General features: G+C 37.7%; 2 protein-coding genes across 3 annotated transcripts in view; both read right to left on the bottom strand.

Moving 5' to 3' along the window:
• Positions 1-18610: 18610 nt before the first annotated feature.
• On the bottom strand, positions 18611-47936 carry LOC142340025 (prolyl 4-hydroxylase subunit alpha-1-like). Of its 2 annotated transcripts, none has more exons than XM_075390423.1 (4): positions 47784-47936; positions 37742-38249; positions 20025-20615; positions 18611-19265 (listed from the first exon to the last, which is right to left on the bottom strand). In XM_075390423.1, exons 1-4 carry the CDS (start codon positions 47811-47813, stop codon positions 18748-18750), a joined length of 1647 nt encoding a protein of 548 aa, XP_075246538.1. In that variant the 5' UTR covers positions 47814-47936; the 3' UTR covers positions 18611-18747. The 2 variants fall into 2 exon arrangements, with proteins under 2 accessions (XP_075246538.1, XP_075246539.1); XM_075390424.1 differs by lacking the exon at positions 47784-47936 and adding an exon at positions 47245-47265.
• A 21359-nt stretch (positions 47937-69295) lies between these two features.
• LOC142340024 (uncharacterized) overlaps positions 69296-72089 on the bottom strand; it is a 63375-nt gene continuing 60581 nt past the window's right edge. Inside the window, exon 2 of the mRNA XM_075390422.1 lies at positions 69296-69827. Within this exon, the coding sequence (XP_075246537.1) occupies positions 69454-69827 (374 nt within the window). The 3' untranslated portion in view covers positions 69296-69453. The remainder of the gene's footprint in view (positions 69828-72089) is intronic.

Raw genomic sequence — 72089 nt, 5'->3', positions numbered from 1 at the left:
TGCTTCCTATGGAGAGATAAACCAACATTTTTGTGATTTTAGTTATTATTTGATGATATTAATCAATTTGATATTGATTGTTTTCAAAAAATAGGAACGTATTTTTGAACTTCGCACTTTTTTGCTCTTTTTATCGACCTGTTACCCAATCGGATTAGGATCAGGTCCCAGACCCTTTTGATGAAGTATAGGTAATTTTTTTTGGTTTTATCCGATGCAAATTTGATTTTGTTGCGGTTTATTTTAATACAGACATCAAGTATTGGTCGTAGTTAATGTTTGTTATTTTATTTTTATTATTTTCTGTTCTATTAGTCCTATTTCAACCAGTTTAATCGGCCCTCTAGCGTGGTATTATTGTATTCGCGAGATATATTGACACAAATCAAAATCTATATACGTAAAAATGTCCTTCAGGCGCATTATTGCTGAGCATTTATGATGTATATGTATTTATTTTAAGCAGCGGCCCAGAACTTGACTGTTTCTGTCCCGTAGGCTTCGACAGGCTTTTAGATTAAAATTTTCAGTACTTAAACCTTTGCCAGTTTTGTTAGTGTAAAAGTTCTTCTCTTATGTTTGATGATATGAATAACAAAATTCCGCAGTTTTATGTATATATTGAGCCTGATACTGTTTGCACATTTTATTGTTATATTTTTAATTTTTTAGAATTATCATATCAAGAACCGTACTCAAGATTTCTCCGCACATTATGGAATTATAACAATAATGGTATGTCTCATTTGCTTTGATATACAGCGTAAATGAACATTTTTAGCGCTCTTGGTGACAAGTTCACGTTTTTAACGGTTCTCTGCCATTTTCGCGCAAAGTTTGATGGAACTCTATTTAATTTGCCGGTATTTGTCTTTATTGTTGTTGTCGTAAGACGCAGCCTGGGTAATGACGGGTCTGAATTGCTTCCTATGGAGATTTAATTGAACCTTTTAGTGGTTTCAGTTATTATTTGAAATTAATTGTTTTGAAAAAAAAAGAATTTCTTTTTTGAAAGTCACAGCTGTTTGCTCTTTTTTGTCGGTTTGTTACCCAACGGCATTAAGATCAGGTCTTATATCTTTTCTAATGAAGTATAGGCTCATATGTTTTGTTTTAAATTTATGTTATGCAAGTTTGATTTCTTTGTGATTTATTTAAAGCAGACATCAAATTTTGGTCGAAGATAATGTCGGCCCTCCAGCGTGGCGTTAATGTATTTCATTGGTGTTCTATTGGACAATATCTATGTTTTCGAAAGTTTCCTAACACTTCATCGTTTGGTAGCGAACTAAGTCAAGAATGAGGATGGACGCGGTCGGAAATTCTGTGCGTATGCTCATTAGTGGGCCTCCTTGTTAGCTCAATTAACAATTTAGATACATGAAATGCAAAGCAATCATACAATGAAAAGTTTTCTCCTTGACCGCCATATTTACTGACTACTTTTCATTCGATAGAGAGTTATATAGATGAAAATCAAAACTGTTAATTTCTAAAAAAATAAATCAGGCGCTTTACTTTTCACTACTTATCTTGTTTCCCCAATTTGCTTGAAGCAGTGGCTCAGCACCTGGCTATTTTTACCTTCTAAGCTCTGATTGGCTTTTAGTAAAAAATTTTCAGTACGAAAAACTTAGCTAATTTTGTTAGCGTAAAAATTCTTTTATGTTTGTTGGTAAGAATAACTGAATTCTAATTTTTGAGCTTGAGTTCGTTTGCACATATTAATAAACTCCGAAACAATTTATTGTTTTCATATATTCTATTATCAGAATTATCAAATCCAGAACCATAGTCAGGATTTCTTATACCTTACGGAATTATAACACTAATGGTAGGTCCCATTAGCTTCGATATAGAGAGTAATTGTACATTTTGAAAGCTCTTGGTGAGAAGTTTACGTTTTTAACGGCTTCAATGCCATTTTTGCGCAAACTTTGATAGGCTTTTTATCTATTTTGCCGTTGTTTGTCTTTCTTGTTGTAGCCGTAAGCCGCCGACTGGATAATGACAGGTCTCAATTGCTTCCTATAGAGATATAAGAAAGCATTTTAGTGATTTCAGTTATTATTTGAAATTAATTGTTTTCAAAAACAGAAACGTATTCTTAAAATTCACGCCTTTTTGCTCTTTTTTATCGACTTGTTACCCAATCGCATTAATGTCAGGTCCCATATCTTTCCTACTGACGAATAGGTCAATTTGTTTTGTTTAGATTTTATCTGATGCGAGTTTGACTTTGATATGATTTTTTAAATAAAGACATCGATTTTTGGTCGTTGATAATGTCGGCCCTCTAGCGTGGCATTATTGAATTCCCATGGTAATTTATTAAACGATATTTATATTTCCGAAAGTTTTTCCCTAATTGCGTTGTTTGTGTGTCTAAAATTGCCTCAATTTTGCTAAAATTTGTTTAAAATTTTAATAATAGTGTTGTTGATTTTCCTTTTAAAGACAAAAAAATTGTTGACTATTTTTATTAAATCTTTTTTTCAAAAATTTTGGCTAAATGTTCAAACTCCAGCCTTATTCATCAAAAACAGTACGAAATAAGCTTCTGAGTCCACTTTGATTAAATTTGCCGGAAGTACACAACGAAACAACACTAACCCAATCTTTGTAGACACAAAAAAATGGGTATTCGTCCTTCAACTTCTGTTGAGAGTAATTTTGCCGTTTTTTGCTAAATTTACTCGTTAATTAACAAAAACGCAGCATTTATTTTTGATTTTTCAACTTAAAAATCATTTGTATTTTTAACACTTGAAAAGTGTTTGTATTGGACGAACAGCATTAGCAGGGCTAGTTTTGGACTAATCTTGGACTGTTTAATCAGTCGGTCGTTTATTTAAAAAAATCAATCTTTTACTTATTAATTAAAGAACAGAACAGTTCAAATTAAAGTTCAGTAGTGATAGGTCCAAATGGCCTCCTAAGCAGCTCCAAATCAGTGCATCTAGTTTTTTACTTAAAAGTTTATGGTCGTTTGACTTTTAAGATATTTCTTATGAAGAAATAATGGCTTAATAAACTTTGCCTCTGTTTTTTTGTTAAGTTGGTCTTTTTGTAGCTTAGTGTCAGCAAAGAAAGAATGCATTTTCTTTCTACTTAATTAAAGTTTAATCTCTATTGCGGTTTTACACCTTAAGTTGGGGTGTTCTGGCTTTGACCCTACTAGATTTCAGTTTTTTGGGCATTTAGGCATATCACATTATTGGCGTTCAAATAGGGCATAATTAATCGTATCAAAATCTCTCAAGATATAATTTATGGTTTAAAGGGCTTCGACACCACTTTCTCGACAAAATTAATCGAGTTTTTTTCATTTTGTTTTTAACTGTTGTTTTTACTCTGCCTCTTTAGTCGCACAAAATGTCTTGTATAATGCCAAATTTCATTGGCATTCAATTCTAGAGTAGGTAAGCCAATATTCTGATATTAGTACATAGCTGATGGCTTTCATGGCTTTGATAACAATTGTTTAAAAAAAATAATTTTTGGTTTTTTTTTCAAAATTGAGGTTCTTTTTGTAGACATTAGACATATTCTGGAAAATTACAGATCTCAAGGGCCTCTTCTTGACGAATAATCGAACTTATTTAATTATTTAAATTTGTAGCTAATGGCTTCCATGTCTTTGAAAATATTTTTTCTGCGGAAACTACAAAGTGTCTCTGAATTTTGCCTTTTTTTTCTCTTTTGTCTACTTGTTACCTAGTCTCATTAATGAGAGGCAAATACCACAATATCTGTTTTCAGGGAACGCGCAATCAAAGATATTTTGAGTGGCGATTTATGGTTACACCGCCTCGACAGCGTTTTCTCGCAAGTTTTAATGAAATTTGTTTGTCGTCTGTTCGTTGTTCTTTTTGTAACCGCATAAAAATTGAATAAGGACAGGTCTTAAAGCCTTTTTCATAGAAGCATAGGTAATCGTAAACCTATGGGATATTTTCAGTCGATTTCTACTGGTTTTCATTCCTTTTTAAATAATTGTTAAAAAAAAGCAATTTTTTAAAGTTTACTGTTTTTCTTGTTTTGTCTAACTGTTACCAAGCCTTATTATGGACTGATCCCATATCTTTTCTGGCGAAGTGCATTTTTTTCCTTATTTTCAGTTTTATCTGACGCTATTTTGACTTCGTCATTAAGTTTTTTTTAAAACCGACATAAAATTTTTGATGTAATTAATATCTGTTGTTGTTGTTTGATTTTGCTGTTCATCTTGACTTACTTTCTTAAAATTGGCATATCTCATCAATCTAATGCATCATTTTTTTTTGCTCCACTGAGTTATTTGCTATGGAGGATGTTTTTTTCTTCATACATTAATTTTTTTTGAAAAACACTTGATTTTTTGGAGTTTTCTATCTGTTCATCATTTGGTAGACATGACCTCCTTGTTTCCTCGCTCATTACCTCCTCCTTGTTGTCCTCTAAGCTCTGATAGGCTTTTAGTGAAAAAATTTTAGTACGAAAATTTAAGCTAAATTTTGTTATTGTATAAAATTTCTTCTTTTATGTTTGATGGTATGAATAACTAAATTCCGCTATTTTGTGTATATATTGAGCTTGAGTTCATTTGGACATGTTTTTAAACTTCGAAATAATTTACTGCTTTCATATATTTAATTTTTTAGACTTATCACACCAAGATCAATACTTGACACAACTGCGTATTAGGCAATAGTTTCTTTTGATTTTTTTTTTCGTTTAATTCATTGAGGTCTGTTCAAACACAGCTAGGTAACGTATATTCTTTTACTATTAAATCTGGTCTAGCAAACTTGTTGCAGAGGACATCCCAAGCGTAATAGCTTGTTCTTGTGCATAGCAAACACTTAACTTTCATCATGCACGCATTTTTTTTAAAGCCATGTGACACATACAAGAGATTGTTACACCTTACAAAGAAGGAGCCCAGAACTATTTTTTTCGCCTTTAGCTCCTAAAATGGGCTTTTAAAACTTTGCTTCCAGGTAAAAAAGGACAGCCCAGTGGTCACAAGGATAATAGTTTTCACAAATGGTGTTACAGCTTTAAAAATCTGTACGACAACTTAAAAAGTGATTCAACCATTTTCAGTTATTACATCCGGTTAATCCCAACTAAGCCAATTAATGCAAAAATACAAAAAATATTCCAACAGTCACATGAATCTATTCAAGACAGAACTTTCATTTCTTAAAAACAAATCATTGGTAAAAGTCCTGCACAATCAAAATGAAGTGTTTCAAACCACTCATTGGAAAAACTAGATTGGTAAGACCCTAAAAAATTCTTTATTATTGTTGCTTTTTTTCGGAAGCTAGTTTTTTAAGGTATGTAAGTGGATTAAGTATCTCCCTGTTAGAATCTACGTATAAATAACGGAGTGTCTGCACAAAGCTCAAATCAATGGTCTTGAGAGGATCAGTTTTCTTTACTGAACCAGAAACATACAATGAAAAAGACTGAGTGGTGAATTTGTCTCTCAACATCTTAATAGACAACTGCAGATCCTCGGCTAAAATTGTGGGTACGGTCATGACTACCAATTTAATTACTCCGTCAGGACTCACTTTTGGAAGCGCGTTAATAAATTTCGAGACAAGTGTGGATACGTTCTGACCATCATATTCTACAATTTGCAGACTCACTGTATCCAAAACAACATTTGGGTCAGTTGCCCAGAAGGTAATCGAGTCATAGGGAACTTTGTCTGATGTTGTAACATTAAAAACTGTTGAAGATTTTCCATCGGAGCTCTTTACTTGTTCCAAATTGCATTCCGCTGAGTCTTTTTGTCCTTTTAGATAATAACACTGGCAAAGTGTGCCATTTCCATTTGAATTGCTGGGACCGCAAAAACGTACACTTCGAAATGAAATCGCAGCAACAGATATAATGCCGGAATACCACATTTTGTCACCCAAAATCATCAGAAATATCACTGTTAGCTTAATCGCTACCTAGACAAGATTTTTCGCTCAATATGGTCTAGAAAGCTTCAAAATAACTCACATTTTGAAATCATAAATTGTTTTTGAAAACTATTTTCGGAAAAATTGGAAACGATTCTATCGAAAAAAATTATGCAGAAAAACTCTCATATCAAGCCCATCACAATCACGCAAATCTACACAATTGCTAAACTGATGATTTTATCATCAAATGATCTCATTAATTGCCGAGCATTAATAATTGTCCCAAACATCTATTTTATTAAAACAACACATTCAGAGAAACATGCAACGCAAATCTGAGTCGCTATATGTCTACATATTTCGGTTCTAAATATAATAACACGGAGTAAGCTTTATCTTAACTTAGATTATTACGTCAATGCTACCGAAATCCTGATGTGAATTTGGAATATTCCATGGATAATCTACATGGTTAACCACCAACCCTTAAGTCAGTTCTGCATGGAAAAAGTGAAGTTTTGGGGTTATGTCCACATAGTTGGTTTCACCCAATCAAGGGTTGAGAATTGCCATTTACAACCAAAATAGCAGGCTATAGATAGAAATGATACCACAACCACAGAGGAGCGGAAAACTTTAAAGTTTGAATGCTAAATTGATAAATCGCAATCTTACTTGAGCAGTAAAGTACTGTGTCTTGCTAACGTGAAACATCTAATTTATCTTACAATCGATTTGGCCTTGAAAAATTAACCTGGGCAAAAGGAAATGGAAGAACTTCCCCAAGCTGAACATTAGGGTGACGACAATTCCTTTTTTTGACCAAACGAAATGTTTATATTCAGTTCGTTGAAAGTAATAGGCGTGAAAGATAGATTTACAGTTCAAAGATTTGAAACAAAAAAACCTAGATGCTACGTCGTCTCTATGGGTTCGGCCCCAGTGGCTAACGAAGGACCTGTTTTGACCAATAATTCAAGTCCGCTTATGGCAAAAGACGGGTTCTCCTCTGTGAATTGTGTTCATTTCTGAAACCGAATGTACCCCTTAGATTCGATTAAAAGAATAAACAGTGAATAACCTATAGGGATAGAAAATTCCCGGTTCTGAATAGCTCCAACTTGAATTATAGAGTTATTAACCAAAACTCAGAAAAATTATTTCATTAGTCGATTGGAACTTACTAAGTAGTTCCAGCAATCGAATTTGTTACTCCGCAAAACTGAAAGATTGGATATTTGGACTAATAAAACAACGTTTAATGCGACGAAAGTTTACAGTGTAGCGGATATAAAGTTACGAACGCGAACAGCGCGGCAGTATCTCGACAGCTTGTAAACTGCTAATAGCGAACGCGGCGGAATAAAACTTTCCTTGTCATTGATAGTAAAGCAGCCGTTACACCTTCGGGGGAGCGGGGGTCTCCCGAGGGGGTTTATTTCCTAAATAGATCAATAATAGAACGGTCAGTTTTTCATTCTATGCCTATCGCCTAATTTGAATGCATTTTCTATGTATACTTTGAGTAGATTGGATCAAATTAACATCAACTCTTTTTACATTAAAAAGTTCCCAGAAGTACTGACAGAAAATTGCATAAAATGAAGACAAAAACAAGCGTGTCTAATCCACATGTATTATTATGAGGCCTAATGACGTGTTGGTACAGAAGTAGTTTGACTTCTGGTCATCGAATTTTTTGTTCGAAATAATTCACACTCCGACAAGTTTTTAAGGATGTTCTTGTCGCAACCTTTGTGATTTCATCAACAAAGTCCAAAATATGAATTAGAAATTTATATCTTTTTTAACCTGTTAAAATTCAACCTCTGGGGTTATAGAGTTAAATAAACATATTCAAAAATGGATCTTTTCCGTTTGTGCTCACTCCCCCTTCCCCACACAGCACGTGCTATGTTTTTGCATAAAGGTTCACTTTATAATGGCGCACGCTTTGTAATTGGGGGTGCGCAAAGTTTAGTGGTGGTGAGAGGGGGGGGGGGACAAACGTAAATTTTCTCAAAAAGTAATTAAGAATGGCAATGAATGATGCACTGCATTCACGTGAAACTGCCCTTGAGAACCACGTGAAGTAGATAACAGGGTTTGGATCAGTGATTTGCAATTACCTGAGCAATGATCTCTGAGTCGTAAAAGCCCAAAAGCAGATTCATCATTTCAAAATATAGAATTTCTCCAATTCTCCAAAAAAATGCGATGAAAAGTTAGCAATCCGAGATACAATAAACAGCTAATCCGACTCTCGGAAGACTTAATTAGGAGCAAAAGTTATTTTGACATTTAATTGAAGCAAAGAGTTATCTAGAGGGACTCTAATATGGTCAAGTTTGGCTGAATTTCTCCTTTGCCGCCATTTCATTAGCAGCTTCTGCGGTTAGAGATGATGAGGCCTGACAAATCAAAACTATAACTAAACCAATATACTATAAGAGATACCAAATTCACATGGTAAAAAAACTTTCTGAAAAGAAAAACAGCTCTTTTTTGTGTTCCCACAAAGATGTAGCCCTTCATCGTGGTATAATCACTCAGGTAGGGGTGTCAGTTCCTATCTTAAGAAATGCACTACATTCACACTGTTGAAATTCGCATAGAAAAATTTGTAACTTTCAAGCTGATTTTTACATATAACTCTTCCGTCTTCCACGCTGCTACCATTGCATACATTTTCCTCGAATATAATGTATCTGGTTTCCAGCCGGTCGAGGACATGCAGCACCCTATAGAAGGCGCAGAGAACAAGGTTTGAAACTAAAGAAAAGAACAACAGCCGTCAAGAGTGGCAAAAAGGATTGAAAGTTCATCCGTTTTTTGCACATCTTGTTGTTCTTTTTTTTAAACGTATTCAGCACACGGCAAGCTTACCAAATAGAGGCTAGAGCAAGTAAAATTTCAAAAGTTTCGAGAAAATTTCCCAACTTCGAAACTTTTTCTTCAAACTGGACAAGATTTATCGAACAGTTAGGGATGTAATAGAAGTAGTAGAACTTCTGGTTTTCTACATCTTCAGTACACAGGTGTTTCTTATTGTTTTCTGCTCTAACCGATCAAAAACAAGACAAATGGTTCTTGTCTCTAACGGTGACAAATAGTTCTTTTCTCAAATGGTTCTTCGCTTTAACCAGGGCTTAAAAGCACAATTTGATCTTGAAAATATAGATCACAAGTTTAAATACTAGCTCTCCATTACCTTTACCATAATTTTGTGTTGTCTGATAGCGTTTCGGAAATCGGACCCCATTTCTCTGAAAACAGTGCCATCTAAACTTAATCCATCAGGAAAAATATGACTGAATCCGAATTTCTTGTGTTCAGCGAATGACATCCTGTGCTCCCGTGTCACACCACGGTAACAGTCATGTTTTTTTGATAATTGATTTATCTCGCCATCTTAAGAGGGCCATGATGCTCACATTGATGTTGTCAAATTTCAACTTTCCATTGAAGAAACAAATTTTGTCAGATGTTTCTTTTTGTCCCATTAGAGGCAACACTTTTGGTCAGAGAAATTGTTAGTGCCGGTCATCACGATTAAATTTGTAACATTGTATAATTTTGAAATAACAAAAGTCTTATCACTGCATAGACTAGAGATAGATCTTCCTGGGCACAATGTGATCAACATATTTTCATCCTAAAATCTCTTGTTCTCTGGCAGAGCAATAAATTTTCTGTACCGTCCTTTTAGTTCAACAGGAGAGAATCATCTTTTGCAAAGATTTGTCTCAATGTAATTTATTCGACTGGACTTTTTCAGCATACGTTTCATTTTTCGTCTGAAAAGTAGTTTCCAGTGACAGATGGTATAAACGTTCTTAATCTCCTTACGAAAGATATTGTGTTCTGATGTATTGCGCAGTTGGGATAGAATTTTTCCCGACCGTTACCCGAAAAAGCTCTATTTTCATACGAGCTGTGGAAGCTCTGAACATTTAGATTCCACTTTTTTAATGGTCGCTTACTACTTTTTTTCTCTTGTACAATAAATAATTCTGAAATTTTTCTGTATATCAATACCATATACAATTTTATTGTCAATGGTTAATTTTTTGAAACCAATTTTTTGGGCAATAGGTAACCACCTCCATATTATATCTATAATATTTGCAAGATTCGATTTTCCATAGATTGAATTTGAAAGAAACTGCGTTTTCAACTCATTGCAGCGTTAAAATGCTTGATTTTTTTCTACACAGCAAAGATTTGCAGTAATCCAGCCCCGACAAAAGATTTTGCACTGCAATTTTTCGCAATTCAAGTAATGCTGTACAATTTTCTTACCTCGGTGTAACAAAAACTTATGATCTCTTTATTGATTTGCTTGAAAAAAATTAAACTCTGATCGTCTACTACTCCAAGAATTGCTTTTATTCAATTCCACTTCAATGCCATTGAACTCCAAACTCCTAATAGTTGATCGTTTTTTTTTCTTGTCAGATAGCAAAAGCAGTTCAGTATTATCACGATTTAGATTGAGTTTTAACGCGACGCAAGCTTCAGAGACTTTGTATACTTTTCATTTAAATCTTCAAATGCAGTTTCTTCTTAACTGTTTAGCATGTCTGCATACAAAACTGTGTCATCGGAATACATTTGATATTTGATATCACACCTATTTTCCTGAGGAGGTTGCCAATTGGTGTAAAGTACATTGAGAAAACTAGAGGGCCGCGAATCGAGCCTTGGGGAACTCCATACCGAAAATCTGAATCAGAAGACAAAAACCTTTTTAACTTGTGCATGCTTTTTCTGATTGGCAATATAGGACATAATCCACTCCTGACATGCTTCAGTTATAAAGAACCGCTTTTCAAAATCAAAAAGGTGTCAAAAGCAGCTTTTCGGTCTAAGGCTTTATCCAGAACTGAGTTTTCTTAATCAATTTCAATATAAAAATGGTGGACTGTTTTCAGAAGGCACCTTTCTGTTGATTGAAATGTTGTGTAAGCAAACTGCTAAGGGTCAAGTACTTTACTTTACAAAATAGTGTTTCAGTTGCTCCCACACAACTTTCTCTAACATTTTCGATAGGAAGGATGAGTTTGCTATGGGGCAATAGTATTTTGGGTTCTGAGGTGCAAAATTTTTTCTTTGGAATTTGGGCCTGATGATGCGTCTTTTGAAAAATTTTGGGACCAAACCTGGGACTCTTTTGTTTACGAGAGTTAGAAAGCAGTCCACGACTTATTAAATGCCTTGCAGAGTTCTGATAGTAGGTCTTAATAGCAGAAAGCATTAGACATCTCCCTAAGGATTTGATATAGAGAATTAACGTTAAAATATTAAAAGTAGTCCATCAATAAACGGTTGCTTAAGTTGAAGTCACCTGTTGACAATAGATTTACATACGTGATCATGTTTATGTTTTCTATGAAACTTGGAATCTTGTCTTGTGGTCAAAAAACAATCGGCTATTTTTTGTCTGAACCCCAGCGCGGTAGTAGCTTTTCCACAGATCTGATGATGAGTAGTTGACAAAGACAACTGAATTATTTTTTCAAATCAAGGTTTTATTAATGGTCTTTTCAAAAAAATGCTGTTTTCTTTTTATCAAAGACCGCTTTGCGTTTCTGAATTGACTCCAGTTAGTTTTCGCTTTGCATTCAGAATTGACTCTCAGTTGTTATATGTTTACAGTTTCCTGCAATTCCTTTCAATGTTACGATGGTTTCTTTTGCTTTCTTGTAACTCTTCGACGAGTAAAGGAAAAACTCTGGTTCTTTAATTTCCTACCTTTATTAGCATTTTTTTCTGGTTCATCTAGCAACAATACATGCTTCAGTAACAAGCAGCTTTCATCATTCCTATTCCATGATTATATAAACACATTTTTTGATGTCTAAACAATTCAATTCCACGTAAATAAAATTTCATTATTTTGTGATCACTGTATTAATCATATTTGATTTCCATTTTAGAAATCGCAGAGCGCTGATCAGTGTTCAAAATGTCGAGAATGTTACCTCCTTGGTGGAGCGATTCTTCGATAAGCTGACTCAGTACTGCTTCTTTAAAAAATATATTCAAGCGCAGAGCTTTGTGTGAGGTTGAAATCACCCAAGAGGATCGGATCGCTTTCCATTGATACAGGCAGGATACATACGTTTAAATAATATTCAACGAAAACTCCGAAACTACCTGAGGGCGGTCTATACAACACGCGAACTTTATGTCCTCCCACCTGCAAGCTGAAGAAAGAGGTTTCAAAGTCGATAGTACTACTCCACGATATAACGATTAAATTTAGCTCGCGTTTAAAAATGACTGCAAGCCTCACAACTTTGGCCCAATTCCGTGGATGAGTGTAGTGGTGAAAATATGAGGTTTTTGCACACTTGAATTACTATATGAATTTGATCAAATTCTGTAGACAACCATGACTCAGTTATGAAGATTAACCTAAATCGTTCAACAGAAATTCATCTCCAATTCTAGCAGTTTTACTTTATATTCATCTGATATTTAGAAGAGAATTTGTTGTTGATTTATTAAGTCACTGAAAAGGCTCTTCATCCTGTGGATGTGAGTTAAGCCAGTTACTGGCTTCTTCCTTAAGATAAAACCTACCACGTGTACATTTTGTAGCCAAAAATCACGTTTCTCAACAAAATCTGCTGCTGTCTCTGATAGGAGAAGGTGATAGCTTCTTAAGTTTTATGCTTCTTTGCTGACCTATCTTATGTGAAGTACCCAGCTCAATTTTTCCGGCGCCCAATTTTTAGATCCTCTGTGCAATTTTCCCTTGAACTCCTTGATTTGATCTCCTTGATTTGAATCTCCTTGATTTGATCGTTTTCGGCACGCTGAATTCCTTCATTTGATCGTTTTCGGCACGCTGAATTCACTTTCATTGCGGCCTTCCCCAACATTTGGTTTCGGTCTCTTTACGCTACTGTTGCTATCAGCTTTCCCTTTTCCGAAAAATTTTGCTGTACGAAGAAAGCCGGATGTTTCTGAGGTGATGGTAAAAGAAACGGTTGGTTTACCTGATAGTGAATTACGTCCATCATTTCTCCAACTTTCTGAAGTTTGGAACCTTCTACCTTTAATTCTGATAGTTCAAATGTAATATTTGCTACTAATGGAAGCCTACACTTATCACAAGACCACAAGATACTTCGCTGGGTTGCTTCTTTTGGGCCAACACGACTTGTGAGCTGGTTTTTTTGGCACAGGAGGCAGTTGAGAAGTTCAGTTTCTTGGGATGCTTCGCCACATAACACACAAGTACGATGGTAAACTTCTATGTCATTGTTCTGTCTGACTGGTTCATCGTTTTTTAATTGAAGTTCAACCCTAACCGGGTGTTTTAATATAGAGATAAATTTCTCCAAGCCTAGCCGGTTAATATGCGTTTTCTTTTTGTTTTATTCTCTGGGAATTGTCGGTTTTAAAAGACTTATTAAACAGCAGGAAAAACTATTTAATGAAATTATCGCATTTCGGCTGTAGGGCTCTGTACATTTTTTATAGTTACGTTACAAGTGTAGCGTTGCAGTTCTCAATTTTGTCTGCAGGTTTCAGAATTTATGTTGGTTGCAAATTTATTTTTTGTCTTATTTAAAGATCCAATAGAATCGAAAAAATCCTTAGACACAATTCAAAGAAATATGTGTTCTAATTTGTTGAACTTTGGCATCAAATGTCAACATTAAAAGAACACATTAAACATAAACTGACTAGAATCGGATGAACGCCTAGCCTGTGCGCAATTTAAATCATTCGTGTCTAGCGCTTTTTCCAGGCGACTACTGTTATCAGAAGGCAAATTTTAAGCTTCTAAGCACATTTTCAATGGTACGCAGTTAAGTCAACAATTTAAATGCTGAAAGAGAACAATTAAGGTCAAGCAAATCAAGAAGAAAATTTTTCTAGAGCAAAACACAAATTTTACCTTCCATTTGCTCTGAATCGTCAAATGCGATATTGACCGCAGTGGCTGTTCAAGTTTTTTTTAAACAATTATAGTCGATAGGTAGAAATAATTATTGGAAATTGGTTGAAGTGGTTCAGAAGACTACATGATCTGTATTTTTTTTAGTTATGAGCAACCATTAGCACATTCTTTTGTTCAACAGTTCATACGAATGACAAGAACCTGCTATAATTCTGATCGATACATTTTATCTGCTAAAACTTTTTGATGATCAAAACTTTCGGAAAGTTAATTTTTTCAGAATTTACAGTTTTAAATTCAATATTACTGTTTACTGTGAGTTAGTGTATCACGAAGTTCCAGCATAGATCCGTAAGACTCAAAAAATGAGATTTATGAGAGTATCGTGTGACAGAAAAAACGAGAAAAAATTTTGTACTCACTATCAAAAACTAAACTATCTGTATCATATATCTATCTAATCGCGCCTTTTCAAGCTCTTTATTGGAAAGAAAAACTGTTAAACCTTGAAAAATCCCAGCATAAACAAATGATGTACCTTAACATTTATCATTTACGTTTCCGATAGCCAACCCTCAAAATAAGAGCAAAACAAGAGCAACACTTTAAGCATCGCTCAAATTCTTAAACTAAAATCCTGACAGCCAAATTTGATCATTTTTAAAATACCCATTAACTCCCACAAAATCTTTAAAAATGATTTATTGGCCACTAAAGATTTAAAAACTCGAAAAATGACAATCTTTTGCACATTTAAAATCGGCAATTTTTACATAAAGTTGCTATAACTTGAATTATTTATCTTAAAAACTACTTTATTATCTCTAGAACCAGTCAAGTAACTCATTTTCATACCCTAAAAAGCGAAACTCGCCATTAGAGATGCAAAAAGCTGCAATCGAAAAGATGCTGGAAAAATTACAAGCTTTTTTGAGAAGTCGCTAAAATTTCTGTTATATTTTTCAAGACCATTTTTCGTCTCCACCAATCTTCACGCCCTAGAAAAGTTCCATTGACCCCCAAAGATCGAAAAACCGAAAAAACAAACATTTTCAAAAAACGTGAAAGAAATTGCAAAAATAATTACCATTTTGGTTGCTGAATATTCCATTACCAAAACATATAGCACAAGAAGCACAGATATGAAAGAAAATTATGGGGCTTGTAAGAGCGCTCTATGAACATTGCAAAATAACAAAAAAATAAACATTTTGTTCTCAAGAATGACATTTCCACCTCGAATTTAGGCCTTCAACACCAGTTTTAGCACTCCGAGAGAATACTAAAGCAAATGAGAGACTACTAAAGCCAGGTTATGATCTCTATTAATACTTATTGCTCACTGGGCGTTACCTGATTGTCGTTGAAAGCTCAAAATCTTGGGGAAAAATGTGAAAACATCTTACAAAGAAAGCATAGCAGGCAAGGACTTGAAACACAATCTAAAGAATTGAATTAACTTATGACCCGAAAAGTAACAATTTTTCAGCAACTTCAAATTTTGACAGTAAACGACGCAAACGACCCTGAATGCGCACAAATAAAATTTTTTATTTAGTTTTGCAAAAATCAACTGAGACTGATTATATCAATTGATACAGCTATCCCCGCCTCGCATCCTTATATTGCGTACACCATATTACAAACTTGCCGAAATAAATAATAGATAGAGAAAGGGGAAACGACTGACTAAATTGGCAAAAATCAATCTGTTCGAAACAATGGCAAGAAAAGTCACAAACCAAATTTTATTACTTCCATTAGAAAGAAAAAGAGCCAAGGTCACCGAAAACACAAAAATCTTTGAGAAACGAAGGGCTTCAAAGTAGCATATTAGCTAAAACCTGAAACCTATAAATTAACAAACATTACTCCCCACTTGAGGTCAAACAAAAATTATTATTGAGATCAAGGATAAGACCAAGCACACGAATAACAAAAACAGGCAAAGCTTAAAAATGCATCCGGTAATATCATTCGGAAAAGGATAGTCACAAAAACATGAAAACCACTAGTTTTAAAACTTGAACTATTTATTAGATTAAATGTTGCCTCATTAGCAACCAAAAAACCCACTCTTAAACATAGCCGACAACTTGCCAAAAACTAGCCCTCGTTGTATCGCTTGATGCAATTGCGATGGAAACAAAAGTGGCAAAAAATTGACAGCCTTTATTTCTAAGTGTCAAAAGTTCTAATAGTTTCATTCCGTTTCTACTGATTTTGATCTTTTGACACTGACCACATTCCATACTTTACTTTCAATGAGGGAAAGAATTTGAAACGCATTTAGTTTAAACACTGAAAGCGGTAAACCAGGAGTCAAACGTGAAAGTCCTGACTTCTGTAAAACAAAAGAAAACGAGAACGAATGGTGCAGCGAATCAAAAAACATAGCGGGGCTAGTCCTGAATTACAATTCCAAGAATTGATTGAAAAACCAAAAATTACGATACCTGAACGCCAGACCAAATGAAAAATGCCAGCAAAATAATCACAAATTTTCTGCTAAAACAATAATTATTGACAATAGAAAATTTCCTAAAGCTTAACTCTGAAAACCAAACTTTATTTAAATTCAGATTGAAATATATAAAGTGACCCGAGCGCACAATATGAGAAAGCTTCTTGATCTCAAAACCGTTCAGTATTATGGTTTCTTTATTTCCTTTAAAAATTATTAAGCTACAATTTATTACCTCAAATCGATATAAATGTCTAACGAGTCTCTACAGTAGCCCATCTTCAAGCCAAAAAAATGAACATAATTTTGAAAACTGGCTGACTTGTCAAACTAAAATCTGCAAAACCAAATAGTTGTCTCTGTAAACTACCAAAGTACCCATTTCCAAGCCCGAAGTTTTCATTTTTCCTTAAAGACGAAACGCAAAAATTGACAAAGATTTCAAAAAGTTTTGTAAATTTTAAAAGTTTCTAAAAATTGTAATACTATCTTCAAGTTTCTAAATTGTAATATTATCTTCAAAACCAATTAGTTGTTTCTACAAAACTATCCAGTTACTCAATTTATTGACCTAAAAGAGTTTTATTTGCCAAATAGAAAAACATTAAAAAAGGAGAATTATTTTTAAATGGAAAAACAGCAAATTTTATTAAAAGTTGCTAAAATTCGAAAAATCGAAAAACAAAAATTAAAACAATTTTACAAAAATTGGCATGTTATGAAACTTTGAGCCCTAAAGATAGAAATTAAACTGACAAATTTCAAAAACTTGGAAAAATCACTATCATTTTTGGTGTTTAAGTTTGTGTTAACAAAACATATAGCACAAAAATGAGACATCAAAAAATCTTACGGCTTGTAAAAAACTTTAAGAACTTTGAAAAGCGTTAATTCTATACCCTGCTAACAGAAAACACAAAAAATGACAAAAAAGCGAAAAATTGAACCATTTCAGGCACAAAAACAAAAAAACCTTTTCACCTTGAAATTAGGCCCGATTTAACGCTCTAAACCTACTGAAGCCATCTAACGAAACCTAATGCACACTGAGCGTTACCTGTTAATCCCGTTTTGAAAGCACAAAAAACATAGAAAAAACGTGCAAACATATCTTACAAAAAAGACAGAGCACCAACATTCTTGAATTGTTAAAAGGAGAGAGGCCGTAGAGAGGCTGACTTGGGTTGCAAATCAAACTACCTAATAAGACAACAAAAAGAAAATGATCACAGGTAAACCTCAAAACTGGCTAGTATTTTATGAAAACAATCATTGCCGAGTCATAAAACCATTAGCTATGAAATGATGTAATTTATTTGACTCCCTGAAGCCTCATTAGCAGCCTATGCGATCTATCGTTAATGAGACTAAGCAAGACGATAGAATTAATATAAAAGTCAAAAATTGAAATTCGCCAATATGCCAACGAAGTGTCGAAGTCATAAAAAGCCTCAGCTGATCATTGAGGGATTAGACACTTCCTAATAGATTTAATGAGGACATAACCCACCAATGTCAAGAGAATACACCTCGAACAACTAGTGGGAGCTTGAATCTATTGTACATGCTTCAGTCGCGGGAAGAAACTAAATTAAAAAAGAAGGACTTCAAATCACACCATGAGATGTTATTATATACCACTAAAACCAGTAATCAAATTTAAAGTGAAAAAATCACACCAATTTGGCGCAGTTTAGTAAACTGCCGTTACGTGAGTTAAGCTACTGAAATTGGTGACTGCGAGAACTTTAGATCAAGCGAAAGGAAAAAGTCAAGGGCGTAAAAGTCAAAACGGCAAAGCCAAATTTTGCATAAGACCAACAGGTTTACAATGAATGCTTAACTTCTCTCGAGATCAATTAAACACATGTATTATACTTTAATGGCACTCCAGAGAAATACAGACACTGAAAACGGAAGTCAAATTCATGCATGTAAAAAATTCCATACCAAAAACAGACAATTTGTTCGAACACCAATTTCATACTCTACTTTTAAGGTAGTTTGGTAATTTTCGCTCCCATTACTAGTCCATTGTTACTTAAATAGCCACTTTAATTTGACTTCTCGTTGACTCCTCAAAAATTGAAGTTAAGATCATAAAAAAGAAAGCGCACCAATACAATCCAGGTTTTTGGATTTTAAAAAGAGCACCAATACAATGACTTCCTGGAGAGCACCAAAAGAATAGCAGTTGAGAGGCTGACGGCGGCTAATAAAAAGACCACGATGAGCCAAATAATAGCCTCACTATCGTTTCGCGGCTACCAAAAACAAAGTAGCAAAACCTATATCACCTTATTCGTATATTTCACTAAATACAGTTTAAGAATAGTTAAATTATTATGCTATCACCATAAGCTAGAGTAAAAATAGTTTTCCGACATCTAAATCAGAAAATGGATTGTCTAAAAGTCTTTTATGGCTCCAGTTTCAGATTTTTTCTAGATCTGATTTCACGCAATACACTGATATACGAACTCTTGTCCATGCATTCTGATCCACTGATTGGCCACCCATTTGATTCCGACAATAACAGGACACGCAGCATGCAGGGTATCTTTTATAACATGACCATCTCTTTTAATATTGTACCAAAATACAGCTCCTCCCTTCTCGGGTTTTACGTTCAAACCCAACTTCGGAAATGCCGTCGTTCCACCTAGTTCGACGTCCGACAGGTACATGAGGACAGTTGCGACCCGGTTACCAGCTTCCAGAGCATGGTCGTCTAGATTGTCTGGATCCGTGTAATCATAATGTGCTTCGTACTGGCCACCAACGCCGTAATTTGCAATCTGCAGCTCTTCAGAATACTTCATTGTGAGATTAGTTGCTTGTGTAATCCGATCACCTATTGAGCGTACAAGTGGTATGTCGTGACTCAACCAGCTAGACTGGCTAACTCTGTATTCGGCCCAATCCTGTTCATTTGGGCTTGACTCTACTTCTGATCTTGAGAGCTCAGGAAGTCCTATGACAAAATACAACAATTTTAAGTGTCAGATGGAGCCCTAATTCTGAGCAGTACAACGCTGCTCTGTTCTCACTTTTCTCGACAAAAAGTTAAACGTTGCAATGTTTGTATGAAACAAGCTCACGGCAAAGATATCAGCCTTGTTAAACTTGTAAAACAGACTAACGTCGGGCGAATTGCTCTCAAACGACCGTCGAGCTGCTGACTTACTCAGTAGCTAACTACGATTAAGGGAGGGTAACTTTAGCTTAATTGAAGGGGTTTGGGGTGAGCGCACGGGGACGCTGGGTTACGGGTGGAACTATATGCAGAGGGTGGGGGAGATGTGGGGTGAGGCGGTGAAAAACCGCCATTGACGCCATGAATTTATGTATCCGAACATTTTCGGTGAATCGCATACTTAGAGTCTAGTAAGCCGAAAGGCTCTAAGAGAGCTTCCTACCCTCCGGGAGTTACCGCTTTATCACGTTTTTGAGGACGAAGGGTCAGACGAAAAATCGGTCAAGCGAAAAATCGCATTAAAACGAGACCACAGGACATATATATAATTGCTACAAACTTTGAGAGCAATTGGAAAACTTCTGAGGTCTTCGCAAAAACCCTCACACAACTATTTTGCTTCCCAAAAAAATGAATTTACAATATTTGCTTATATTACTGCAAACTTGCCGTCTATGACGTTTAAAGATCCCAATTAATCAGAATCCATAATAATGCAAAGCAACAATAAACTGCATAATTCAAAAGTTGACTTACCTTGTTCTTTAAGTTCTTCTGCTTCACTTGAACTAATGAATTCATGCCAGAACTCAACTCGTGGATTTTCAGAATAAATCTCCCTTTTGATGGGTTGCAATATCAATACTGGATTGAAGTTTCTGTTATAATCACATTTTCCCCAACTTCTGAAATGTTTCTCCATCATTCTTGCTTCCCCATTATTGGAATCGGCTTTGTTTGAAATTCCTTGATTGCATAAATCTGCTTCTCTGGGTTTAAATTTTATAACCTTTTTTATTTGCGTTTTGTCTTCTATATATCCCATTATGATATCAACATTTATTTGCAGCCGCTCACTTGCTTTCAGCTGTAACGATCTGTTAGCCAATTTGACCGCACTTTCGTAATTACCCAATTTGTATTCGCAGTAGTGATAGTAATCGTAACCAGCGCCAAGAATTTCTACAAAATGTTGGATCGAATCTTTGTTGGGTTCTGTACAAGATGGACAAACGGTTTCTTCGATCGCTTGTTCCGCCGTTGCAAGCTTTTCCTCGAATAGATTCATTGCTATGCCCATATACTCGGAGCACAAAATGTAATCCTCTTGGTTATACGCATGTCTTCCTAAATACCAAACACATCGTTGCGGGACAAATTTTCCATGTTTTCACAACAACAAAGTCACGTCAACCTTATCTAGTGCTTAAAATCCATATAGAGGGGGGAAAAATACAATAAGTTTCAAACTCGGCAGCAACTAAACAAACGTTACAACACTAAAAGAAAGACGTGCGAAAAATTTTCATCAAAAATTGAGTGTTAAAATTGTCAACACATTTTTGTCACATTGACAAAATTAACAAAACCGCCACAAGACTAAAAATCCCTTCCGCTTGGATCTAAAAAAAGATGAAAACGGTCTTTTCAACTTGATATCATTCTTTGTCAGCAAGAGCGGCGCAAAAATACGACCGAAGCGTTGAAAAATGCAGTGCTTCTATTTTGTTGAGGTGTCTCAAGTCGACAAATGATATATTAAAAAGTTAACGGGGCAAATCAAATATATATTTTGAACTGTAAAAACAAGAAAAAGCCAGTAACACTCTCTTATCGCTTTTGCATTAAAAGAAAAACGAACCTGAAGAGCTATAAAAACAGAAATATTGGGGCTCTTATTCTCGACTTCTGCTTTCATACATTTAAGGAAAAATACGATCGAGTGAAAGCAACTTCTTTTTACAGAAAATAGAACTTCCAAGACGGCAAATTTCTTGAAATCAATTAATTCATTGATTTTGCTACTCACAACACAGTCGTTTGCATTTTAACAACACAACACATATTTAAGTAGCCAATCGGGAGTTCAACAAGGGGAACCTTTGGGGTCTCTTTTGTTTTCACTAGCCCTGTGGCAAATCATTAAAAAAATTGAAACAAAATTACCAAATCTTATTTGGACGATGGCATCCTTGCTGGTACCCACCAACAACTTTGCACAGCATTGAATTTGTTGACAAATTTGGGTGAAGGGTGCGGTTTAGAGCTCAGAATAGAAAAATGTGAGCTTTGGTCACCCATTGATCTGAACGCTATAGATAGCAGAGTAAAGAGAAATAGCAAAGAAGGACTTGAGATCTTGGGCGCTGCCATCGGCAATCCCTGCTTTGTTGCTGCATCTTTGAGGAAAAGAGTCAACAAACTAGAAAAACTGCTCGACAACCTGGCGTATCTGGACGACCCACATTGTGCATTTGGAATTCTTCGAAGCTGTCTTGGTGCCCCAAAGATGGTATATTCCCTGCGATGTAACACTCCATCTGACGAAGAACATTTGAGAATGTGTTAGGAACCGTTATAAGTGACAACGCTTGGAAGCAGGCTTGTCTACCAATAAGCAAAACGGGCGTTGGAATTAGACAAGCAGTTGACCAATTGAAAGCAGTGTTCGTTGGGTGAGTATCGCAGGCAGAGGCTTTGGTAGAACAAATAACCGGTGAGAAAATTACAAACAACCATATTTTAAAGAAACAGTGGAAGAACTGAAGAATCTAGAAATAAGCCAATATTCACATCACAAGATTCAGGAGGCACTTGACGATGCTGCTTTTTCTGAGCTTCTTGCTAATCAGATTTCAAATCGGGAGAAAGCTCGTTTCCTTTCACTAACGTTGCCTCAATTTGGTGCCTGGCTTTCCGCACCTCCAATACCTAGCCTGGGCCTTCACCTTCAGCCAAATGAATTTAGAGCCACATTGACGTATCGGATTGGTGTTCCGTTATACATTGAGGAACGAAAATGCCCTTACTGTCAAAACGGCAGACTGGACAAGCTGGGTGAGGACGCTTTAAGCTGTCATGGTCGGGGTGATATGATATCGCGGCACGATAGAGTGAGGGATAGAATATTTGCTGCTTGCTCGACCGCGAACTTAGCACCCATCTACGAACAGAAAATTTGATTCCGGATAATAACTCTAGGCCAGGAGACATATACTTGCCCAGCTGGTCAGCGGGACAACCATCTGCGTTAGATGTAACCATATCTTCCCCACTGCAGCCCAGTCTAATTTCAGATGCGGCGAGGAGGTGTGGTTTTGCTCTGACAAATGCTGAAGATAGGAAATATGAACAATATGCCCAAAAATGTGCCGAAATAGGTATCCAGTTTGTACCACTCGCGTTTGAATCTTTCGGGGGCTTCTCAGATTTGGTACGAAAAACTTTGAAACGTATAGCCTTGCTTGCCGATAACCGAAACTTTCAACCAGCTGGTTTATAAATTGCCTACAATAGGTTATCTCAAGGAATCTCAGTGACTTTAATGAGAAGTTCAGCCACAATGCTGAGCGCCAGAGATCCCCTGTTATGAGACTCATTCCTGTGACAACACCCTCAGCCCCACAAACGTTTATTTACAGTCTTAGCTCGCCCAATTTTAGTTGCCCAATTATTGCTGTGCGCGAACTTGTTTGTCACCAAATGAGTGGGGACAATGCTCATTTCTTCCGTTCAACCCCATTGTCTGGGTTGATGACGAGATTTTGAAGACCCGATTGTGAGGGTTTCTGGGAACAAACAAAAGGCATATACTCAATTGCGTGCGCACCATGGTGATTTGTGGGCATGAGGTTGATCGCAAGAAAACTTTGAGAATCAACTGAACTTAGAAATGATTTCAACCATGAGTTCCCCAACCAAGCATACCTTAAATTTATGATTAATTCATTTCTATCAATCATCATAAAACATAACCACCAGATTGCCGGACAATAGCCACAAAATTGACTTTTCAAGCCCTTTGAAAAATAACAGTACGGAAAAAATCTATTGCAGAATAAATTCAGATTCGACATTATTCTTGTCAATTCAAATTTAAAAAGCTGATGTCCTACAAGTAAAATAGACTTGTGGATGACAACTATTCAATTTCATTTAAAGTTTACATTCTATAAATAAACTGAAAACGTGGCCATTTCACAGTAGACAGTTCTAATCTTGTGTCCTCAAGTGAACTTAAATAACTAGAGAACGTGCAAGTCATTTTGCTGAGTGAGGTAAAACAAATTGACTTCTTTCTTTTTTTAAGCCAAACACTTGACTAAAGACAACCTTAATAACAAACACATAGCAGGTCCTGAAATACAATTCAAACAAAATTATTTGAGTAAACAACTAGACCTACAAATAGTAGAAACAAGGAAAATCAAAACTACAAACATAGCCGGCAGATTGCCGGAAAATAGCCGCGATAGACGCTGGTGGCCTTCCGTGAATTGAAACCACTAAAGAAATAAGATAGACAGATCGACCACCACTCCTTTAATAGACCCTAGATTTTTTGGGTTAGATTGCCAGAAAATAGCCGCAATAGCTTCGTAGATCTGCAGTCTAAAAAACAGAAAGACAAAAAAATCGTCTTTTCAATCAAGGCTGATATGTTCCATTTTGATTAAAAATCTATATAAGTTTTTGCTGCCTCTATTCGCTGCTCTCAAATAAACTTCATTTAGAGCAGCCACACACCCATTTGACCTTATCTCTTTGAATTAAAGTAAACAAAAGTCAATTTCAAAGTGAGGAAGTCATTTTTGAGAGTGAGGTAAGTCAAGTGTGACCAGAAATTTAAACATAACCGACTAACGTCGGGCGAAAGGCTCACAAACGACCGGCGAGCGGTTGGCTTCGTCAATAGCTAGCCACAGTTTAGTGAGGTTCCCTTTAGCTTGATTCGACTCTGCAACTATTAGTTGTCTAGCCTTGTTAGTAAAATCAAATAAAAAACTGATATTTTAAAAATTTGCAAAATATTGCAAAAACTAAAAGAAGAGCTTCCAGATTTCGCAGTGAAAAGCTCAAAAACTACTTTCTGTCTCTGGAGTTATGTTAAGTAACCCATCTGCAAGATTTGAAAAGCTTCGTTGGCCATGATAGTTAAGCTCAGAAAAGGATAAAAACATTCAAAATTTTTGAAAAGAGTCAAAAAATTTTTAACAAAAACTTGCTAAAATCCAAGAAATTAAAATCTCATCAAAACCATTTCATTGTCTCAAGAGACTATCCGGTATCCCTGTTTCAAGCCTGAATTAGTTTCACAGGCTCATAAAGATCCATACACTTTTAACATTTGAAAATTTATCCAAAAATTATTGAAACTTGAAAAAAATTCGATCACCATCCCTTTAACTTCAGAAACTACGCAGCAGCTTATAATAGACCTTGGAGGAGGTTCCAGGGCCTCTGCTGAAGGAAAAACAATCAAAAACATAAAATTGAAAATATTTTAAAAAATTGCTTAAATTCGTAATTTTAAAGTCTTGAAGAACTTTCCATTACATATGTAAACTATGCAGTAACATATTATCAAACCCTACAGTAAGTTCCGTGGCTCTTGAGGCTAGAGAAACCTAAAAAAAATTCAAAAACTTAAAAAATTGCAAGTTTTATAAAAAAAAATGATAAACTTGTAATATTAAAAAGTTGAAAATTAATCAATGACCAACAAAAGTTTTCCAGTAACTTATTATCAAACCCTAACGGAAGTTTTCTGACCCTTGAGGCTCATATGCTAAAATTCGTGATGTTAAAATCTTGCAAGACATTCCATTTAATATAGAAATTATACAGTAACCTATTTTCAAACCCTAGAGGAGGTTTCTTGGCTCTTGAGGCTGAAAGACCTACAAAACAACAAATTTTCAAGAAAAACCTGAAAAAAGCAAGTTTTATCAAAAATTGCCAAAATTTGTGACATCAAAAAAGTTGAAAAACTATTCCATGGCCAATAAAAATTTGTCAGTAAATTATTATCAAACCCCTGAGGATGTTTTCTGGCCCCAGGGTCTGGAAAGACCTGAAAAAAGAAAAAAAAATCAAAAGATTGTAAAAACTTGTTTTGTCAAAAAATGCCAAAATTCGTGATGTTAAAATGTTGAAACCATTCCATTACCACTAGAAGCTATGCAGTAACCTTTTATTAAAACCTAAAGGAGGTTTCTTGACACCTAAGGCTGATAAAAATCGAAAAATGTCAAAAATTTTCAGAGCTTGAAAAAAGTGACAACATAGTATAAATTTGCGTTTTTAGCAAGCGGTTGTTCGTCAGTAGTCACGGTGGTGGTGGTGGGGGGGGGGGGAGTACCGGGGACTGATGGGGGTGGGGGTAACACGGGGGTGGGGGGCAACAGTGTGGTGGGGGTGGTGGCAATAGTGGGGGTCAACAGTGGGGGTGTCTTCAACCTCTAAGAACCGCCCTTCACACCATAAGTATACGTATAAGTCTCCAAAACAGTTTGAGCTGAAACAGAGCTGAAAGGCTCTAAGAGCACTTAATGCCCGCTGGGCGCTACCTGACTATACCGATTTTGAGGACGAAAAGTCAAAAGCGTCAGACGAAAAATCGGTAAAGCGAAAAATCGCATTAAAAAAAGACCGACAGGTCGCGTTAAAAAAACTTCGTTTGAGAGCAATTAATCACGCAAATGAACAAAAAAATCGCTCCACTAAGAGCGAAAAATGACATCACGCACGCACTACCGTTAAAATTGCATGAACGAATGAACAAAAAGCAGATTTGAAGTGGTTGTGACGTCATATGGTCGTAACAAAAATCTTGACGGAAAAACCAAGAGAAGCGCAATAATAGCCCCCGATATCGCTGTGCGGCTATTAATAAACGATTAACGATAGGAAAAAAACAACACAAAACTTACACGCAAGGGACACCGAGGGAGAAAAAAACCAAAAAATAAACATACCCGGCAGATTGCCAGAAAATAGCCGCCGTTGACTCCAATAACCAAAATTGGGATTGAAAAAAGAGAAAAAACTATTGAAAAAATGATTTTTGTACAAATAATTTTACAAGTGTGAACAATTTTGATGTCATCTTGGAGCTAAACAAACTTTTTTTCGTAGTGAGACCATACAGGGGCAGATATCAATACCAATAAGCATTACAGAAGGTAACCAAGAACAAAGTTCGAGTAACTGGCATCTAAAATTAAGCTTTATGGATTTATCCCGTTTCTAATTCCGACTTCGTTTTTTGATACAGACTCTGTTCATTTTGAATTGCTTTGCTGAGCAACTGCTTCTAAAAACACTTTAAGCAGAACGTGAGAAGAGTGAAACTAGCCTAGAGAAGTCAAATAGGTTTCAAGCAAAATGTTGAACAATCTGAACTAAGGTAAAGCAAAAGAATTTTATTCGACGAGGTAAAAAAAACATAGCAGGACAAGCCCTGACGTACAATTCAAAGAATTTTCGTTGACTAAACAAAAAACCAGACCTAGAACGGACTATTAGTGAATTGGGAAAACCATTTCCAAAAAATCAGATCAAAAAACAAAAACAGAAAATCAATGTCAAAATGCCGCATTTGAACAAACAACTAGCGAGAAATGAAAATTTGGCTAAAACAAAAAACTAGGCGTAGAAGAAACTATGAATGGATTGGGAAAACCATTTAGAAAAAATACGATCCAAAAAATTGAAAAAAACAGTAAAATCAAAGCGAAATTGCCGCATGTGAACAAAAACCACTACCGAAAGCACCGCTTTCCCACTCTACTTTAAAATTAGAGTGAAAAAAAATCATGCCGCAAAACCACTCGCTTTTTCGCTTCACTTCATGTTTCGTGGTGACCAAAATCACTACTCCATTTGACTTCAAAAATCATGAAGATGTGTGAAAAGACAGCGCCCCAATACAATTCAAAATTCTTTGAATTGTAAAAAAAATAGGAGCGCTGTAATGAAAAACTTTAATCTCAAAAAAAGTTTTGTCTCAAAATGTTCCAAAGAGACCCTTCAAAAATTCTCTTTAATTTGTGTCCTCATTCCTCTTCCCTCCTCCAGTCTTCCTCCCAAAAAATTCTAAATGAAATCTTGAATATAAACCGACTACCGTCGAAAAAAATTCTCTCGAATTACAAGCGGCTCCATTTAATTCAGGGGCTGTAGCCGCGACAATTTTATTATGGGTACCAAACCATCATCCGAAAGTAGGATTCGAATCCCGTCCTCCCGATTCCGTCGATTCGACGGAGGTATTAACCACTCGGCTACCAGGGACCTGTCGCCAAGTTTCTAACAATCGGTTTTGTTCGAACAACAAAATTTATTTCGAATTGAGAGAAATTGAAACCATTTGAAAACCAAGAAAAAGTGCGTGAAAAAGTCACTTGAGAAGTCAAAGATTATTCTTGAAGAAAAGCGCAAAACGTTCAATCGAAAAATTTGCATTAAAAAGACACACGGTTACAATAATTGCTTCTAATTCGAGAGCAATTAACAAGAAAAACTAATGGGAAACTAACGGGAAACAGACGGAACAGGCAAAAAACTTCAAAATTAATTAAAAAAGGCGCAAATTTCTTATAAAAAAAGCCAAAACCTGAGCAGATCACAAATTTCATCAGACTACTAATAATAAAAAGATCAGCTTTAAACAAAAGACCTTAAAAAGTTGAAAAAGCATACAAAAACATCTAAAATGGCAAAAAAACGAAATCAGGTCAAAACTGGATTTTAAAGCGCGATAATTGCCTCAGATGTTCAAAATAAACATAACGGACTAACGTCGAAAAATTGCACTCGAATGACTAGTGGGAGCTGAAATCAATTACAGCCTGCTTCAGTCGGGGGGGGGGGTTGTTGTAACTAAATTCACTTGGGGGGGGGGGGCTTCAAATACGTCATTAGATGTTATTATATACCACTAAAACCCCCCCAAAAATTTGAATTTAAGTGAAAAAATGACACAAATTTGGGAGCGCTTTTCGTCTGACTTTTTGTAGTAAACTGCCGCAAATTGAATTCAGTAACTGACTTTTATGACAGAGTGAAATTTAGATCACGCAGCACGAAAATGTCAGGGCGCAAAAGTCACTCAAAAGTCAAAACGTTCAAGCGAAACTTTTCCATTACAAAGACCAACATATTTACAAAAAAGCCTGAAACTTCATTCGAGAGCAGTTAAAAATCTCTCAAAAATTGCTGAGTAAATAATAATGAGAAAAACAGACTTCGGCCAAAAAATTTAGTATAAACCAAAAACGGCTCGCCCAGAGAAAATTGTTACACCTACTTTGCTCGCTCTGTCTCAAAAATACGACATAAACAGAAAGGCACTCTTTCCGCTATAAATTGTCCAGCAATTTGCCCTAAGATTTTTGTTTTCATGCGTTTCGTTTCCTGTTTCAAATACGCAACAAAATTACCGGTCAAGAAAAAGACGCTCGACCAAAATTCCTCGAATCGTAAGAAAGACAGTGCCCCAACTCAAGTCAAATTCTTTGAATTGCAAAACATAGCCGGCAGATTACCGGAAAATAGCCACGATAGACGCTTGTGGCTTTCCATGAATTGAAACAACTAAAGAAATAAGATAGACAGATCGACCACCAGTCCTTTAATAGACAAATAAACTTTTTGGCTTAGATTCGGACTGTCAGTTTTATGACACATAGGGTCTATAAAGAAAAAGCCCTAAACAAGCTTTTCAAAATTGATATTCGACACCAGAAACCCAAGACTAATACTAAAGAATTAGGGCATATAAGTTTGACACTACTTAGATTTTTTTTGAGTAAGGAAAATCAAGCAATTGACCTAAAAGCAGAAATGACGTCACGCACACGAAATTCAACTGCAAAGCAGCAGAAGTCGCTGAAGTCATTGAAAAAGTCAATTCCAAGAAGTCAGGTCGTAAGAATAATCGATGGAGACAATGAATTAAAAAAAACACGATGTCCCCAATAATAGCCACTATCAGGTTCGCGGCTATTAAAAATAAAGCGATAAAACATAGACGACTAACGTCGGGCGAATTGCCCTCAAACGACCGGCGAGCGGTTGGCTTCCTCAATAGCTAGCCAGGGGGGTGGACAACGGTAGGAGGATTGTCTTTGGCTGCACGGGGCCCTTCCGGCCTGAACCATGTGCAGTGGTTGGGGGGGGGGGGTTTAACCATTGAGAACCCCCTTCACACTACAAGTATAAGACTCCAAAACAGTCTCTGTGAAAGCGAAAGTCGGTCAAGCGAAAAACCCACACAAAAAACGACCGACAGGACTAATATTGCTAAACTTCGTTTGAGAGCAATTAATAACCAATTTTCACCTTTTGTACGTGAAAAATAACCAAGATGACTCCATTAAAAATTTGGATATCGCTTCGTGGCGGTTAATGAAATGCAGAACTTTACTTTAACTACTGGACAATCTTCACTCTTCCGCTTTATAACGAGAAAATTATAGGTTTAATGCCAAAACAAAACATAACCGACTAAACGTCGGAAGAATTGCTCGAACGACTAGTGGGCGCTCTAATCAATTGCAGCCTGCTTCAGTCGGGGGGGGGGGGTCCAAATGGGACTAAGAAGTTCAATAGTGCGCTTCAAATAACCACATTAGAGGTTAACATATACCACTACTAAGATTTTAAATGAAAAATGGCACAAGTTTCAGCGCACTTTTCAGTTGACTTTTAGTATTAAATTGCCGCCAACTGAGTTCAGCTGCTTGACATTGTGTTTGAGAGAGAATTTTAGATCACGCGAAACGAAAAAGTCAAGGGCGTAAAAGTCACTCGAAAAGTCATAACGGTCCAGCGAAAATTTTGCATGAAAAACAAACCCACAAAAGTCGGAAGAATTGCTCTTGAACGACAGGCGAGGCAATTTAAGTCAGGTTCTGTAGTCTAGATCAATTGTTCTTTATGGGTGCAAAAAACCTTTCCACCGCCGGGATTCGAACCATTGACCTCCCGCTTCATAACCACCCGCACTAACCACTGCGCTATGAGTCACTTAATTTTGCTATGCCTCAACCAATTTTTTATTAGCAACAAGCTTTACTGCGGAGTGAGAGCAATAGAGATCACTCAAAAATGATCAACGAACTCAATAAATGTTCGTGAAGAAGAGTGCGAAATGGTCAAACGTCTCTCAAAACTTGCTGATTAAATATTAATGAGAAAAACAGACTTCGGGCAAAAAATTTAGTATAAACCAAAAACGGCTCGCCCAGAGAAAATTGTCACACCAATTTTGCTCGCTCTGTCTCAAAAATGCGACATGAACAGAAAGGCACTCTTTCCGCTATAAATTGTCCAGCAATTTGCCCTAAGATTTTTGTTTTCATGCTTTTCGTTTCCTGTTTCAAATACACAACAAAATTACCGGTCAAGAAGAAAAGACGCTCGACCAAAGACAGTGCCCCAACTCACGTCAAATTCTTTGAATTGCAAAACATAGCCGGCAGATTGCCGGAAAATAGCCACGATAGACGCTTGTGGCTTTCCATGAATTGAAACAACTAAAGAAGTAAGATAGACAGATCGACCACAAGTCCTTTAATAGACAAATAAACTTTTTGGCTTAGATTCGGACTGTCAATTTTATGACACATAGGGTCTCTAAAGAAAAAGCCCTAAAAAATTGACCTAAAAGCAGAAATGACGTCACGCACACGAATTTCAACTGCAAAGCAGTAGAAGTCGCTGAAGTCATTGAAAAAGTCAATTCCAAGAAGTCAGGTCGTCAGAATAATCGATGGAGACAATTAATTAAAAAAAACCACGATGTCCCCAATAATAGCCACTATCAGGTTCGCGGCTATTAAAAATAAAACGATAGAACATAACCGACTAACGTCGGGCGAATTGCTCTCAAATGACCGGCGAGCGGTTGGCTTCCTCAGTAGCTAGCTATGGGGGCGGGCAACGGTGGGAGGATTGTCTTTGGCTGCACCAAATGGGGGGGTGGGTGAAGTGATGGGGTTAACCAATGAAAAGCACCCTTCAAACCACAAGTATAAGTCTCCAAAACAGTTTCTGTGAAAGCGGAAACCAGGCAAGCGAAAAACCACATAAAAAACGACCGACAGGACCAATATAATTGCTAAACTTCGTTTGAGAGCAATTAAAAACCAATTTTCACCTTTTGTACGTGAAAAATAACCAAGATGACTCCATTAAAAATTTGGATATCGCTTCGTGGCGGTTAATGAAATGCAGAACTTTACTTTAACTATTGGAAAATCTTCACTCTTCCGCTTTATAACGAGAAAATTATAGGTTTAATGCCAAAACAAAACATAACCGACTAAACGTCGGAAGAATTGCTCGAACGACTAGTGGGCGCTCTAATCAATTGCAGCCTGCTTCAGTCGGGGGGGGGGGTCCAAATGGGACTAAGAAGTTCAATAGTGCGCTTCAAATAACCACATTAGAGGTTAACATATACCACTACTAAGATTTTAAATGAAAAATGGCACAAGTTTCAGCGCACTTTTCAGTTGACTTTTAGTATTAAATTGCCGCCAACTGAGTTCAGCTGCTTGACATTGTGTTTGAGAGAGAATTTTAGATCACGCGAAACGAAAAAGTCAAGGGCGTAAAAGTCACTCGAAAAGTCATAACGGTCCAGCGAAAATTTTGCATGAAAAACAAACCCACAAAAGTCGGAAGAATTGCTCTTGAACGACAGGCGAGGCAATTTAAGTCAGGGTCTGTAGTCTAGATCAATTGTTCTTTATGGGTGCAAAAAACCTTTCCACCGCTGGGATTCGAACCATTGACCTCCCGCTTCATAACCACCCGCACTAACCACTGCGCTATGAGTCACTTAATTTTGCTATGCCTCAACCAATTTTTTATTAGCAACAAGCTTTACTGCGGAGTGAGAGCAATAGAGATCACTCAAAAGCAATCAACGAACTCAAAGAATGTTCTAGAAGAAAAGTTCAAACATCTCTCAAAATTTGCTGATTAAATATTAATGAGAAAAACAGACTTCGGCCAAAAAATTTAGTATAAACCGAAAACGGCTCGCCCAGAGAAAATTGTCACACCTACTTTGCTCGCTCTGTCTCAAAAATGCGACATGAACAGAAAGGCACTCTTTCCGCTAAAAATTGTCTTCAGCAATTTGCCCTAAGAACTTTGTTTTCATGCGTTTCGTTTCCTGTTTCAAATACACAACAAAATTACCGGTCAAGAAAGAAAAGACGCTCGACCAATATTCCTCCTCGAAACGTAAGAAAGACAGTGCCCCAACTCAAGTCAAATTCTTAGCATAACAAGTCAAATTGCAAAACATAGCCGGCAGATTGCCGGAAAATAGCCACGATAGACGCTGGTGGCTTTCCATGAATTGAAACAACTAAAGAAATTAGATAGACAGATCGACCACCAGTCCTTTAATAGACAACTAAACTTTGTGGCATAGATTCGGACTGTCAATTTTATGACACATACGGTCTATAAGGAAAAAGCCTTAAAAGAGCTTTTCAAAATTGATATGAAATCAAAAACTCAAGACTAGCACTAAAGAATTAGGGCATATAAGTTTGGCACTACTTAGATTTTTTTCGAGTGAGGAAAGTCGCACAATTGACCTGCAGTAGAAGTCACTGGAGTCATTGAAAAAGTCAATTCCAAGAAGTCAGGTCGTAAGAATAATCGATGGAGACAACAATTAAAAAAGCGCGATACGCAAAAGTCAAGAGCGTAAAAGTCACTCGAAAATTCAAAACATTCCAGCAAAAATTTTGCATAAAAAACAAACCGACAAAAGTCAGAAGAACTGCTCGACAGGCGAGGCAATTTAATTGAGGGTCTGTAGCCTAAAGCAATTTTTCTTTATGGGTGCAAAATCTTTCCCCGCTGGGATTCGAACCATTGACCTCCCGCTTCATAACCACCCGCACTAACCACTGCGCCATGAGTCACTTAATTTTGCAATGCCTCAACCAATTTTATATTAGCAACAAGCTTTACTACAGATTGAGGGCAATAGAGATCACTCAAAAATGATCAACGAACTCAAAGAATGTTCTAGAAGAATAGTGCAAAATGATCAAGCGAAAGATTTGCATAAAAAAAGACCAACACGTGTACAATCATTGCTATGAACTTCGTTCAAGAGCAATTAAAAAGACACACAATTTTACAATAATTGCTATGAACTTCGTTCGAGAGCCATTAATTAGTTATGAACAATAAATTTTTAATGCACCAGTGCTCTTGAACTATCTAACTCAAATTGATTTTCAATTTTTTTTCGATCTCGCGTTAGATCGCTGAACACTAGCGTTAGATCTCGCGTTAGATCGCTGAAATCTAATAAATTCCACTCTACCCAACTCATGTGTAGCGTGTAAAATTACTCTGACTGACTCAAGTATTTCTATATGCGTTCTACAATCCACCCATATCAAGCTCATTTCGATACACGGTAGAGGACTTCCAACTGCTCCTGAGAAACATTCCTAAAAACAAACCAATTGTCATCTGTGGAGACCTTAATTTTCCAGAAGCAAACTGGAAGAAACTGTATAGTCCCAACGAGACTGAAGACAAAGTCATCGAAATGTTTGAAGAGAAATTGTTTCGGCAAATTATGGACTTCCCGACATGTGGAAACAACATCTTGGATAAATTGTCATCTATCCGCTGAATTAGACAAATCTTTTCCATCGATCTATAATCTAACTGACCATGAAGCTATTCGTCTATCCTTAGAAAACCCAGTTACTGAAACAAAACCATTAATACAGAACTTTAGAAGTTTTGGGTATGCTGACTATGACGCTATAAACGAGCATCTTGTTGAAAAACCGTTCCAGTCAATTTGTTACACCAACATCAACAAAATGAGAGAAGAATTCACAAGGCTTGACGGAATTTTTGATTTGTATGTCCCGAAAAGAACAAGGCATAGGAAATCACTGCCACCTTGGATTTCCTGTGGTACTTCAAATTTGATTAATAAGCTGAAGACACAGAAACGTTTATTGGAGAATAAACCAACATCTTACAGAAAACAGTTGGTTCTAAAACTGGAAATCCAAGTCACTGATTCAGCTGAAGAAGACAGAGTTGTGTACCAAGAAAATTTACTGGGATCCAGAAATACAGACAGAATTTTTAAACATCTGAAAAGCCTAAACAAATCTGCCTGCCTGCCCAAGGTTTTGATGAATGATACCAAGCAAAGTTCACTTCGATGCGAACAAGTAATTATGTTAAATCAATTTTTTCACTCCGTGTTCTCCCCAAAAACTAATTTCAGTTTGAAAGATTTCAAAGTACAGAAACCCTCTTACAAATTTTGACATCTCGAAGAATACCATCAGAAATATAATGGATGATATTGATGCCACAAAATCCAGAGGACCGAACGGTATACCTCCGGTTTTTTACGTAAAGACGAGCAAGAATCTCTGCAACATCATGCATTCTGTCCTTCGGAACATAAAAAGGATGCGGAAACAACCCGATAGCTTGAAAGTTGCTGCCATAACGCCTATTTTCAAAAAAGGAGACCGAAGAAAAGTTGAAAACTACCGGCCTGTCTCACTATTGAACATTGATAGCAAGATTCTGGAAAAATGTATATACATTGCCTTGTATGATCATTTTCAAAATTTCCTAACTAAGAGTCAACATGGTTTTGTAAGGAGAAGATCTGTTCAAACAAATATGCTGCTGTTTCTCAAAAGAATATATGAAGCTCTTGATCACGACCCTCAATCAGAGATTATTGCTTTCTACACTGACTTCTCAAAAGCTTTTGACCAAGTACCACATTATGAGTTAATTCAAAAATTGATTGACATTGGAGTTGGAGGATGTTTGCTCGAAATTTTAATCGACTACTTGAGTGATCGACAAAAATATGTGCGTGTGGACAATACCATTTCGAAGATACTCGATAGAACAAGCGGGGTACCACAGGGGTCACTCCTAGGCCCTATACTGTTCTGTATATTTATTAACGATCTTCCAGATGTCCTGATGTTTTCTGAGCCCTTTATCTTCGCTGATGATCTTAAAATTTTGGCTGTACAAAGAAGCTACTGGGAAGTCCAAGATGATCTACATGGGATTGAGAACTGGATAATCCAAAATAAAATGGAGCTGGCAATAGACAAGTGTGCGTATCTGAATTTCAGAGGTAGAGACCAACAGTACAAATTGATGGGAAAAGATTTCGCGAAATCCACGACTGTCAAAGATCTTGGTATTCGCGTGGCGGCTGATGTATCGTGGAAACAACATATTGAAGAAAGAATGAAGAAAGCAAATAAAGTTCTGTACATGCTTAAGCGAAATGTTGCAACTAAAGTAAACACGTTTGGGAAATTGGGATTATATAAGTCCTTAATTTTGTCGGTATTGCTGTATGGTTTCACGTGCTTGACTGCAGGAAGAATTGAAATTCAAATTCTGGACAAGTTTCAGTTTCAAAATAAGGTAGTCAAATGGATAACGGGAAATAAACATACAGAATACAAAAGCCAGCTTCGACTATTAAACACATTGCCATTACCAATGTTTATCCAACTTAACGATCTATTGCTGGTTTCAAAAGCTTTGAATGAAGAGAATAGCAGCATCGAGCTACCTGAAGTACATACGAAGGAAACAAGGAACAACGAAATTTTAAAATGACGAAAACTCGAACAGAGAAAGCGCGCAGCGAATTCACCTTTAAAACCTGTCGAATTGCAAACCGCCTAGAAAATTTAATAAATTTAAGGGAACCATCTGGACTGAAAAACCGAATATTACGTACAGTGTAGAAATTTTTCATGAAGAAATTTTCTGAGCGAAATATTTGCACTTGGCAATTGTTCTGCGATTGTCAAAACTGTAGAAGCTATTGGACATTATTTTAATTTGATGACTGGGACTTTAGACCCTTCAGCACAGCTGTAAATCCCCAACAACAACAACAACAACAACAACAACAACAACAACAACAACAACTGCTCTTTAAACACGCGTGATAAATAGAAGATTAAACCGACGCCTCGTGGTCAATTAATTAAGCTTTAAATAAATCATTATAAATCATTATGTTGAAGAAAAAGATATAGTCTTAACAATCTTTTTGGATTTAGCGAAAACTTTTAACTCAATATCCTTGGACATTTTTATTCAAAAAATTGAAAAATATGCTTTTGGAGAAAACGCAAGAGTCTTATTGAATTCGTTTCTAATTAACAGGAAACAGTGTGTTAGAAACGGATTAGTTGAATCCGACTGGACAATTATAAATCATGGTGTTCCACAAGGTACTGTACTAGGACCACTAGTATTCATACTTTATGTAAATGACTTCGGTGAGGAAATAGGGAAAAGTTCGAAAGTTTTACAATTTGCAGATGACACAGCAATTTTATGTCATGAAAAAAAAATGAACAGTGCTTAGAAGCAAAGGCTAAAAAAATATTGATGGAAACTGAACAATATATGAAACAATACAAGTTAACTCTAAATGAAGGGAAAACAGAAATAATGGTTTTCAAAAATGAGAAGTTACCAACTGTCAATTGCGTTGAATTTAATAGTCATTCATTGAAACCAACAGATGAAGTCAGATACTTAGGTGTTATTTTTGACAAAGAGTTGACATACCAAAAACAACTTAATAATGTGATCAGTAAAATGGCTTTAGCTATCAGATCAATTTATTTGGTACGCAATCAAATACCTTTAAAGGCTCGAATAAATCTCTTTAGATCACTTGTTTTATCGCATTTAGAATTTAGTGCAATATTTTTTCAAAGTTTGCCGTCCTACTCAGTTGACAGAATAAACAAACAAATTAGATGGGGCATAAAAGTTTGCTTTTTTCGAACAAAATATGACAGTGCTCATAAACTACTTCTTGAAAATAAAATACTTCCCGCAGAACTTCAAATAGCAAAAACTTCATTAATTAGACTTTTCGATATTGTCAAACAAACAAACATACAAGACCAAAAAAAATCAGAGTAATCGGAGACGTTGAAATTAAAGTTAATAATCGTACATATGATTTTTCTATCACAACAAAATGTAAATCAAAATGGAGTCAAAATTCAATTATAAGAAACTTTGTTCGGAAATGGAATAAACTTCCAAGAGCTCTAAGAAAGGAAAAATCAAAGAAAAAATTTAAAAAAGAATTAAAGGAAGAGATGCAAAAAAGACACAAACGAGTTCCAATGGACAAAAAAATTGAGGGCTTTAAAAGTTTATTTTTATAAAATAATTTACGAGAACTAGAAACTGAACCTCAGTTTTTTATTATTATTATTATGTTTAGTTATTCAAGGGAAAGATGTAGTATGTTTGATTTATAATATTACAACATGTAACTTTAACCTTGGGGTTATTCGAATTTACATGTTTGAGATTTAAAAAAAATGAATGCTACATTGTACAAACAGAAAATATTGTTAAACACATTCGCTTACCCAGATCGTAGATATCCCTCGCAGTAAATTGAAGATTAGAGTTATATTCCCTTATGACACCTTTAGTTAAGTTGTCTGAGGGGAAGCCATAAGTGTCCTGAAGTCGCAAAAGACCTGACATAGCTTCTTCGACCAGAAACTCGTGAGATTTCAGCTCTGCCATCAGGTTACCGATAGTTTCATTTATCATTTTCAGACCAATTCGAGAGCTGATACTTTTCCATTTGTCGTGGAACCGCTTGATAATTAGCACTTGATCTGTTGGGTGCTTCAAATTTTCTTCATGGTCAAAATACGAATCATCAGTCTCGTTCAAAATATTAACAAGGTTTATAATCTCATTGTTGCCTTTTATTTGTGCAATTTTCTGCTGTATTGACTGCAGCTGATGGACAACAATATCCAATTTGTTTTCGAGGCTTCTGTCGGCCTGGAAGATGTCCCTCAGCCGACCCATCGCACTGGCTACATTTGTGCTGCATTGGTATCTACTCCAAAGAACAATAATCTGAAACATAACTAACTAACGTCGGGCGAATTGCTCTCAAACGACCAGTTGTTTCGACCGGTTTGTTTCCGAGGTAATCTAGCATGGGTGGATGAGCGAGGTGTGTGAGTGGGTGGGTGGGGGCGGGGCGTGCGCGGGTTAGAAGGGTCAAGCGATGGGGGATAGGGTTGGGAGGCCTGGACGAGAGGGGGTCAAATCGTCAGGAAGAGGAGGGTGGACCAGGTGTTGGGACCTTTGTTCGAGGGTAATTAAAATTATGCATTCGCGATACCCAATAATAAAATTAGTTTTAATGTGTACTTTGTTCATATAACTGAAAAAAATCTTGGCGAGTGCTGATTAATTTCAAGCCTTTCTTTTGTACTTAACCATCTTTTTTGCGGTTTTGTATCCAACATATACAATACTTTTTGTACAAAGTTTCTATAAATCGCTTCAGTGTCATTAACTTAGATTGGTTGCCGCACTGGTCTAATATCTTCCACTGGAAAGCTGTTTTATCACCGTTGCACTCAATTGCATGTATTACCATCGGTGAGTCGGCCTTGGCATGCTCTGCAACCCTTGTGGCAATATTGTAATATCCGTGCACTGTGTACGGTTATGGGTTGGGGTTTTTTTAAGCACTCGGTGTTACTGATGCAAATCCTCTAAGTCAAGACTTGAATTTAATTATGAAGATGTAAATATTCAAACGGTTCAAAATAGAGTTAGAATTATTGATTGGAAATACAATAAGTTTCAAAAGATGAGGTGTAAAGCTATTAAGAGAAAGGCAGCTCAATTATATGAGGTTTAGTTTTGAATATGGTCTTTGGTTTCGGTCCTAGCAATGGTTGATTAATCTTAGGTTATTTTTACCCATTTTCTTTAATCTCTTTGGGATTTTCTCATAGTTATTTTCTACCGCACGGGTCCCTGTTAGTTAAACTAACAGATAACAGGTTTACCTGCCTGACGAACCCCGTCAAGAACAAACATTCCTTGACGTCTCCCGTCAAGATGAAATTCCGTGATGATTCCCATCATTATTTATGATGCTTTCTTTATATTGTTAAAATCCGGCTTACTCTTAGTAACCATCACTTTTTGTTCTCACATTTATTGTGAAAATTTCGAATTGTGCGTTCGCTGTGTATTTTGTGAGCGTCATACACTAGTTCTATTGTTTACTACACTGCCTCCCTCTTAGAAAATGTGAGTGTTCTGTTCATTCACAAGCAAGAGTTTCAAAGGTCCATTTTCGAGTTCATATATTCCTCTGCTTTTTCAATCCCGTACTTGTCGTAAATATTACGGGCCTCCTCATCTTCCATAATTTTTTAGCCTGAAGAATAATTTTGAACAGGTCCTCCCGACCACCCTTGTCCGGATGACAGAGCATTGCCAACATTTTGAAATATTTCAGGATAGTACTGGTTGTGGTCCCCTGTGGCAGGAATAGCAGCTCTTAAAAGTTCGGAGGCCGACTGAACGTGCACTGCGGGATGATCGCCTCCAGCCTGCTCTGGATGAACTGCTTTCAGATCTGCTCTGTTCTCACCCTAGTCTTTAGTTTTCTGATATCTATATCGGCACTCTCCAACTCCCGAGCTAAACAATCCCGCTCATCCACCAGAGCGATACATTCTCTTTTCTTTGTTTCGGCTACATTCGTAACCTCCGCCAACTCTTTCTTCAATATTTCCACCTGCCTCCTGCAGGACTCCCGCTGATTCCCAGCGTATTCAAGCAGTCGTTTGGTCTCAAGCAATTGATCGCTTAACCTTTGACTTTCAAGTTTTAACTGCCGGAGCTCCTCTACGAGCCGAGCCCCGGCAGTTCCCGGCATTTCGCTGTTGTCAATCTTCTTTTGCTGTTCCTCGATTCTCCGATGCATCCCATTTAACTCCATAACACTAATTGCGGCTGTATCCACTATATTGGGCAGTCGCAGCTGCGTCAATGGCACCACGTATCTTTTATTTGAGGTTACCCCAACAATCCGATTGACTTGGTGCCTGACTACCAACCTGACCTCGAACAACTTGGATAGATAGTAGCAACAATCGCCGACTTTTGTTTCTGCCATTCCTACATATCATACATTTAAATTAATCTAATGTGTCAATCTCAATTTCTGTCATATCTGGTACAGATTTAGCCTTTTTTGCTTTTATAACTATAATGTCTGTATTACCATAACACAGTTCAATTGTCCTTTTTCTTGTCAATTTTTGTTCCTTAGTACGTTGTTTTAGATGATGAAAATAACCTAGTTCTCCTTTGGGTTAATGGGTTGCAGTGCAAAAACAGGATTGGTGCCACTGCGTAGCATATCGATTGAAGGAAACACACCAACCAAACAAAATTTGATTTTAGATCCAATAAAAATAGTAATCAAACTGATGGTTACTTCCCTGGCCAAGTGCCAGACTTGTTTCACTTCACTGCCCAAGTATTCAAAAATCAGCAATTCATGCCACTGGTGATTGTCCTTCAAGTCCCTGTTGAAACACTCTAGAGTCTCATGCTCATATTAACCTCCTTGTCCCAGGAAAATATCTCTTCCTGTAGTCGTTTTTCTCGACTGCCTTAACCTTCGGGCCCTCATGTCATTGAAAAAACCTTCCATTGGCGCGGAAGTTGACCAATTGACGTTAATTCTGTAATTAGGCATATCATTGGGTTTATCAATTAGTTGTATTCTTCTGCCATATAATATCCATGACCCATTCTGCAATTCAAGAGCGTTTGGGTACATGGGGTTGCAATTATTTAGTGTGAAATTTCTACAGAGTACACTAGAAATAGGGTTCATGTATCTATTTCTTTCTGAACTGTTGTCAGAAGAAACCCTAATTGGTACTTCCTCGGTACAAAAATGGTTTTCGACAACATGTACAATAACTTTAGCGCATCTATTGACATAAAGAATTCCTACCACTCTTTCGGCGTGTGTGCGCAGAGTGTTTTGTTGATTTAGGAAAACTTGGTGTGAGTTTCCGTTAATTGGTTTTGTTAAAATCATAGCTCTGTGCAGTCTTTCTATGTGACAATTTAATAACTCTATTTGTTTCAGATTTTCAAACACAACTCGAAAATCCCACACAAAAAGTTGTTCGAGTTTTATGTCCCTGAGATTTGTCTCAGATATATCTGTTGGAGAAAAATTTTGTTCCGTGGCCGTCAACGTTTTCTTTGTGTAAAACAAATTTCTGTGGTTTGTTTCAAAAAGCTGAAAATTGTCTATCTGTTTTGTCCTGTTTTTCAACTGAACAACTAGATTTCTTTTTCTGTCTAATTTGCTCGTCAAGTTCTTTTTGTTCCCAGCGTGGACTATTTTTGCCGTTATCGAGTCCGAAAATTTAACTATCGTTAAGATATTTGATTTTTGGTCTCGGTCATACAAATGCTCTTGTTTCAGAGGGTCTTTAAAATATAACCAAGTTCCCTCATTTGCTTCCCTAGTTTCAATGAACAAGGTCGCCATGAAAATTTCAGCATTTATCATGATATTACTATTCTGTGTTTCACCTTTTGGATTGATCCACTCCATGGGGTAGACATAATTCACTCCTTTTTCATCTCCGCCTTTCATGAATGTTTTTGATACCTTCTGACCAGACTCTGCGCCGGTTCGGTCAACATTCATCTCATTAAGGACTTCTTTAGGAGCATTGAATTCAAAGTCACCAAGACCCGGTAATCGCGCTTTGTGTCCCTGTCATAGGCTTTTGGCAGACTGATTCTTTTATTGGTTAAAACGTTGGAGTTATTTGTGATTTTTCGTTTAAGTAGGTTCCGTCGTCATACCAAACACTTTTTTTCAGCACAGTTACCGTATATGCATCCCTTTACATGCACTATTTTAGTTTAGTCCTGCTGCTCGTGGCGTAGATGAGTCCTCCTTTTGCTGACCTGCTCCTCATTTACATGTGACGTTTCGCATTTCGTCGGTTCCGTCATGGTAAAAATTTTTTCGTCTGCAGAAAGTTCTCAAAATCATACCCCACAATCTCCAAGGATTGTGAAAAACCTACTATGCTAACCAATTGGAAAGTTTTCCAGTTCAGCTGCACGTTCCAATGTGCCTTCCTCTGCATTTTGTCGTATCAACTTTTTTAAAAAAAATACACAATTAACAAATTTTTCACCTGAATCGTTAACCTTGAATAAAAAATAGTCTTTGAGTTTCAGTGGCCTTGTTATTCCCGACGCACTTCTTGTTTGATATCATCGTTCGGTAACTTTTTGCGAAGTAGAAGTCGTGCTTCTATTTGGAAATTCTTCGCCTTCACTCCTTTCGGATGTTGCCAACAGGCTATCCCGCCTCCGCTGTGTGGCTACTTTAGGCGCAGGTATCTTTGTGCTTCTGCTTTTGTTGCTTGTGTTAGTATTTGTTGATCCTCTTGTACTCCCACCCATTGGTGTTTCAAACATTACCTCCTTGACTGTCTCATTGTGATTTTCAGTACTATGATTAATTTGACTATTATTCCATTCAGGATTAACTTCTCTTCTTCCTGTGTCATTCAATTTTGGAGTGACTACTTGTATTTCCACAAAAATCTTTTTCCTCAGTAAACTCATTTTGGGATATTCTCGGTTCTTTCTTTGCCTTCTTAGGTTCGTTTTTATCAGTGGTAGCACTTCTACTGTTAAAACGTTTGAGTCAATCGTAGTGGACCTTTTGTTGTTTATTCGTTTTCACATCCTCAATAAAAAGTTTAGATCGTTGATTATTTCAGGTATTACTTGCGGTCCACTTTAAAAAGATTTAAATTTCTCTGTCTGGCCAGTTTTCCTTGTGGGGTTGAACACCATTACTAAAACAATTACTTCATATTGTGGTCCAAATGTGCTACAGTCATAGTAGGTTTTTTGTCTTTCTTACTCCACATCCATGCTTTCCCGAACCAGTTCATGGCTGGTCTGTAGTTCGTCTTTCAAGCAAACAACGTAATCAATCAAGGTCGGGTAGATTTTGGTTTGTATTGTTTGATACATACAATCAATCGGCAGCGCAGATGATCGTCCAAATGGGAGGTAAAAGGGGCTGTACTTGACAACAGAGTGAATTGGTGATCTGTACGCCATCATTACTAGCGGAAGGTAGTCGCTCCAGGTGTTGTGATGTTAACCCACATATTTTGCAAGACTCTCTTCGATTGTGCGATTGGTGCGCTCTATTATTGCGTTTCCTTGAGGATGATAAGCTGTTATTGATTTCCTGTTAATTCCCAGCCCTTTACACATGTTCTTGAAAAAAATCGACATAAAATTACTGCCCTTGTTGCTATGGAGATTTGCCCGACGACCAAACCTTGAAACCCATTTGTTTACAAAAGCCTTAGCTACCGTTGAAGCTTCTTGGTTGCTCATGGTAATTGCTTTGTACTAGTTTGTAAACTGATCTCCAATTAACAGAATGTATTTGTTTCCAGTTGACTCAGGTAAAGTACCCATAATGTCCAAGGCAACTTGCCAGAACGAAAAACTTGGTTTCTACGTTGTCAGGTTGTGTTTGTGTTTCTGGTGTGGAGACTTCTCTTGACAGCATACTTCGCAAAAACTTACCCACCCGTGAACATCTCTTTTCATCCCGGGCCAGTAAAATCGTTCTCGAACCAGATCAAATGCTTGGCCATACGAAAATGTCCGCAATGTTCATAATGGAAAGGTAGAATTTCTTTTAAGAGTGATCGCTGAATGACTATTTGTGTTATTTTGTTAATTTCGTGAATACGTTTCTGTCTCTTGATTAGATCAATTTCAATTTGTAAGTTTCTGAAATCAGTCCAGTTTCCACAGTTCCCTAGAGGCTCCTGCCATGTTTTTTTTGAGGGCGTCTCCCATTTTCAATCCAGTTTCTTAGTATAATGAGGTCGGCTGCATTTTTCTGATGTTCAACTAGTTGTTCAACAAATTTCCCTAGTCCATTGGTCCAGATATATTTGTCTTCCGTATTTACTTGGTTCACTTTATCGCAGTCTCTGACTTGGTCTTCAGTCTGTGGAACTCTCGACAGACAGTCGGCGTGAAGGATCTTTTTTCCGGCTGCGTGTTTGATTTCAAAATCAAACTGTCCAAGCTTTTCTATCCATCTGGCCAATAATCCGTCTGGTTCTCTAAAACTATATAACCACGTGATGGCCTTATGAATAACTCTTTCACCCCAATGTTGTCTTTGGGTAATAATTGCGCCAATGCCAAACAGAAGGGTGTCGGTGGTTAGCGTATAGGGATCCATGTCATTCGGATAACCCAATATTGGTGCTTTCTGTAGTGCTTGTTTTAGTTGCTCAACTGCTGATTCAAACTCTTTGCTCCAAGGAAAACGATCTTTTTTGTTTAATAGCTTATGAAGTTGCTCTGGTATTTTTCCTAAATCTTGTATGAATCTTCTGCAAAAACCAACTAGTCCTAATATTGCTCTCAATTCTTTTGTTGTTCGTGGGCTTTTCATTTTACTGACTGTCACTATCTCATTAAGGACTTCTTTAGGAGCATTGAATTCAAATTAACCAAGACCCGGTAACCGCGCTTTGTGTTCCTGCCATAGGTTTTGGCAGACTGATTCTTTTATTCGGCTTTTCATTTTACTGACTGCTGCTACTTTCTCGGGATTCAATTCTACGCCTTGATTTAATTCAATGTGTCACAGGAAATGAATTTTTTCCTAGAAATACCTACATGTTGAGCCTTTTATTTTCTATCCAGCGTCTTTAAGTCGTCCAAGAACGAGATCTAGACGGTTGAGATGCTCCTCCAAGGATCTATTGAAGATGATTATGTCATCCAGGTATACTAAAGCCACTTCATAGTAGAGTCCCGCCATGATCAATATCATTAAATTTTGGAAAGTTCCTGGCGCTGACGCCAAACCCATGGGTAGTCTCTTCCACTTATATATATATATATATATATATATATATATATATATATATATATATATATATATGTATATATATATATGTATATATATATATATATATATATATATATATATATATACAAGTGGAGGAGACTACCCATGGGTTTGGCGTCAGTGCCAGGAACTTTCCAAAATTTAATGGAATTGATCATGCCGGGACTCTACTATGAAGTGGCTTTAGTATACCTGGATGACATAATCATCTTCAATAGATCTCTGGAGGAGCATCTCAACGTTCTAGATCTCGTACTTGGACGACTTAAAGACGCTGGATTGAAAATAAAAGGCTCAACATGTAGGTATTTCTAGGAAAAAATTCATTTCCAGGGACACATTGTATCAAATCAAGGCGTAGAATTGGATCCGGAGAAAGTAGCGGCAGTCAGTAAAATGAAAAGCCCTATAAAACAATCAGTCTGCCAAAACCTATGGCAGGGACACAAAGCGCGGTTACCGGGTCTTGGTGACTTTGAATTCAATGCTCCTATGAAGTCCTTAATGAGATAGTGGATATATATATATATATATATATATATATATATATATATATATATATATGTACAAGCAAAATTATATATATATATATATATATATATATATATATATATATATATCGTGTCCGGACAAAACACTCGAAGACAAAACAGTCCCAGACAAAACAGTCCCAAATTGCAAAAAATTTCCAGACAAAATAGTCCCAGACAAAACAGTACGAAGAAAACAGACAAAAAAGTCCCAGACAAAACAGTCCCAAATTGCAAAAAATTTCCAGACAAAATAGTCCCAGAAAAAACAGTCCGAAGAATACAGACAAAAAATTCCCAGACAAAATAGTCCCAAATAAATTGTTCAAACAATTGTAAATATACTCTACAAACAATTAACAATTATACTTTTTGAGTTAAACTTGTGAATGCAATATTTTTAATTGATATGAATTAGGATCAAACCAAAAACTTGTGTCAAAACACGTTATTTGGCGAGAATTATGTCGTAATCAGCTTAATATTTGTTCAAGGAAATACAATCATATGAATAACTTAAGGGTTTTCTTTTTTTTAATTGATGTGCGTATGTTTAACTCTATATTTAGTTCGGACTATTTTGCCTGGGACTGTTTTGTCTGTTAAGTTGGGACTGTTTTGTCAAGGAATATTTTGCTATTTGGGACTGTTTTGTCCGGGACTGTTTTGTCTGGGACTGTTTTGTCTGTTCACCATAAATAAATATGCTTTGTTTTTTTTTATTTTGTTCCGTTTTAATATATTTTATTTTGGAGAGAGCCTTTTGAGCCACGTTTTTATTACCTAGTGCTCTGCTCACTTCTCTTATATTTATTTGTATGTTACTCCGCCGTAGCCGATCCCAGCCCGAACGAGAAAGTAGGGAAACACCCCCAGAAAACACAGGAAATTCTCAAAAGTTGTTTTTCTGAATCAACATGATAATTTTCCAACATTTCTTTATTATTATCACTATCATCCCAAAATATTGCTCTTAAAAGCCCCTTTGATCACACTATGGTGCGCTCAAACGCCCTCTGACTCTGATCAGACCATCCCCAGACTGAAGTGACCTCTGATCAAACTTTTGTGCGCTCGGAAAGGGGCCTATGATCAGACCGTTACCATGCGGATGTGACCTCTGATCAGATCATCCGGAGACCGAAGTGACTTCTGATTATTCTGAAGTGCGCTCTAAAGTGAGCTCTGATCAGACTATCCCAGATGGAAAATATCTCCGATCAGACCATCCCGAGACCGAAGTGACTTCTGATCATACTTAATTGCGCTCGCACCAAAACTCAGACCCTGTAATTTTGGTCTGGAAACACACCGTGTGCGTTGGACTTGGGTCTGATCAGAGATCACTTCCGGATGGGACCTAAACCTCGGGAAATATAGTTTTCATGAGATATCAATGATAGCAATACTGAGCATCAGCAAATCAAAAGGAAACAAAGTTCCGCCGATTCACTGAAATAATTTTTAAATTTTCGGTTCATTTTTTTTCACATTTACCTGATCACAGAAAAAGAAAAAGAAGTAAATTGTAATATCCCCATATATAAATACAAACCATTCAATGGAAAAAACAAGGAATATATCTGTTATCTGCGTAACATGAAGAAAGAGATAAAACTTATGCTCGAGTATAAACTAATGTAGAGAAGGAATAAGCACGCAATGTCTGCGGTGAAATATAACTGAAAACTGAAAATTTCAGATTGTGTTTTGTTAACTCAAGGCGTTTAACCCTAATATATTACATCTAATAGAGATCAAATCAAAACAAATCATTTTCTAGATATAACACGCATTAATTTAGTACAATAATCAATTTAAAAGAAGGCGAGATTTTTTTTCAAATCAGAACTTTAAGCCTCAACAGTTTCTCGAGAAATAACAAATTCGAAAATTTCTCTATATAACGATCGATTTAGTTTCTCGAGGGCTAATGATATTACTTTAATCTCTCAGCAAAGGCCAACACCCGGTCAAAATTTGGGCTTAACAAAAGGTTGGGCTGATATAAACCTGAACCCCAAATAAATTTGGAGGGTTGGAACAAAAAACTGAAAACTAATACAAATAAACTATAGGAAATAATTTACTTACTAATGGAGGTAAAAAACGTATTCCAAACATAATGCTGCTTTGTGTTAACTTCAATGTAGAGAAAGCAGTTGCTTAAATTAGGACTGCGCTCAGTTTTTTTACGCTGACTCACTGGACGTGAAAGCGAGAAAAAGCATCACTGCTTAAATAAAATTGCCAGGCATTTAATATGATTTTAGGTTTCACGTGAAAATGCAATAAAGCACGTTGTGTAATGTACCATTTATAGAGGCAGGGGCAACTAATACTCTGTCTCCAATTTTGAACCTTGAAACCAGCAAACGTAAAGGTACGCCGGTTGTTCTATAAATGCACCATTTACAACAGTGTAAAAATCATCTCTACAAAACAAAGCCGGTGGAAAAAATAAATCTGTGTGTATTCTGCTTTTCCCTTTGCCCCCAATTACTAATTATGTGCTCTCATATAGCATGTTACCACGTAAGACAAATAGCACCTGCCCCTTGTAAGAGACCTATGACGTCGTAAAAGCACGTCGTCTACTTAACCTGGTGGTGGGGATCCGAAAAACAGCCAGCAGGGTCATGGGGTGGCATGTAGTTGTAGATTTGAGATTAGATAGAGGCAGGTATGCGGTTGGAGTACGTAGGTGGGGGAGTACGAGGTGGGGGAGTACGTAGGTGGGGGAGTAGGTAGGTGAGGGAGTAGGTAGGTGAGGGAGTACGTAGGTGGGGGAGTACGTAGGTGGGGGAGTACGTAGGTGGGGGAGTACGTAGGTGGGGGAGCAGGTAGGTGAGGGAGTAGGTACGTCGGATCTTAAGTGATGCCGCGGAGACAAAAGTCTACCGAAAATGACACTCAGATAGCAAAATGTATAGCAAATTCAACTCCTCAGCGACAAATGAAAAGCTATTTAGTTTTTGCCAGTCGACACATTTGTCTGAACATGGATGCATTTTCCACAGCAATATTGATTTTTTGAATCTATTCTGTTCCCCCCAGTGTTTTTTAAGCCCCCAGTTACAAATTATATGTTGTTATATAGCACGTTACTATGTAAAAAAAATCACGTGCGGCGGGGGGGGGGGGGGCTGTAAAAATATAAGCTAACTAACCGGGGGGGGGGGGGCAAAGCAGAATAGATCTGATTTTTTTATATTTCTTTTAGTGCGATCCCGGGCCGAGATTTGATCGAGTGTAAGCGGAAAAACCAGTAAGAACTGCGATGCTGAATGTGTTGTTGTATGTGAATGCGAGCTAGGATGAATGCGAGCTAAGGGTTATGCTGAATGTGATGCGAGCTAAGTTTTAGGCGCTGAATGTGCTGAATAAAAATGTTTTCAGCAATTGCCAGCTCATTGTTACCAAAAATTTAGCACATTTTCCAAAAAAACCCTCTTAGTTAATTTCAGCGTATTTCTTAAATTTCTTACATAAGTTCAGCACTTCAAAAAAAATAAATTTTCAGCGATTTGAACTTAAAAATTTTACAAGCAATTTTAATCAACACCTGTTGCGATAATAGCAGTTAAATAAACTGCCAGTGTAATAAATTTTAATGCCCGATCGACACTGGAAAAAAAACTTCAGCATTAGACTACGAGTTTGTCACACTCTTTTATCGCCACTGTTACTAAGTAAACAGTGGCGATAAAAGAGTGGTGATAAACTCGTAGTCTAATGATGGAAACAGTTTGATAAACTTGTGGTCTAAAAAAACTTGTGTGGTGTGTGTGGTGTGTGTGGTGTGTTGTGTGTGTATGTGGTGTGTGTGGTGTGTGTGTGGTGTGTGTGATGTGTGTGTGATGTGTGTGTGGTGTGTGTGTTTGTGTGTGTGTGGTGTGTTTGTGGTGTGTGTGTGTGTGATGTGTGTGTGTTTTTTGGTATGTGTGTGTGATGTGTGTGTGGTGTGTGTGTGAGTGGTGTGTCTGTGTGTGGTGTGTGTGTGTGTGGCATGTGTGTGGTGTGTGTGGTGTGTGTGTGTGTGTGTGTGTGGAGTGTGTGGTGTGTGTTGTGTGTGTGGTGTGTGGTGTGGGTAGTGCGCGTCTGGTCTCTGTGTGTTGTGTGTGTGTGTGTGTGTGTGTGTGTGGCGTGTGTGTGTGGTGTGTGTGTGTGTGTGTGTGTGGTGTGTGTGGTGTGCGTTGGTGTGTTTGGGCGTGTGTGTGCGTGTGTGTATGTGAGTGCTTGCGTGCGTGCGTGCGTGTGCCTGTGTGTGTGTGTGTGTGGGTGTATGTGTTTGTGTGTGTGTGTGTGTGTGTGTGTGTGTGTGTGTGTGTGTGCGTGCGCGTTTGTTTGTGTGTGTGTGTGTGTGTGTGTGTGTGTGTGTGTGCGTGGGTGCGTGTGTACCTGTGTGCGTACGTGTGCGTGCGTTTGCGTGCGTGTATGTGAGTGTGTGTGTGTATGTGTCTGTGTGTATGTGTGTGGGGGAGGGGGGCTTATGAGGACAAAACAAAAAATTTAATTGTTCACAAAAAATAGAATTGAAAAACCAATAAAATTGTGTTCAATTTTGAAGTGATCGCAACAGGTTTTGATTTATAAAAATACCACACGTTTGTTATCGCCCTTGAAGTTATCATAACTTCTCGGTGGCGATAACAACCGTGTGGTAATATTCATTATTGATTACCGTGGTTTATAATGTACTCTTTTGCAATTCTGAAGAGTCACTCACCAATCGAAAAAATACATTGCTTTATTAGATTGACTATTTATGTTTTTGGAAAGGAGAACAACTAAAAAAATCACATTTACCTCAAGGCTAACACAAGGAAGACAATAACAATTAACCTACCCGGATTCAATCAATCAAGTAATGTGGCCAAATACTTCTGCGGCGAAAACTGCTTTACCCTAAAAGTTGATAAAACTCTTAAGTCTTTTGGCAATTTTCCAACTGTTTATTAAATTCAACCGCTCTAGTACAATGTTGTTTAGTCTTGCTTTGGTGTTGCGTCTGTATGTATAAAAGCTGAGAAAAATTTTTAATAAACAAATGTTTAAAAAATTTAGATTTATGAGATTACATTTGCTCGACCCTTGAAAAGTCCATGCTCGACAGGCGCTGAAAAAAATATTTCATTTATCCACTGACTGTGTTGACAATTGTTGAAATAAATCTGAAGTGTGTTGAAATTTCAGCACATTGGGCGGATAATGACGTAAGATTTATCAGGTTAAAAAACATTCTTTCAGCGGCTGGCAGCATGTTTCTTACATAATATTTAGTAAAAATCTTGAGCCGCGAGACTGCTTGAGAATTTTAATTGCATGTGCGAGTCAATGCTCGACCCCATCGATAAGTCATCAGCATAAAACATTGCTTCAATGATTTCCTGTTTTAACTCATAAAATAGGTCTTCATAAACTTTGATTGCCTTTTGGATGCATTTTGAAGAATTGTAAAGGAACACAAATAACTCAAAGAAAAAAATGTAACGTTAAATGCCGAGAATGGAATATGTTTTTTTAAGGAATAAGTTTTTGACATAGGAATATGCCACTTTTTAAGGAATATGTTTTTGACAAAATCAATTTCGAGTGAACTCTAAATTGATTTTGAAATTGGTTGACATAATTATAAAATATTTTCAATATGCTAAAAAGGTATTGAGTTTTGCTTTATTCGATGATGCAATTAATTTCGTATTTTAAATATACGTTTCTCATATTAACGTTTTCTAATTTTTTTCTGCCATGAAGGGAATAAATCCAACTAAAATTTTTGGGTTTTGGTCCCCTTCGTTTATAGCGTGCATATCATTTCAATTAAATTATTAACGGTTGCATGGATATAAGGGCTTCAAAATTATTTCTGTGAAAAAATATCATCAGAGCTGGCTGCATCTTCTTGAACAATTTGGATACATCTTTCCAAATCTAGGAGTGTTCAAATAAAAACAGAGATTTACCTCAACATCTACATAATAACACAGACAGGTTCGCTCTCCCATCGGTCTCATTGAGTTCAACCATTGAGTTCCCGCACAAGTTCAGAGTGGTCTAGGAAGCCGATATAACAGAAATTTTGCCTTATTTCACCAAAATTTTATAGTTGTGCAATAATGAAGTTTTTTCTAGATTGTTTGTGTAAAGCAACAATAGTTGCTTTTTGAAGGAAAATGAACCAATTGTGTCAGTAAACTGTGGCCATATGCAGTTAATTGCAAAATTGCCATAAAAAGTTGAAAAAATTTATAAAATGAGTCAAAAGATCTATAAAATGTAAATGTAACAAAAAGTTTGGTTAAACATTTAAATTTTTATAAATATCAATAATTTGTTCCTTAAATTAATAGTAGAAATTACTTCTAAAAACCTGTACTTGTTTATCTATTGGTCATATAATTTGATCTCTTCTATTAATTTCTCCTTAAATTTTTTTTTGTAGCTTCTTGCCGGATTTCTATTAGTAGTTTGTTCCACTTTCTCGAGAAGTTTCTGATTACTGATCGGTTACTCCAATTAGATTGAATTTTCTTTCATCTCCAATTTCCCAAAATTATGAACAACATTTTTTTGGATACTGGATTGTATGCTTTGATATGCAACATTAAATCAAAAATTTGAGATGAGAAGCTTTTTAATGAAGAGCTCTGCAGGTAAAACTTCATCTCTTATTAGCAGATCACTTCCGCTATTATGTTTTTTACGCAGATGAAAAACCTTATTACCCCAATAAAGAGACAAAAAATTGCAGTAAAAATGAAACATGGCAAGACTAGTGATTAAAGAAGTACAATTCTTGCTTGTAACGGTATTAGGTGTCTTATTAAGTAGATCGATCACGTCGTCAAATTCAAAATTGTTGTCAGTCATTTAGCCCAGAAAACCACAACTGGCCCTCGGTTTTATGATATTAACATTGGAGTGAAACGGCTCAATGCGATGATGATCTATTTGGGGGAAAACGATCACTTCTCTGAGGTTTAATCTCTGTTCAATGTTTACATATTCTGTTTCTTATAATTATGAGTTTTTTGAATAAAATGTAGATTTGTGATAGAAGTTCCTGGTCTGTTTTGGAGTAAGATTTTACATTTTACAGTTTTCCATTATGTTATTGAACCAGCCTGATAAGTACAATATGCGAAAGAGCTCTATGCTTATGATATACCTAAAAGTATTTAAGCTTTTTTATGTCATTTTGTTTTGATTGAATTGATTCACCTGGTCTTAAATTTAATGCTCAATTATTTTATGATTGTGGCCCACCCAGAGTAATTGAAAGACGAACATTAAAATCTGTTTTTTAAAGAGCGGGTGTATTTGAAGCGTACTACAGGGAACTGTTTCTGCGAACCTTGGTTTAAAATTTATTTGTTAAATATCTATCTGAAATTATTGGTACCTATATTACACAAATGTATGCGCCAAAAATTTTCAGTATGTCATATCCAATCGTTCAAAAAGATAGCAGAAGGAACGCTAAGGCAGTGCAAAAGCTAAAGATAAATGTCTGAATCAATTGGAAATGCATTTTAAAAAAGTGTGCGTTTTGTTGAGCTAAATTATCCAAGACCTTCCCCATAGAGAAACTATAAGATTGCATAAAAGAAACAGCAAACATCAATTAGTGAGAAAGATTCATTAAGTAGGATAGCAATTCAAAAGCTTATTATCAGTATTAGGATATTGTCATTTTTATAAAGTCAATTGTTTCGTTACAATTTACCTTTGGTACCTTTGTTTTTCATATCGATTATTAGCGAATCAGTGGTGACCTTTCCAGAAAAACGATTTAAAAACTTTTTGCCGCCCAAACAACTTCTTTTCGGGAAGTTTTTGAATGGGAAGAAATGTCATATGAGTTGTTTTGGTGAAAGAAAAAATTCAATTCCTTTTTATCAGGAAATGTAGCATTCTGATGTTTACAGTTCCTTCTTTGCAGTGCCGTTTTAAACCTCATTTTCAACGAAATGTGTCTTAAGACCTATAAAACGGGTTTAAAATATGAAATATCAATTAAAAAATGATGGTTCGGAAAATGCATCAATTGTTTCAGGAACTTTGTCTCTCAGGCTCTGCACATTCACCGGGATATTCCACATTTTACGGCATTCAATTTGCACACGCTACGTTACCTAGAATCAAAAAACAAGCAACCAATTGATGTTCCTTTAACTAGCTAGTAATCCGGATTCAGAGGGGCTTTGAAATCAACAGTGTCAATATTGCTGGAATTTTCAAACTACATTGTGAATATTTATACAAATTTCATTATGAAATAAAGTTTTCTAAATAATGCAATTGATTAGATAACATATAATTAAAACATGCAATCAAATCAGAACAAAAAGTTTCTACATCATAAGGTAAAGTTTTCATGTGGGTTTCAGTTAGATAAATCTGCTTAAGCAATCGTTCAGAGCCAACACAAAAAGACGAACTTGGCGAAAAACCAGCGAAGTAGGCTAATTATAGTGGGAGTCCATTCCTTGAATATTGTGTAAATGCTTTATTAAAAACCCTTTGTACTTATATGATCAGATGTTATTAAATTCAGAAAAATCACTGCGCAAGAAAAGTGATCAGCAAATAGTAATTTCTGAAAACTCCTTCCAAACTAAAATTAATCAATAATCTAATCATTAGTTTTTGAAAATTGCTAAAAAATAATCGATAATAATTTCCTCTTCATCCTTGAGCTTTTTAAGCTTAAATTCCATCAATGCTTTTTTAAAAGTTTTTGGAAACGTTATACAAAATTCAAACATTTTCTATTTGTGGGAAGGATAGAAAATATCTATAATGAGATTACGTTTTATAATTCCCCAGCACAATTAAAGAACAATTAATTAATTAACCAAGACTCAGTTATCGTATTTGGGTAGCAAGTACGTGGAGATGGATTTGAGCAGCAAGCCTTGAAGATGGGTTAGCTTCGCTTAAACAAAATCAACGCCAATTAAATTAATTGAATTTACCATAAACGAGCGCAGATGGTTACGCCATCTTATGATATTTTTGTTTTAGTGAATCTAGTTGAAGTTCCCTTTGGTAAGGGCACTCGTCGGTAATGAAAGGGTCTGTCATTTCCTCGAACAATTGTTTCAAATGTTAAGTTATCTGTCAATAAACAAATAAAAAAATTACATCAGTGCTTTTATTCTGCAGTCAGACAAAAATATAGTCAAATTTATATTACTGAATGGGATTTCTTGTTATGTGTTTCAAAACAAAAGGCGATTCTTTGATTGAATTTTTTTGGTTCAAATCAGTCAACAAGGTCTTGATACATCAAGTAAATTTTGAATAGAAATCATTCAGATTTGTGACAAATGACGTCTATTTCATTTTTAACTATTTCATTTGTTTCTCACTCAGATTGCGGGGTTCTCTTAGCTTTTCTATCTTTAATTACAATTGAAGCCGAAAGAAATTTGCATAGATGGTGTTTGCCGAATTCAGATCTCTTATTCCTTCAAATTTATCTTTGTATTTCTACGGCTATTGCAGCGAAAAATCACACAACCGCATCAGATGTTAATCTCAGAAGAAGACTTTAGAGAGTAAACTACAGTGAGGTTATCGAAATAGTGCATTTTTCGCTCATTTCATATAATTTTAGCTCAAATCTCAAAAGTTGAAATTTTTGAACGAATCGTTTTTCTGCTGGGCATGATGCAATAAAATAGAAGACCATTCAGGCCAAATTGCCTTATTATGGCAAGTGGAATCAGAACTTTTTGGTCAGGCCATGGGATAGTTGAGTTGTAACTTGAGTTTTAACTTGAGATGAAGGTGTAGTATAGTTTTAACGAGTTGTTCCCCGAATAGTTGAAGAACGGTACGAATTAAACAACGGCGGATTGTAAAGACAATCAGAGGTGGGTAACGAATGAAAGATGGCGGACAGAGCGCATTGGAACATTCAGATGTCATCAAACTGCTTTCTCCCAACTGACCAGTCGCTTCACCCAAGCAATCCGTCCCGACATAAAAATTTTCCGCGTGAACAGGTCCGTCGCATGGAAGATTTCTACCATATTAGGGGACAAATGTTTAGGATAATATTAACAGATACAAACTTGTTGTAACAACAAAATCTCTTGTAACGTTTCACATTGAAAATATTTACCATTTGAAGGGAATAATAAAGGTGACGGAAAACACTCTTTCGTTCAAAGATATACGTTCAATTCAATAAGCTACACGATAAGTCAACTAGGCAACTGTATTTGATAACGCATTAAGGCCAAAAAGCCCCTCTCAATGGCCCGGCAAATCTAGCTCGATCTTTTTTAGCAGGTATTTTGTCTGAGTCGATTTTCGACTCAGATTGGTCACCGATACGTTTTCGAAACATAAAAATATTAAGCCTAAAAGAGCGCAATCGATTCAGTATATTAGTAGGCTCAACGAAAATTATGTTTAACGAACTTTTTCCGAGCTTTCTATGCCAAATAGAACGTATTTTGTGTGCATTTAATCTTTTTGTAAGGCTTACATGGTTAAGAGATTACGTCATAGTTTTCTCGCTGCTTTATTTAAATAGCGCATTGTTCATTTACGCGGTAACATCCTCCGGCCCGGAAGAAAATGTTGGGAGGATCGGTACAAGCTTAACGAGTGGGCGGACGAGCGATCCGGATGACGTGCGTAAGACGGCGGAGCGGGCGACGCTGTCGGAACCGTACCGAAGTTCCTCAATCCGAGCGGTTGGATAGTAACCCCTAGGGTTGCTTTCTTCAACGATCCAAACTAAATCACCGACCTTGAGGTGCTGCTCGGCAGGCGTCTGCCACTTAGATCTACGGTTCAACGCAGGTACATACTCCTTGAGCCAACGTGACCAAATTGCATTGGCGTATGACTGTGCACGGGCGTATCGCTTACGATGATCGAACTCGTCGACGCCAACGATAGACGGAATTCTGGTTGCTTGGTTACAGAGTAGAAAATGATTAGGTGTTATAGCGCATAGGTCGGACGGGTCGGCGCTTACGGGCGTTAAGGGACGTGAGTTTAGTGCGTATTCGACCAGACAAAAAGTAGTGTTCAACACCTCATCTGTGAGGCGACGCGTACCGAGGATAGTGTACAGTACTCTTTTAAAACTCCGAACTAACCTCTCCCAGATGCCACCTTGGTGTGGCGCACTGGGTGGATTGAACCTCCACTTAATGCCCTTATGTGCAAGTTCGGTGGCAATGTTAAGCGTATTCCATTTTTCCACACATTCACGGAGCTCTTTCTCCGCTCCAATGAAGTTCGTACCATTATCCGACCAAATCATAGCAGGAGTACCCCGACGGGAGACGAACCGCTCCACTCCCATTACACAAGAACTAGTGTCCATGGACGGGACAACTTCAACATGGACAGCACGAGTAGTGAGACAAGTGAAGAGAAATCCCCACCTCTTCTCGGTAGTCCGACGAACTGTGACGTAGAATGGGCCGAAGTAATCAGCCCCGGTGTTGGTAAAGGGAGGAGACTGGTATGCGAGCCTCTCCTTTGGGAGGTCTGCCATGATAGGTTGAATGGTTGCTGCACGGAACTTTCTACACAAGACGCAGTTTGATTTGATGGAACGCAGTGTGGAACGTAGTTTTAGGATGGCATAACGTTCCTGTACCTTTGACCTTAAGTAATCAATGCCCTGATGATGGTTCTTCAAATGAGTATGCCGCAGAAACAGTTTAACAAAAGTATGACGCGCATCTAGCACGATAGGATGCTTAGTGTCGAAGTCAATTTCCACTAGCCGTCGGAGTCGACCAGAAGAACGGATGAGACCATGAGGCCCAATAAACGGAGTAAACTGAGCAATGCGGCTGCTCTTCTTGACAGATTTGTTGTCAAGAAGATCCTTTCTTTCAGTACTAAAGGACTCTTCCTGAACCAAGTACTGGAGATGACGCTCGGCTTCGTCAAGCTCAACAGGATCGGCTATGCTGCCGTCTACGGTACGGTAACTTTCATGAGATGGTAAAAGACGGAGCACATATGCGGTGACACGAAGTAATTTTTGATAAGAACTGAACTTATCAAACGGAATTAGATTGATGCTTTGTTCCTTAGGGGGCTTGGTTACGGATGCGGCTAGAGATGAGATGGAGTCATCATCTTGTTCCTTAGTTACAACGCCGAGCTTGATGTTGTCAACGACGTCAGTATTTGGTACAAAAGGGAATTGCTTAGTTCTCAAGAAGTCAGGACCCCTCACCCAGCTACTTGATTGCAAAACTTCAGCGGACATGCCACGCGTGCCAGCATCTGCCGGATTATCACAAGTGGCGACGTGGTTCCATTGGTCAACGCTGGTGTTCTCCAGGATTTCACTAACACGATTTGCAATGAAGATGGGGTGTTTGTTCGTTGAGTTTATCCACTGCAAGACGATGGTACTATCTGTCCACATAAAGACTTTGTCCACAGTAACCGTTAATGCTCGACAGATTTCCCTTTTTAAACGGGCAGCGAGGAGAGCGGCTTGTAATTCCAACTTAGGAACTGTCATTACCTTCATAGGTGCAACACGGGCCTTGCCCAAGACAAACGCCAGCTCTGTTATAATCTCCCCGGAGGAGCAAATTACTTGAGCCCTAAGAAATCCTACTGCACTGAATACGTCTTGCGAGCTATCACCAAACATGTGGAGTTCAAGATGTTGGGATGGTCCTGAGAAGTAACTTCTCGGTATAGTGATCTCATTTAACCGCGGCAGTTCAATACACCAGGCAAGGAATCTGTCAACTGTGTCCTTAGGTAACTCGTCATCCCAACTTTGTCCATTGACACGCCAGATGTCTTTCAAGATTAACCGAGCACCAACAGTGAAAGGTGCGACAAGACCAATTGGGTCGTAGACCTTTGACACAAGACTTAAGACCAAGCGCTGTGTTAAACTTTTCGTGATGGTGCTGTTAGTACCCCTACTCACAACCAGAGTATCGTTGTTGTGATCCCACTTAAGCCCAAGCACGTGCATTGATTCCTCCTTTGATGAAACGATGACCTTCGGTTCAGTGGATTGAGCAGACCCATCAATTCGGTCAGCCAGATCTGGTACATTGCTTACAAACTTAGTAAGCTTGAACCCACCTAGATGGAGAAGATGTACCAATTCCTTCGACCTAATGAGGGCCCTCTCGGGGGATTCCACTGAGTCCAAGTAGTCGTCCATGTAGAAGTTCTCAAGGACGGCTTTCGCAGCTTCTGGGTACTCCTTAGCATTATCGCGTGCCGTGCGCTGAAGTGCGTAGTTGGCGCAGGTGGGCGAATCTTTTGCCCCAAAGATGTGGCGCGTATACTGGTGTACCACAACATTTGATGTGGGATCCTCCCGCCACAAAAAGCGCAATGATGGTTGATCACATGGTAACACTCCAACTTGGAGGAACATTCCCTCGATGTCGGCGGATACTGCAAATTGATGTTGTCTGAACCGTAGGAGTACATAGATTAGGTTTTGCAGTAAGTCAGGTCCAGTGAGTAATGACTTATTAAGAGATGCGCCATGGAATTTAGCTGCTCCGTTTAGTACCCTACGAACCTTGCCCGGCTTGTTCGGGTTAACAACCGGATGGTGTGGTAGGTACCACTCTCGTTCCGAGCGACTTTCCACCTTATGAGCATCTTTGACCCTTACTACATAGCCCTTGTCTAAGTCCTCTTTGATGGTACTCGAGTACTTTTCCCTTAAGGTCTGATCTTTCGTGAGCCGCTTTTCCAAAGACTTTAATTGAACAAGCGCTGAGAAATAATTGTTGGGCAGTTCGATGTTATCTTCAGCCCATAGCATTCCTACATCGTACCTTTTTCCATTATGCACGGTGGTGTTTTCAAGAATTTCATGCGCACGCGCATCCGGGGCGGATCGTGGGTCTACTTGCTTAAGTGCGCCGTACGACTCCATGTCGTACCAAGATTTTACCTGACTAGCGAGTTCAAAATCCTGCTCCATATTGGCTTTGAAACAAGTCGAGACTAAACCTGAAGACGACGGTAGAGGGCCGCTTAGAACCCAACCTATGGGCAAGCGAACAGCGAAGGGCGAGGACTTCTCGTCGGCAGCGAAGTACTCTAACGGGCGGATGGCATGATACACATCCTGTCCAAGTATCATCTCGATGTTTCCATAGCAATATGTAACTGGGTCTAGAACTGCTAGGTGCGGGTATGTTTCCTGAAGTGCTTTAATGTTAATGACGTCGGCGCCTACATTCAAATTTTCCTTTACGTAAGGGCTGACTTTAAATGGCTCAAATGTTTGGTTGTCGCGTGGTGTTACAATAAGTTCAACTAACTTAGTGTCTACGACCTCCTCGGTATTTATACCCTTGACTGTTAATTTCAATGCTGTACCGTGCAAACCAAGTCTATTTGCAAGATCATTGGACACCCAAGAGTTACTGCAAGCGGTATCACACAAAACTAAAGCCGTGGTATCTTTACCGGAGGAGCTCTTCAACTGTAATTCAGTCACCTGAAGGAGGCCTTTCACATTACTCACAGATGACAAAGTAGTGGTCTTACTCGCTGATTGGACACTAGGAAGTTTACTTTGATTTGCGCCAGCATTAGAATTAATGTTGTTGTTGTTTGAAGGGGATTTTGGTGGATACACCCTCTCAGCTCCATGAAGAAGTGTGTTATGGGAGCTGTTGCAACCGTCCTTCCTGCATTTCCTGGGGTTTGGGCATTGCCTGAACATATGCTTTTCTCTCAAACATGAGAAACACAGTTTTGCTTCAGCCACTACCTTTGCTCGCTGAGTGGGAGACTTTTCTTTAAATACCCTACACTCCCAGATGCGGTGGATACCTTTACACACAATGCAGCGAGGGGTTGCAGGCGTTGCCGATGTTGAGGCTGGTCTCTGAGTGCCCTTAGTTTGTGTATTAGCAGCAAAAGTTCTTGAGGCAACTTTGGTCTTTACTACTGAGTTGGTGTTATCCTCAGTTCTTGCCTTCGATGAAGTTTGTTTCATTAAATCATGTGCCTCTGCCTTCTCCTTCAACCAATCGTTGAAGTCAAGGAGTGTTGGCTTAACCCAATGTTTCTTCACTGTGAAGAGTGACCAGGATTCTTTCAGATTGGGCGGCAATTTTTGCACAGCCGTGTTGAGAAGTGAGGCGCTCTTAAGGTCTGCGTCATATGAAAGTGATTTAAAGACCCCAACAAGACTTGAAATTGTTGCAGAATAGTTTATGATGTTATCACTATTGTGCATCTTTAGTGGTGGAAAAGAGCTGAGTTTTTCTAAGTGTGCACTGACTACTGCCTGTGGTTGGCCAAATTTACGTTCGAGTGTCTTAAGTGCATCCTTATACATTACACCACAGTATGCGAACTCAGCGATGGCGGTTTTAGCTTTTCCAGTTACAAGAGTTTTTAAGTATGTTAACTTGACATCATCAGTCAAGGACTGTGCGTCTATGGCGCTTTTAAATTGTCCGAACCATTCGTGCCACTGCAGGGGATCACCATTGTATTGTGACAACTTCCACTCGGGCAGTGGATCGTTCTTCTTACAAGTAATTGCGTCCGCCAACTGCTTTATCAAATTCGCAGAGTCCAAAGAAGGAGCCGAAGGTGTGGGATGCGGCGGGCCACCCCAACACAACGGGTTCGGAGCGGTAGCTCCATACGTTGGCGGAATGATCGGAGTGACAAAGGTGGGGGCGGTACCTGTGGAAGAACTAAATGGATTCGCTTGCATGAAGTCTGATGTTACGTAATTTTGAGCGCCTGCTGCTGCTTGTGCATGAGAGGAGCGGTGCGATGTAGATATATGAGGGTTGATTAACGGGGCCGGTTGTGCGGTGTATAGATTTGCAGATGTACGTACAAGTGGTAATGCATTTGGTGGGACTGCTGCCGGAAAACGCCAGACATTTGGATCTGGAGGAGCAGGAGGTGCGTGGGTTATGGGCACAAAGTTTTGGGGCTGAAAATTCTTTTGTGGAGGTGCTGGATGATTTAATTGAGGTACGAAATTGTTTGCGGAGGAAATGAATGGTGCAGGCGGAGAATGGGGTAACAGATTGACATTATTCGCCACGGGGTTAGTGGCTTGCAGTGGGAGTGCTTGTGGCGGGGAAGGAGGAAAGCGGAATGCTGGTGGGATTAGCGGAAAATGCGGTGGTGCGGGGTTTAGAACGGGGGATGGAGGGGCTGGTACATTTATGTGTGCTTGTTGCGGATTAAGTGCTAGCGGAGCATTAACAAGTGTGTTTAAAGGTAGTGAACGCGAAGGGCTGACTAAATTCAACTGTCCCGGCATGCTCGACCTGCGAGGGAATTGATGATCTAACTGTAAACCATCGAAGTGCATTGTTGCTTGAGACAGTTGTCGGGCTGTGTTTGGGGCGTTTAGTTGAGTTGGCATACCAAAGTTTATTGGTGGTGATGGAGGCGTATATTGAGGCTGTCGCTGCTCTTGCATGATGTTGTTTGCAACATGTGCATCATTGGTTACATTGGTTCCACTACTTGGTTCATGGACAGGGAGGTTGATGTTGGCCTCAACTTGACCATGTGTATTGAGATTGAAGTGTGAGTTTGGAAGTTGAGCTGAAGAAGGTCGGACAATTGCTTGGTTGGAGTGGGCGATGGAACCAGAAAAATGCAAACTCGGTTCGTTTGCAACATCTGCCATGTTCCCGGCTGGTGACGAATTAACCCAATCTTGAACAAGTTTCTTGCTCTTGACTGAACTTCTTTCCGTAAAGAGCCCACTCATTTTGCCTGTACCAGACCCGTTCGCTGATGATTTTGTCATCAACTCAATTTCCTCAAGGGCTGCAGCAGCTACTTCCTTGCGATGATCTTCCTCAAGCTGTTCAATTTCTAATTCCCGCAATTTCGTTTGTTTTTCAATTTCAAGACGTTGTCTAGCAATGCGGAGTTTTGCCTCATGTTGTTTCTCAAGTTCCTCCCTTTTGAGTCTAGATAGTTCTAAGTCTCGTTGACGCTGACTTGATCTTTTTGAGGAAGTCATATGTGAACCTGATCTTGATTGGTGAGAGGTATACAGCTCTGCTGTCTCTTTGTCATGGACCGAATTGATATACCCTCGAGCAGCAGCAATGAACTCATCAGTTTTCTTTGTTACAGTCTCTAACCATTTTTCAAGGTTCTTACAAGCAGCATCTGGATTTTCAGTCTTTTGTGCCAGATCAAAGAGCTCTTCGTTTTTATCAACTACTCTAATAAAAGCGTCTCTGCACTTCACAAGCAGACGTTCGATCTTAACTTTCCTGTCTTGCTTATCAACAGCATTGTTAATTTCACCATAGATGTTATTAAGTTCAGCCTCTAATTTTGCCCTCGCACTATAAAGTTTGTTGAATTTGTCCTGTAAAGTTGTCATGATCTTAAGAAAAACAGGAACCACAAGTTTAATTTGGTACTAATATAGAGTACACATACATGCAACAGCACAACACAAATGGGTTATACCGAACCCTAGTGTGACGATTTGCCTAGCAAACCGCCAAAGAGCAAAGATTTTTGTCGAGTACAATAGTACCCGGCGAAAGAAAGAAAGAACGGTGCGCAGGAAGCGCGAAACGGGACAGGACGGGGGGCGGGACGGACGGGAAGAGACGCCGAACGAATAACGCACGACGCAACGGGAAACCGGACGGACAAACGGGAGCGTCGGGCGAATGGCGCGCGACGAAACGGGAAAACGGCACGGGCGGGGCGGAAACGTCGGGCGGATGGCGCGCGACGAAACGGGAAAACGGCACAGGCGGGGCGGAAACGTCGGGCGGATGGCGCGCGATGAAAAGGGAAAACGGCACGGGCGGGGCGGAAACCTCGGGCGGATGGCGCGCGACGAAACGGGAATACGGCACGGGCGGGGCGGAAACGTCGGGCGGATGGCGCGCAACGAAACGGGAAAACGGCACAGGCGGGGCGGAAACGTCGGGCGGATGGCGCGCGACGAAAAGGGAAAACGGCACGGGCGGAGCGGAAACCTCGGGCGGATGGCGCGCGACGAAACGGGAAAACGGCACGGGCGGGGCGGAAACCACAAGCGAGGAGGCGGGAAGATCGATGCTAGCAGACCACAGCAACAAACTCAACCAAACAAGCTAGCCGTAACTCCAGAATAAACTTAAGTCACACCCTAGAAGGAAGGAGAGGAGCTACTGCCAGGTAAACTAGCACAAACATTATGGGGTTTTATCAATGGCATCAAAACATGAAACAATTTACGGCAACGATGTAGTATAACCAAAAGTCGAAAGGGTCAGGAAATTTACTAGCCGTAACTCCAGAACAAACTTAAGTCACACCCTAGCAAACCACCATACCCAGACAACAAAAGTGCATACTACAAAAATTAATAAAGCTACAACAAATTGCTAGCAAACAAGTGTGGTGAAAGTCACGAAACAAACCAGCCGTAACTCTAGAATGAACTTAAGTCACACCCTAGCAAGGAACGAGACTAAGCAACAAACGAGCATACTAGCAGAAAGAAATTCTACTACAGCAAAACTCAACATACTACATCATACAACAAATAAACGGGGAATAGAAAGAAACAAGAAGACACGGAAACAAAGAGGACGGAAACGGAAAATGAAACCAGATAACCTGCGGAAAACGGACGGTAGTGAATAACTCAAAATGGTGAGAGCGAAACGTTTAGCAAAGCGCTATTGGAAGGAATCAACCACAAACTAACCCGCACAACAACGCAAGACTAAGAGACATTTAGGTTATTAAAGGCTTGAGTAAGTTCCGCCTCCTCGTACGCATGGCGGTTGCGGAGCGTTTTTCGACGGCGCTTGGAAAGTTTTTTCGGTCGGGACCGTGTTATCAAGGACCGGAGGTGGCTCTTATGAGTTAAGACTATGGTCAGTGTTTTCAGCTCAAGCGCAGGCCTTTGGTGTAATGCTCTGTACTCTTTAAGTAAACTAAGATCTTTCTGTTTACGTTTAGACACAATGTCTTTCACTAAATGGATGGTAACTAGAGTACTACGCTTGAGCTGATTGTAAATATCAGGAGTTCCCTCTCTGGGGCAATACACTATAGCTTCTATGCGCTCCTGATACTTTTCAAGCACTTCAATAAGCTGCGAAGTTGTTAAAGGCTTATTGTTGTTGCTTCGATGACGTGAAAGCGAATTGTTCACTACATCATGCCATATAACTAGGCGGTTCTTATCATGAAAGAAATGACTCAACTGGAACTGCGCTGTTTTTCGGACTTTCAAAGCGTTAGGGTTGAAACTTAAACCCGGTAATGCGTAAACGTTACGTTTGTAACGATTTTGTGTTACTTGAGGCGCAGTTTTTATGGCGTGATGAAGTGAACTAGCAGCTAATATGAAAACCATATAATATTTTTTACAACATAATTGACTTGAGCTTTGCTCAAACTCCGAACCTTGATGTTAAAGGCACGATTTTCACGAGTTACCAAGAATAAGCGCTTATTTGTAAAAAATCAGTTATCTGATTCTTTTTTTTTCAAAATTTGAAAATCTTTTAATTCTACCCTTAATTCTACCCTTAATTCTACCCTTTTTATACAAATGTTCGATCCGCCTTCTATCAAGGCCTTATATAAATTTTTTTCAAAACTTTATCAAGTTTGGCCAATTTTTTCAAACTTTTTTTTTTGCTTCGCTTGAAAGTGTAATAGACTTTACCCAAGTACCAACCTTCACCTCAATTTGGTCAATTCCTAATTTTGACCAAAAGTTTTCAAAATTGATGTTTTTTAACAAAAAATGTGTATGGCTTGGGTTATCGGTAACCGTTATTCAAAAAAAATCAGCCTTCTGGGGCAATGGGGGCACTAGATTTGCCGGATATATAATCAATTTAATGCATCAAAACCAAGTTTTTTTTTGGTCGAGTCTTACAGTTTTTGTGCAGAACATTTTTGTTAACACTCTCTGGATGCCCGTGCACTCTCCGGTGGCTCATTGTAGTACACTCCTCCTGTGCCTCCCTCAGAAGCGGCCGGGTTGCTGTAGATAAATCTGGCCACGACATACGGAGGGGGCACGCTGTTATTCATATTCCTCCTTAGATAAGACACCCCGACTGTTGATTGAGTTTGGATAGAACTTGCAAGCGCTGGGTTTTTGGTCCGGGCTGTCTTGTGTATGCTGCCAACTTCTGATTTGAAGTGAATTATTGCAACAAATTAATTACGGTAAAATTATAAACAAATTTTAGTATGCATTTTAGATACGTAGGTGGTCACTTCTATCACTACTTTGAATAACGACGGATAGATTTTGTGTAAGAATCAGATTTTAAGAATAACCGCTTCTTGCTGTACAGTAGATTCAGTGGCTATATCTCAAACGCATGCGCAAACATTAGCTCCGGTGCTGTCGGCCAAAACCCACCGTTAGCTCATTTACTAAAATACACCGCGCACGTAAACACGAGACAGAAACGATACAATTAATAGTGAAACTTTAAGTCCACGCTGTAGAGAGGTACGTTTTATTAGGCTAAGTGCAATTTCTGAAGCCGGTCGCGGCACCAAAATAAAGGTGACGGAAAACACTCTTTCGTTCAAAGATATACGTTCAATTCAATAAGCTACACGATAAGTCAACTAGGCAACTGTATTTGATAACGCATTAAGGCCAAAAAGCCCCTCTCAATGGCCCGGCAAATCTAGCTCGATCTTTTTTAGCAGGTATTTTGTCTGAGTCGATTTTCGACTCAGATTGGTCACCGATACGTTTTCGAAACATAAAAATATTAAGCCTAAAAGAGCGCAATCGATTCAGTATATTAGTAGGCTCAACGAAAATTATGTTTAACGAACTTTTTCCGAGCTTTCTATGCCAAATAGAACGTATTTTGTGTGCATTTAATCTTTTTGTAAGGCTTACATGGTTAAGAGATTACGTCATAGTTTTCTCGCTGCTTTATTTAAATAGCGCATTGTTCATTTACGCGGTAACAAATAATGTGTAGGGGAATAGTATCAGATACAACCTTTCAGTATTCAGCGAAAGTTCTAGTTACGTTTCACTGCAGTAAAGCTCATATCTGTTATCGTGGTTGATTTTTCAGATCAAGTGATTTGGTTCAATTAATCTTCTTCGGTAAATCACGAGGTATTTTTGCAAAAGGATACAAGACAAGTTAGAGTAATTCGATCTTCAGGCGCATTGGCAAAAATCGATGTTATCAGAAACAGCAATGCAAACCAATTATGGGACAATTCTATTGTCATCCACCCCCAATAGATTGGTAGGATATGACAAAATGGAGAGCCGAGAATCTTTTTCTGCAAGTAGGAATGCTGCTGCTGCGCAAAAAATCTCGCCGGATGTTCTCAGAAATACAGCAGCTGCTAATGTGGTCAGTCTATTTCAACATACCAGTTTACATTATTAGCATAGCCGCAACTTTCTAACGACGACGAGTGATTGACCTGCGACGCGTTTTTTGTAAAAAAAATTTCATAAAAACTGTAGTATTTTTTTTCTTTTGTAAAAATTGTATTTATAGTAATGTGTTTAAGTTCATCCAACCAGGGCAATGCATAATTTTTTTGGCTTTAGTTTTCATTATATGCCTTCTGTTCTACCTCCGTTTGGATCTAAATAATATTATTATTTTTCTGACTAATATTATTATTATTATTACTATTATTATTATTATTACTATTATTATTATTATTATTATTATTATTATTATTATTATTATTATTATTATTTTTATTATTATTATTATTATTATTATTATTATTATTACTATTACTATTATTATTATTATTATTATTATTATTATTATTATTATTAAAATTATTATTACTATTATTATTATTATTATTATTATTATTATTATTATTATTATTATTATTATTATTATTATATTATTGTTATTATTATTATTATTATTATTATTATTATTATTATTATTATTATTATTATTATATTACTATTATTATTATTACTATTACTTCTGATAAATCACATGTTTATTGCAATCCCAGGCTGAGGTCCTCGCTCATTATTAGACAATCATTGATGCTTCTGACAGGTAATTTTTAACGAGGACCCCAGAATTGCCTGACTGTGACCAACATCAGCCTCTTTTTTTGGGTCTTTCCCATTATAACCCCCCAACTTCGTGGTCAGATCACCTATAGCCTCCCCCCATCATGTTAATTATATCATAATGGGGGGCTATATTTTCATGGGGGACTATAATGGGAAACAACCTTTTTTTTACAATTCTCAAAAGCTAATTTTGAAGTTGAAAAGCTAATTCGTTTTCTTTTCATCGCAACTTGATCGTCGACTGAAATAACTTTGATGAAATCCCCGTACCCGTGGCACAAATTTGTCAAGGGGTCTATGGGAGCCATTGACACCGGCGACGCATCAACACTTGTGATAACTGACTCATGAATGTCCAATAACACTTTAACGTTTTCCGTTTTCGATAAACAAACAATACACAGACGCACACAATTCATAAATACACAGCAACAAAGGGCAAAAACAATTTTCAATCAAATCTGAAAAAACACAACATATGATGACCACTAAGTCTACTATTCAGACACTGGAAAAAGATAAACTGAAACAGTCTGATAAACACTGGGATTGACACCCCACGGGCGAAGACCGAAGCTTGTACTACTACTACTTCTACTACTACACCACAACTAATTCTGACTCGCACATCAAACTCCGCCTCCACCTCCAACTCCAACCTCCGCCTCCGCCTCCGCGACCTCCGCCTCCGCAACCTCCGCCTCCGACATCCACCGAACTCCGTCACCGACCTCCACCGACCTCCGCCACCGACCTCTACCAATGACCTCCATCGACCTCCGTCACCGACTTCCGCCTCCGACCTCCGCCTCCGATTCCACCGCAAAGATGTGACTGCAACAATATATGGTATAGTTGGAGCTACAATAGCTTTTGAGGGTATCGCCATATTAAGGCATGATGTCAGCTATTCGAAATTTTCAAAACTTGCTATGCTCTTTGTATGTGCAGTCTGATGGTGTGAAACGTTCTGTGCAGGGTTCACCAATAATGCAAATGAGGCTGTGAAGAAGAGGGACAGACTGGGATGTTTTTTAATCGACTCTGGGCAGACTGGCAAAAGTATTTACACTTCTATTTGTCTGGTTCGGTAATGGTTACTATTGAAAGTCGATGGTACAGCGCTGAAACTCAGCAAGGTCCGGGTATCTCTTCTCTCACCACATATGGGAAGAACAATTCTGAATTGTCCTTTCGTTAACTAAATATTTAATAAACTGTTCGTAAACTACTACTCTTTGGTTCGAGGACAAATATTCAATTTTATTCTCTGAGGGTCCTACAGTTTTAGTCCCATTTTAATATAGGGTAACCACGCTCATGTGACTTCGATAGACAGTTTGAATTTTCCACAGCTATTTAGTTAAACTAGAGGTCGTCTGAGTTGTTGTTTTACTATTAACATTTATAACCGAAATGTTCAATTTCAGCTGTTCTGAAAAAGTAGTTGAGACCCTACCCAATAGAAATTAAGTCATTTGGTCCCATCAGCACTTGCTAATTCCTTGAACAAATTGGTATGCTTGAAGCAAAAAAGAACTAAAGTTTCAACTTTTTAACTAAAAGAAATTTAACTAAGCTTGAAAAGTGCCAAACAATTCAATTATTTGCAAATTATTTTAAAATAAATGTCACTCTAGGAGATTTATGTGCGGTTGTGTTTCATGTTTTAGAGTGCGCTATGAAGTTTTGCAGATTTCAGCTGTTGGATTGATGTGAAAACTTTGAATTTTCACCACTTCCAGTTATTTCATCATCTTCATCCTTTTCGTCAACTTGATCAAGGTCAAACTTGTTCTCAGAAGCCACTGCCATTTCAGCGTCAATCAATTTGAGTGGAGACTTGTACATATATGCCGAGTTGAAATTGTCTTCTCTATTGTCGAATTTCCTTGTATAAATTTCGATGATAAGTATGACTACTAAAACTATGGCGACTGTGACGCCGATTGATAAGAGTGCAGCCGCTACGTGTTGGGAACGGACTGCCTTGCACACACTGTGTGGAGCACCCGGTTTGCCATAGCACATTGGACCCAGAATGAGACCAAACAGACCGATGAGAATTATTCCTGAAACATCAAAAATGTTGTCCAGGTGCACGGATGTTACAGATGAATTATGAAAGAGAAGATAGAGATGACAACTTTTGAAAATTTTGACCATTATAGTAACAAATTAAGAGAAAAATCAGGACATTTGATGACCGAGAAAAAAACTGATTATGGCCAATTTAGTCAGGATTTATCTTACCATTGTGGTTTTCATTTCAAAAAAATGAACTATACTGAGATCTGATCATAGCTCATTTTGGAAAGTATGAGACAAATCAAAATAAATTTGAATTCATAGAAAACAGCTTAAAAAGTTTCTTTCTCTTCCTTTTTTTGCTCTTCCTTTTTTTGGTGAATATTTCATATGCAATTTGTGTTTAGTTTAAAAAATTTCAATATTCCCATCAAAATATGTTTTAATCAATTCCACATAGGGAATCAAGGTGAGTTTTCAGGCCAATAGATTTCTTCAGACGACTAAAATTGCAACCAAAAATATTTAGTTGAATATTATGCTCCAGACAAAGTGAAACTTACATTCTGCTCAATCACACATCATTGAACAACACGTCATAAAAATGGTAAAGGTTTAATTACTTTCAGTTGTATAGCTAGAGATAATTGACATTTTTAACATTAAAATTGTATCAATTATATTCGTTAACTCAAACTAACTTTTGTACATTACTTGACCAATGTCCAAAAACATTGGCGGGCTTCTTCACGACCCAAGTTTTAAAATTAGAGTTGTGAGCGTGTATAAAACGAGTGACATTGCGCTAATTTAGTTCAAATTTGCCTCAAATTACCCCTTTCCCGCGGATAAAGTACAAAATTACCGAAATGAAAGAAACCTAATCGGTGAATTGCTTCAGCAATGTCCCTCGCGATACAAATTGTTGATTAAGAAGACAAGCAGTGGTTACGATATTACCCGTAGCATTATTCACAAAAACAATTAAGTTTGAGCTTTTGTAATTACCAATAAATTTCGTGCAATAAGAGTTGTGTAATTAGTTGAGTAATTATTTGTGTAATTAGTTGAATATTATAGGCTAACTGTATGCTAATATTTTTTGTTTCCACAAAACGCAAATTTCATTGAAAGCTGTCCTTTCGGACATTGACCAACTAATGGGGCATGAAATTAGTAAAATCACCTATGTCTAGAGTTTTATTTTTCCGCAGGGACGGAAATGATTTATTTCGCAGTTCTCACGCAAAAATAGGTTGAATTTTTGCCATTGCAAAGTATCTCAGCGTCTTCTTATAAAACGTAAAAATTCTTCGAAAACTTTGCAGTATGGAGTTACCTAAATTAAAATGCTTGCGAAATAAAGCAATCTAAGCGTACTATAAGCTAAACTCTTCAGGTGACAGTTTATAGTATGCTAGGCGATGTAAAATATTTCTGCATCACGTCGTTAAATTCATTAAAAAACACTCAATAAAAAATTAGTTGCGGGAAAAAACAATTTTTTGCAAAAAATAGACAAGATGTCATAATTTTCATGTTTTTACTCTGAGGACTTCCAGGAATTGATTGATTGTTGATGCAAAAAATAATGCAGAGGAAGAGAGAAGATCACAAATCGAAAATAGAATTAAGCTCTCGTTTCGGAAGAGCGGGTATGCCAAGCTGCCTAGCTGCTGTCTTGAGTTCAAAGCTGCTTCAGTTTCAACTTTTTTACGTAAAATATTCAGAGAAAATAGCTAGGAACCTAGAATGACCAGGAGAGTGCATTTTGGGGTTTTTTGTACTCGCCCAAAAATCTGGATTGGGCCATCGGATGGATTGAATTTCCAATTGTATTTGTATCTGCCAAAGCTTTGTAGATTTTGTCGTTGTTGAAGTGTTTAGCACAATTTTCGGTTCTTCTGAAACAATTTTGTATTTTGCTCGGATTTGAAAAGATAGATTAATTTGTTTTCATTTCAGATCAACTATTCCGATGAACGTTTATCTCTTCAAGCATCTGCGTCTCCAGTGCAGGACAGTTATAGCTACCCAGAACAAGTTTCAATTCTTGATCATTACTTCGCCAGTGAAATAAATACACGTCTTGGGTTGGCTAATCAGTACTGCTCACGTCGTATTTCAAGTCTTAAGATTTGCCAAGTCTTGGCCATGACTTGCCCAGGACTTAGCAAGTCTTAACGAAGAATTGACAATTCTCAAAACAATTTTAGTGAAAATTTCGAATTGACCAAAAATGTTTCATAACCTGCCTTGATACGCACAGAATCGCACTATAATCACATTGCCAAATCCTGGTAACA

Source organism: Convolutriloba macropyga, chromosome 5 (genome assembly GCF_964194025.1).
Source record: "Convolutriloba macropyga chromosome 5, txConMacr16.3, whole genome shotgun sequence".
Taxonomy (NCBI): Eukaryota; Metazoa; Xenacoelomorpha; order Acoela; family Convolutidae; genus Convolutriloba; species Convolutriloba macropyga.
This window is presented reverse-complemented; position numbering and strand designations above follow the sequence as displayed.

Bases quoted from the DNA above. Each gene is read 5' to 3' on its own strand.
- LOC142340025 (XM_075390423.1), bottom strand. From the start codon at position 47,813: ATGTTTGGAATACGTTTTTTACCTCCATTA. The intron at 38,250-47,783 runs GTAAGTAAATTA...GTTATGTTTCAG, and splicing joins TACGTTTTTTACCTCCATTA to ATTATTGTTCTTTGGAGTAG. The intron at 19,266-20,024 runs GTAAGTCAACTT...ATTTTGTCATAG, and splicing joins AGAAGAACTTAAAGAACAAG to GACTTCCTGAGCTCTCAAGA.